This window comes from Astatotilapia calliptera, chromosome 10 (assembly GCF_964374335.1).
Source record: "Astatotilapia calliptera chromosome 10, fAstCal68.1, whole genome shotgun sequence".
In the NCBI taxonomy this organism is placed as follows: domain Eukaryota; kingdom Metazoa; phylum Chordata; class Actinopteri; order Cichliformes; family Cichlidae; genus Astatotilapia; species Astatotilapia calliptera.
In genome coordinates, this window is record NC_137431.1 from 18,887,860 (window position 1) to 18,949,323 (window position 61,464).

Here is a 61,464-nt window from a genome sequence, read left to right on the forward strand (position 1 = left end):
AAATTCACTGTGTAATTGTGTAACTTTATTAGCAGCATCCTCCTGAACTGCGCCAACAACATTGAGAGAAACGTCCACCTCTCTGCCCCTTAATGCTATCTGGTTGCTATGGTAAGGTGTAAATATTCCTTTCAAAATAAGACGCACAACTACAACACGCGGAAAGAACCAGAAAAACTGGGTTTACGATAAAAAACCCGAAAACCATAAATTTTCGTGGCCCGGGGGTTGGGGACTGCTGCTTTAAATGGCACATATTGTAATACCCAGAAATTCAAAATTTGATGTGTAGAGTGGTACTGAAGGATATTGGAATACTTTATCATTTCGAATCCTAAATCCTTATCAGTATTTTTCTGCAATTCTAAACTGCGCTCTAGTTTGCAACAACTTCTTTAATGACTCTTTGATCTCCTGTGTCTGAAGAACATAGATAATCGGGTTTAACATGGGAGGCAATACAGTGCTAATAGAAAGGCTTATGATTCTAGCATTTGGATGTATTACACTCCCAAAGATATACACAAATGTAAATGGAAGGAAATAAATTGCCGCTAATGAAAGGCGACCTGTGCAGGTTTTGAAAGCTTTCACTCTTTCCCTAAATGTAGAAATTTTTGACAAAGAATAGCCAATACAGCAGTAACTTCCTACGATAAATGCCAGTGGAAACCCAAGAATTATAACTGGTGCCAAACCAGCAATTGCACGATTGGGGGTAATATCATTGCAGCCAAGACGATACATAGGACCATGATCACAGAAATAGCTCTGAATAACAACAGACTTACAAAAAGAAAGTCTTGTGAGAAGGCCAACTACAATGAGTATAAGAGTTGTGGCAAGAAGCCAGAAAAAAGCGATCAAAGTTAAAATGAGCTTGTGGCTCACTCTCATTTGATAGTGCAGCGGGTACATGATAGCCATGACTCTGTCAAAGGACAATACAACCAGATTAAAAGTTTGCATCGCATAAAAAGTAGAGCAGAAAAACATGAAAGTCAAGCAGTCATTGTAGGAAATATAATAATGGTTTAACAGAAAAATGTCAACAACCTTTGGCATCAAAGCAGAGCTACTTAACAGGTCTGTAAATGCAAGGTTAAAAACAGCAATATATTTTGGACTTCTCAACATGTGATCCAATGTTATTACAATCATCACTAATGTGTTTCCCACCACTTCAAGAATGTAAATAAAACACAGAAAGACAAAATAATATCTAATATTAGGTATGCCAATAAAACCACTTATAATAAAATATGCAGGTCGCACAAAGGTGATGTTGTTCTCAGCAGCTGTGTTAATCAATGCCATGTAAAGAGCTTCTGTTAATCTTCTATAATTCTGTGTGTTTTATCGTTTGTTTAGGGAGCCTCTACAGGGGTGCATACCCTCACCACTGGTGTATTCCCTCTATACTTCTGACTGCATGGCCACTCATGGCTCCAATACCATTGTTAAGTTTGCTCCATCAACAATCCTATTTGGATGAGGTGAAGAACCTGGCATCGTAGAGTCGGGACAACCACCTCCAGCTGAACATCTGACCAAGACCAAGGAGCTGGTGGAGGACTTTAGAATGGGTCAGCAGTGAGTCTATCATCAATGGAGCTCCAGTGGAGAGGGTACTGCCCTGAAGTATCTAGGTGTTCACATTGCCTCAGACCTGACATGGTCTGCTTGCATTGAGGTCCAGTCCAAAAAGGCTAGGCAGCACCTGTACCATCTCCGATGGGGATGGGGTCTCTCAAATGATCCTTAGGACTTCCTATTCAGGTGCTGTGGAGCGCATCCTCACACAGAACATACTGGTATGGGAATAGCTGTGTTTATGACCAAAAACTCTTCAGAGAGTGGTCCATGCGGCAGACCACTGCTGCAGGTCTGTTCTCCCTTTCCTACTGGACAGTTACCACAGGAAATGTTGGTCCAGAGCAGTTCGGATATTAAAGGACTCGTCCCATTCCAGTAACAAACTGTTTCCACTTCTGTAATCAGGCAGAAGGTTCCACACTATCAGGACAAAAACGGAGAGATTCAAGAAGCGCTTCTATCCTCAGGCCATCTGAGTCCTAAATCAGAACATGCCCCCACTCCCCTCATAGCATCACCATAAGGGTCTGGAACACAACCTTATTATCATATTCTTGTCATATTTCATAATTCTCACTGTCACATTTCATATCATATCTGATTTATTATTACATCACACACTGCTGATCATACTGCTTCACTGCTTATATTACTCTGGTTATTCTGTTCACATTACTCTGGTCACTCTGTTTACATTACACTATATTACTCTGGTCACTCATTCAATTACTCTGTTAAATTACACCACTTACATTACTTTGGTCATTTTGTTTATTCTACTTGCATTGCTCTGTTAATAGATTGCTGTGGTGATATGGCACAAAGCACTTTAACATTCCATTTGCACAATGTACATTTCTAGTTTTTTAATTAAAAAATTCTGGGTGTTTTAAAAATTTAAATTTACTTATTGTTTATAATGTTTGCACAGTCAAGGAGCAGTTCAGGACACATTTCACTGTGGGTTGTACTTGTATGACAATGCATGTGACAAATGAAGAATCTTGGAATCTTGGTAATGCTTCACATTATATCTGTTTTACATTACACATCACATCTCACTGCAGGAAGGAGCGCTTTCGCAGATCATCCCAACAGCAGTTAGACTCTATAACTCCTCAATCACAATGTCATAAGTCACTGGACATTGTGGAGATCCACAGTCACCATTTCATGCATAATGCACCTACTATGTGTATGGGCGTGTGTGTGTATGTGTGTGTGTGTGTGTGTATATATATATATATATATATATATATATATATATAAAACACCCAGCACGCCCCTGCGGGCGGTTTATCCTTCAAGCTCGGGTCCTCTACCAGAGGCCTGGGAGCTTGAGGGTCCTGCGCAGTATCTTAGCTGTTCCCAGGACTGCGCTCTTCTGGACAGAGATCTCCGATGTTGTTCCCGGGATCTGCTGGAGCCACTCGCCTAGCTTGGGAGTCACCGCACCTAGTGCTCCGATTACCACGGGGACCACCGTTACCTTCACCCTCCACATCCTCTCGAGCTCTTCTCTGAGCCCTTGGTATTTCTCCAGCTTCTCGTGTTCCTTCTTCCTGATATTGCTGTCATTCGGAACCGCTACATCGATCACTACGGCCGTCTTCTTCTGTTTGTCTACCACCACTATGTCCGGTTGGTTAGCCACCACCATTTTGTCCGTCTGTATCTGGAAGTCCCACAGGATCTTAGCTCGGTCATTCTCCACCACCCTTGGGGGCATCTCCCATTTTGACCTCGGGACTTCCAGGTTATACTCGGCACAGATGTTCCTGTACACTATGCCGGCCACTTGGTTATGGCGTTCCATGTATGCCTTGCCTGCTAGCATCTTGCACCCTGCTGTTATGTGCTGGATTGTTTCTGGGGCATCTTTACACAGCCTGCACCTGGGGTCTTGCCTGGTGTGATAGACCCCAGCCTCATATATATATGTATATATATATGTATATATGTATATATATATGTATATATATATGTATGTATATATGTATGTATATATGTATATATATATGTATGTATATATATATGTATATATATGTATATGTATATATATATATGTATATGTGTATATGTATGTGTGTATATGTGTATATGTATATGTGTATATGTATATATATGTATATGTGTATATATGTGTATATGTATATATGTATATATGTATATATATGTATGTATATATATGTATATATGTATATATGTATGTATATATGTATATATATATGTATCTATGTATGTATATATGTATATATGTATGTATATATGTATATATATATGTATATATGTATATATATGTATATATGTATGTATATGTATATATGTATATGTATATATATATATGTATATGTATATATGTATATATATATGTATATGTATGTATATATGTATATATATATGTATATGTATGTATATATGTATGTATATACATATATACATGCAGGCGGGCATGCAGTTGAGCGTCCCTGAGACGGTTTCTGACAGTTTGTGCAGAAATTGTTTGGTTGTGCAAACCAATTGTTCCAGCAGCTGTCTGGGTGGCTGGTCTCAGACGATCTTGGAGGTGAACCTGCTGGATGTGGAGGTCCTGGGCTGGTGTGGTTACACGAGGTCTGCGGTTGTGAGGCCGGTTGGATGTGCTGCCATATTCTCTGAAACGCCTGTGGAGACGGCGTATGGTTGAGAAATGAACATTCAATGCACGGGCGACAGATCTGGTTGACATTCCTGCTGTCAGCATGCCAATTGCACGCTCCCTCATTGCTTGTGGCATCTGTGGCATTTTGCTGTGAGACAAAACTGCACATTCCAGGGTGGCCTTTTGTTGTGGGCAGTCTGAGGTACACCTGTGCACTACTCGTGATGTCAGATCAGCATCCTGATGTGGCACACCTGTGAGGTGGGATGGATTATCTCAATATAGCAGATGTGCCCACTACCACACATTTGGACTGATTTGTGACCACTGTTTGGGAGGGATGGTTATATTGTGTATCTGGAATGAATTTTAGGTCTCTACGTCCATCCCATGGGGAATGGGAGCAGTAACAAAGGTGTTGCGTTTATATTTTTGTTGAGTGTATGTATGTGTATATATATATATATATATGTATGTGTGTGTATATATATATATATATGTATGTGTGTGTATATATATATATATGTATGTGTGTGTATATATATATATATATGTATGTGTGTGTATATATATATATATATATATATATATGTATGTGTATATATATATATATATATGTATGTGTATATATATATGTATATATGTATGTGTATATGTATATATTTATATGTATGTATTTTGTATTACTTTTCCCTGGAACATTCTCTCACAGTCTGCTCTCTAAAACCTAAAAGAGGAATTATGGATTTGATCAACTGGTCCCTATATGTAATTGACACCCCTTTCTCAACGAGAAGTTTGGGCTTGGGTGAGCCTGAGTGCTGAAGATATCTACCTATTCTGAACCATGGTAACAGGGTTCTGGCTGATCGGAGCTGGCTTGGCCCTCACTTATGGAAGAATTAAGAAAGCGGAACCGGCTGTTCAACCCCCACAAGGGTGCCCGCTGGGATTGAAACGATGAAACTCAGAATAAGATCTCTGAGTGCAGACTGGATTACATCTTGGAGGGCGCGCTCGGAATAACATCTCTGAGCGCAAATTGGATTACATCTTGGGGAGGCTCACTGTGGTCATGAGTTCTCAGAATCGGCTCTTTGAGCACAATAATGACAACATCACAGAGCGAAAGTTTGATAACAAATTTGAATTTGAATTTGGGAAGCTCACAGCTCTCCAACGGGAGATTGAGAGACCAGTGTTGGACTGTTAGAACTGCTTTGAAATTCATATGAGCTGTTCCTGTCACGGCCGAGGCTGCCTGAAACGAGAAATGACTCAAATGCTGGACGCCGAACAGCACGTAAGTAGTTTTAGAGACAACGTTTATTTTCTTAGTAAGTGTTCATAAACAGGAAACTGGAATGAGCGTTTAACAAGTGCAAAATGCCACAACTAAACCAAAGGGGTTTTAAGCAGCCTGGGCTAAGTAAGTAATCTGGTGTTGGTCAGTGGAAACAGCAGTTCCAGGGATAGGGCTGGAGGGAGAGTCAAACTGGGTCCGGGGTTAGGGTCAGAGTCACTGTAAATAGAGTACAGATGTTCAGGTATGGTTCAGGAGGAATATGGGCAAGCAGTTCGTTCTGAATTTTTCTTCGCACTGCGTACTTGCCGCGGGTGGTCTGTAGTCGCGTGGAGGGGTGGGCGGTCCGGGTGAGTGATCCGAAATTCCTGGCGTTGAGGCAGGCAGGTGAGTCGGGTGAACAGCTCGTGGGACTGTCAGGTGGTCCAGCGTCCGGATTGGAGCTCTTCGGCGGAGATTTGTGTCTGGCAACTTGGTGCGTGGCTGTGAGAGAAACACACAATGAGTTGCCGATTCGGAGGGAGACACCCTGGCACACACCCGGACCATGACAGTTCCTTTCTGTTCCATGCAAGGCCACCTGGGTTGGCTGGAAGACTATTTACTTAGCCTAGCAGGGCAAAGGACTCTGTCTCAGCTGAACTCTGGACACGCACACACATACATATACACTGATATGCACACACTCATCCCCCCTCCCTTTCCAAATGCCTTCGATGCTTGTTCTCTCCTGGGAACACGGTGGGTCTAAGCCTGCGCTGGAATGGTAGCGCTGGGCAGGATGGCTGCTGTGTTTGCTTCGGATTACTCCTCACCCCCCACCCGACCCTGTGGCTTGTCACATGTTCCATAATGTTGTGCTGGGGACATTTATGTGCTTTTTTGTGCAGAGGAGTTTTTTTGTTTCCTGTTCTCATGCTGTCCTCCCAGGAGCCCAGCATGAGTAGAGGTCTCTTTTTTTCCTCTTGTACTTTCCCATTGTTTCTGGTGTGCGACATGGTCTTATCGGCTGGAGTTAAAAAGCAGAGTGGCTTTGGGGACAAAAGTGGCTCTCCTCCTCTCAGTCCTGCAGGAAATGCAGGACTGAAATGCGGGGTGAAGAATGTGAGAGAGGTCGTTGATGATTTTGTCTGCCTGTCTTGTGCAAGAGTTCTGACAGGCAGGCCAATGATTTTAGAGAACACTGATGCTGCAGTCTGTTCCTGTTCTGAAGGCTGAGGGAGTGGAACCAGCAGGTGATGGAGAAGGTCATAATACTTTCCAGGAAGGCATAGTAAAAAGTCAACATGATGGGTGTGCTGACTTCAAAGGAGTTGAGTCTCCTAAGGAGGTATAGCCGTTGGTGGCACCTCCTGAGAATCTCCTCTGTGTTAGCAGAGAATTTAAGGAGGTTGTCAAAGATGGTTCCCAGGTATTTGTACTCCTCAACTACCTCCACTGACTTCCCTTGGTGGCGGTGACTGAAGCAAATTCAAGTTTGTAGAGTAGTGTGACAGCTTCAAACTCCTGAAGAGCAGGCCTGTGGCGTTGTGAGGGGCCTGACAGCAGTGACAGGAGAACTGTGTTGTCAGCATATTTCACCGGGTGACAGTTGGGCTGTGTGGATCTGCAGTCAACGGTGTAGAGGACGTAGAGCAGAGGGGAGAGCACACAGCCCTGGGGGGAGCCAGTCAGTGGCGTGTCTAGAAAATTTTTGTTGGGGGGGCCAGGTAGGGGCACAGATTTGGAGAAGGGTGGCAGATGTAATTGGCAGATAATGTTTAAAAAAAATTTCTACCAACCGTTAACCATAATTCAATAATCCTATAAACCTAATAACCAAATGCACTTTTAACTCTTATTAGAATGAGATTTTAACCACTACGGTGCAAAGTTTTTAGATACTGCGTTGATAAAGTACAAGAGATACAATCAGTGCTTTGTCAGTGTTTACTCAGCATTCAAGGACAGCAATATTTGCATAGTATTTTTACTGACATATAGTGCACATATGTTTTGGACAAAAACATTTTTGAATATTAAAATACGAACATTTGTAACATACAATTGACAAATTAGCCAGTTCCAATGTAAAACTTTATCTGCCTGTTAAAAAAAGAAGATAATCTTCTCACAAACTGGTGTTTGATTTTGAAACAGGAAAAAAGTGGGGAAACAACTGAAAAGACTAACATTTGAATAAAACCTGAAAGCAAGTAAATACTTTCTATGCTGCCTTATGGTAAACTTTGGTAATATTGATAAAGAACAACACTGGCTGATGATGAAATACAGTCAGCTGGCATGGTGACACTGCCAGTATTAACCTGCAGGGCTGGACTGGGACAAAAAAATTGGGCATTTTCACTACAGGCCGACCCACCAGGTAGTAAAGCCATAAAGACTTTGACTGAAAACAAACGCTGTTGTGACAGTGATGTACAGTCTTGTTGGTATATGTATGATTTCTATACATTTTACGTCAGATAAAAACTTTGGTTGTAAGATTTAGATAATTATTTAATAAAAAATAGGTATTTTAAATGAGAATAAGAAAGAAAAGTATTTCTTTGTGCCTTTCCCTGTTAATGCCCTACCTGCCCCCTGGCAAAACTTTCCTAGATCCACCCCTGCACAGTTACCAGCTGTCAGCTACATAAAAAAGGATCCTGGTGTTATTTGCCTCTCAGAAACAGTTCAAAACTTCCCTTCAACTCATTCATGTGACCTAAAAGGTAAACCTGTTTCTCCATCACCTGTTCAGCTCTGATGATTCAGTAAGGACATCTCCTGGTTTCATCTTCATGTTTCCCTCTCACCAGATATCCAAACCGACATAATGACCAGCAGCTTTACAGCTGTGGCTCCAGCAAACATCAGCTGATACTAGAAATTAATATTAAATACATTCTAACAACAGCTGATCAAGCTTAAACGTGCTGCTGTTGTTTAGCGCAACATCTGCTGGTTTCCTGTTTCTGGTGCAAAGTGGGCGATAAATAAACAAGAGAGAAAAGCCGATCAGCTGATCATTGATCAGTTTCATGATTGAAGTAGCAACAGGAGAGGCAGGGGGAGAGAATGAGAGAAGAAGAGGCAGCTGTGCAGCGTAAAGACAGAATAACTCCAGCTTTGTGTCTTTTTGCATTCTAGCTAAAGTTCGGGACAAACTGCATCTCTTCTCAGCTCAATACGAAACGTGTAATATTTTCTCTGAATGAGGGACCATTCCATTTTTAAGGAGCCGTTGGCAACTCTACTAACTAACCTTATGAATAAAATAAAGTTCACTATCAGTAACATCATAGCACCCACCCAGCTGTATAAAAACTCTGTCAAGCTGGCTAGAACGCAGTATGAGTTATTGCAACTGACGGTAAAAAGTCAGCACAACGAAAATAAACTCCACCTAAACTTAGTTCATATCTGACCCAGATAGACTGCAGGTCATGACTTCTTACCTGAAGTTCAGTTCACCTGACACTCGGACTGGTGGCCGCCTCGGGGCTCTCCTCCTGCCTCCCCTTCCCTCATCCACCTGCTGGCCTCTGTGGAAGCCCCGCCATAGCCACCACCAAACAACGGAGTTATTTCTACACATCGACCTGCATCTGGCCAATCCACCACCTCTCATTGTTCATGCCATTACAAAAAAATAAAAAATAAGTCAAATAAGCCCGATGGCCAGTCCAGCTATGTTAACCTGCAACCAAATCTGCAGCTCCATACAGCAATGTTACGACTTAGATTACATCTTATAACTCATAACTCTTATGTTAGCTCCCCTCAGTAGCCTACTGTCTGAAATATTCCACGGCTGCAATAATTCTTTAAGTGTTATTTTTTTCCTTGGTATTCTAATTTCACCTTAGTTTACTAAACTCAACAAACTTAATATTACTTATTTATTCTGTCCTCATTTTCTTTCACCGAAAAATTGTTTCCTGCAGTGCCGTCTTTCGTGCTTTGCTCTCCTACCTTTGCTAACCTGATGCACATAGCGCAGAAGCCGATGCTGCATTCACTTACACTCGGATATCTGAGCGTCACCGTGAAAACATAATCGGACATTTGATATTTGATTGAATTTTATTGTTTTGCCTTTGGGGTGGCACCTGGGGTGGCCAGTCTGGTTGGGGGGGTGGCCTGTGCCCCCCCAGGCCACCCCGCTGGACACGCCATTGGAGCCAGTGGACGTTGTTAACGGGAAAGAGAGTTGTTGACCCGAACTTTCTGAGTCCTGTTTGTCAAAAAGTCCAATATCCACAGGGTTAGCAGATCATCCAGATGAAATCAGGAGGAAAGTTTAGTGGCCAGGATATGAGGCTCCAGACTGTTGAACGCTGATGAGAAATCAGCAAACAGAAATCTGGCGGAGGAGTCAAGGAGTTCCAGATGTTTGTGGATGGAGTTCAAGATGAAGATTTTTGCATCATCCACACCTCTGTGTGCACAGTAAGCAAACTGGAGTGGGTCCATCAGGGGGTCAGTTGCTCTTATCATGCACTGTTTTATGATCTTCTCCATGGCCTACATCACCTGTGAGGTGAGGGCCACAGGATGAAGATCCATCAGAGACTTTGGGTTGTTTCTTTTGGGGATGGGAATGACTGTGGAGTGTTTCCACAGCTGGTGGACTTAGTCACGATTATGTCGACTATCAAAATCGGCAACGACTGATTTAATAGTCGCCGCGTCATTTGAAGCTTTGTAAGATCCCAAAAGACACACGAATAAGTAGTAGGATTTAAGTGTGTAATAACGGACTAAAACAGAAGATGGCAGCACTGCATGTACAAGGATACCAGCTGCCGATAAACCCCGAAGAAGAAGACAAAGCTGTGTCCCAGAATTCATAGCGCAGCCCTGCTCAGTTTCCAACAATAGCGGCAGCTAGTTTTAATATTACTCTTTCATCATTCTTTCTGGGTCACAAAATAAACGTTTAACATATTTTCAGGCGAGAATGTAGATGTGTAAACCTCAAATATCTGCTCAGTTTATCAAGACACCACATATTTCTAAAAGCCCCCCGACGTTTTCGGAGACGTCTGTTACCCACTAGCTTGATAGCTAGCCGGGGTTCAAGGCTCACTAGAGCCGGTGAGAGCATCCGACTCCCGGGAAATCGTTTTCAAACCCCCCGCCATCTTTCGCTACTCAGGTTAAACATGATATATAAGTCGCTTAGATAACTTAAAAATGTTATTGTTTGGCTTTTCTCAGTACTTTATTTGTTTCTGAGTAAATCGGTTTGGCTGAGATTAAAGTTATAGTTTTTACATAGCTGAATAAACCTCAAGCAGACAACTGATTATCAGAAGTGTGAGATGCTCGAGAATATACTCCGGTGTCCTGTTATATTTTAGATAGCAAGGAGCAGACGGCTGAGTTTATTAAACTTCACCAAAACAATCTGCAAATTTCTATTAAAATTTAATAAACTATCATCTTGTCTTTATTTTTAGTTAGAACATACCTTAAACACTTCAAGCTGTAAGATATTGATTGTTATATAAGAGCAGATGCATGCTGGTGCAATAAGCTGTACGCTGTACGTCCAGTGGATGCATGATCTGATTAGTCGACTAATCGCAAAAATAATCGTTGACTAGTCGACTATCAAAATAATCATTTGTGGCAGCCCTAGTCTGGAACACACTTCCTAGTTGCCCTGCACAGTGCCTCAGAACTCGACTGCTGATGTTGTCAAGGTCCTCTTCCTGGTCCTCCTGAGGGCTCTCACCACGTCCTCAGTCTTGAAGGTGGATGTAGAGCTGCCAGGTTTGAGTGAGGATCTGGACCCCTCAAGCTGGGTGATATTGAATGGTATACACTGGGTGATATGTATGTATACACTTTTCTCAGACAGGCATGAACATTTTCACACTTTTCTCTCCTGTTTAAACACTCTCAAAGTTTAAACCTTCATAGAAAGATAAGTCCAGTATTATAAAATACTGCACGGTGGCACGGTGGTTAGCACTGTTGCCGCACAGCAAGAAGGTCCTGAGTTCAATTCCACCATCAGGCCAGGGTCTTTCTGTGTGGAGTTTGCATGTTCTCCACGTGTTTGCGTGGGTTCCCTCCGGGTACTCTGGCTTCCTCCCACCGTCCAAAGACATGCAGCTTGTGGGGATAGGTTAATTGGATAATCCAAATTGCCACTAGGTGTGAATGTGCAGGTGAATGTGAGTGCGAATGGTTGTCCCTGTGTGTTGGCCCAGGCTGGTGACCTGTCCAGGGTGTACCCCGCCTCTCGCCCTATGATAGCTGGGATAGGCTCCAGCGACCCTGAAAGGGATAAGTGGAAGCGAATGGATGGATGGATTATAAAATGAATCCAAAGGCACCCGCGGTTGCCTTTGATGGTGCAAAACACTCTGTGCAATCTGAGTAAACTAAGAGATGATTAGACCTTTATCCTATACATTCCCGGCCCCTAATTGTTCTATAAACTTATAAACAATTATTAACAATTTGGCACAATGATCATATTAACAACATAAGCATTCAGTCCTTAGAACATAATTTCTTCTTTCTTCTGATGTCAGAGGTCACCAGTACATGACATACCGTGGGAGTCCAGCCTTTACCACTGACTCATACTGCTTCTAGGAGCAGACAGACCTTAGTGATTGGTCTATCCAGTTCACTGGTCTTGGTCTTCACACAAACCCTGCGAACAAGGCCATGTTCATCCGGCATGGCTTGAGTGACTCTACCAATGAGCCAAGAGTTTCTCGGTGCTGTTTCGTCCACGAGCAAAATTATGTCTCCATTCACAAAGTTCCCATATATTGAACTTGCCTCCATCTTCGGCGGGCATAGATGTCCTCCTTTTGGAACAGTCCTGGGGGAAGAGATGGCCTTGCTTTTAAGAGCAGGAGATGATTTGGAGTGAGTGCTTCCAAGTCATTAGGGTCATTGGAGGGTGTAGTAATAGGCCGACTGTTGAGGATCGCTTCGGTTTCACAAAGAAATGTGTGAAGGCTCTCCTCATCCAGACTTTGAGTTTTAAGGGTGGCACCAAGGATTTTTCTGACCGATTTAATCAAACGTTCCCATACCCCTCCATGGTGAGAAGCAGCTGGAGTGTTAAAGGTCCACTTAATGCCCTTTTGCGTCAACGTGCTTTCTATTCTACCGGTGTTCCACTCTTGAATAGCCTTCCTAAGTTCTCGTTCTGCACCGACAAAATTGGTCCCGTTATCTGAGCGCAGCTCTACCACTTGTCCTCTTCTTGCGATAAATCTGCGAAGAGCATTGATGAAAGAGTCGGTATCCAAAGATGCTGACACCTCTAAGTGTACAGCTCGAATGGCCAAACAGGTGAAGATTACACCATATCTCTTCACAGTACTTCTTCCACGTTTGACTTCAAAGGGCCCGAAATAGTCTACTCCTGTCCTCGTGAATGGCGGTTCGTCAGGTGTAACTCTGTTTTTTGGCAAGTCAGCCATCTGTTGTTGCCCAACGATGCCATGCAGTCGTCGACACACAGTGCATTTGGAAAGAACTTTCCTGATAGCGCTGCTGGCTCCGGGAATCCAGAACCTTTGCCGTAGCTTGGACAGGACATGGTTGCGTCCGCTGTGACCCACCTCCTTGTGTATTTCTTGTAGAATGAGCTCAGACAACCTAGAGCTCTTGTCCAGAATGACGGGGTGTTTGAATTCTTCCGGCAAGGCTGAGCGACTGAGCCTCCCCCCAACTCTCAAGATCCCATCCTGAAGAAGCGGATTGAGCTTGTATATGTGGCTGCTCCTTTTAACAGGCTCACCCTTTAGTAGGGCAGTGATTTCTTCTTGAAATTTTTGTCCTTGGCAGAGGCTTATAATCTCAAGTTCTGCTTCTTTTAAGTCTTCCACTGTGAGGTTTTCTTTGCGATGGCTTAACCTGATGTTTGTCAGGGTTTGACTTTGCCGTGCTTTACTGATGTCTTGTGCAGTGTCAGCAGTCTGTTCTAGCCGTTCTTTGGCTCGAACCAGCAAGATATTCTTTACCTTAAGGATCCATGCCACAGCTTTCTTAAGGCGTATCCATGAGGAGTAGTGTTCTATCAACTGCTGCAGTACATCCGGTCCTTTGTTTAATGCGAAGGTGCTAATGGACACATTCTTTTTGATCTCCGGGTCTGCTGGGTTAAGAGCTTCTAGATGATCAAGAGTCTTTAGCCAACTGCTGTGTGGTGCCGTGAGAAAGTCTGGTCCAGAAATCCAGACGTGGTTCCGTAGGAAAAGGCCTACGTTCTGTCCTCTTGAGACACAATCAGCCGGATTGAGATGTGAGTTGATGTGTCGCCATTGAGAAGCCACGGACACTTTTAGGATTTGAGAGACGCGGTTGGCGACAAAGGTGCGGAACCTTGTTGTCTCGTTGTTTATGTACTTTAGCACCGCTGTACTATCAGTCCAAAACACCGACTCTGCAAGCTGTAGTTGTAGCTCTTTCCTTAACATCCTGTCCATTCGTCCTGCCATAGTTGCTGGTGTGTTTGTGTCTTGCCTTCCCCATAACAAAGGAACAATGGACTTGACCATTCCAGCTTTTCTGCACCAGATAGGTTACCGTACCATAAGCCTCCTCACTAGCATCACAGAAATGATGAAGCTGAGCAAATGAAGTGCCTCCAAAATGTGCTGGCTTGAAAGATCGCTCAACTTCAAATCCCCGGAGTAACTCCAAATCATTAAGCCATTCATGCCACTGCTGAGCAAGATGTTCTGGAATGACGCGATCCCAGCTAATCTTTAGCCTACAGCACTCTTGCAAAATCCTTTTAGCCGGCAGAACCACTGGCGCCAAGATGCCTAGTGGGTCGTAGATGGAACTTGCAATAGAAAGAATGTTCCTCCTTGTGGGCTTTTTCTCCTGAATGGCAATTCGGAATTTGAAGCTATCAGACTGGACACACCACTGTACTCCCAGTGCTCTCTCTATGGGCAGTACATCCTGATCCAAGTCCAGATCTTTAACTTCCTTTGCCCTTTCAGTATCAGGAATGGATGCCAGCACCACGCGACTGTTGCTTATCCATTTCATCAACCTGAATCCTCCTGTTTGACAGGCCGCTTTCACATTGTGGAAAAGCAACACAGCTTCATCCTCAGAGCCAACTGACTTCAGGCAGTCGTCCACGTAAAAGTTCTGCAGTATGGTTTCAATAGCTGTACCGTCAAACTGGTCCCTGTTGTCCTCAGCACACCGTCTCAGAGCATAGCTGGCACAGCTTGGTGATGACGTTGCGCCAAATAGCTGCACAACCATCCTGTATGCCACTAGAGGTTGGTTAATGTCTCCATTTGGCCACCATAAGAACCTTAAGAGGTCTGTGTCTTCTGGTGGAACCTTTACCTGGTGGAACATGGCTTCCACATCGGCCATGACAGCTACAGGTTCTTGGCGAAATCTTGTGAGAACTCCAATCAGAGTACTGGTAAGGTTCGGCCCTTGAAGAAGTTGCCCATTCAACGTGAACCCCTGATAGGCAGCTCCACAGTCGAATACAACACGCATTTTGTGCTTTTTGGGATGGTACACTCCATGGTGTGGGATGTACCAAACCTTTCCATTGCTGCGCTTGAGGTCGTTGTCAGGGACCTTCGCGGCATAGCCCTTGGAGATCAGATCCTCCATGAAAGCAATATAGCCCTCACGAAATATGGGGTTTTTCAGAAGCTTCTTCTTCAAATTTAAGGCGCGCTGTTCTGCTAGCACTCGGTTGTTGGGCATTTGAATCCCTTTGTTCTTAAGAGGTAGACCAATGCAGTAATGTCCGTTAACCAGCCTGGCAGAATGTGTTACGCTGTCCATGAATTGGAGATCTTCCCTAGACATTTCCAGTTGCTTTTCCTGGTTGCATTCAGGAAAGTCATATTTGAGCTGCTGTTTCCACAGGTCATCCAGTTTGGCCACAGATATTCGATTTGATGTGATAGTTACTGCTTTGCTCCGTGCAGCTCTGCGATTGCCATCCCGCAGTGGCCCATTCACTGTCCAGCCAAGGCTTGTTTTTACTGCATAGGGTCCGTCGTCTATGCTGTGAATGACTTCCTCTGGCTCCATAGCCCTTGGTACATTAGTTCCGATTAGCAGACCTATTTCTGCATTGATGTAGGGTATTTGCACCCGCTTTAGATAAGGCCATTTGTCCACGTCTGCCTGCAGTGGAATGTTCCTTTTGTCGGCTGGGATTGCCTTGTGAGAAAACACCTCCTGCAGCTCAATGAAGTTGCAATTTTCTAGGCTGCTAACCTCTAGGCCTGTAACAAGATGACTGCTGACCGTTTTCTGTTGCCCCATGGTTGTCAACAGTATGTCCATTTTCTTTCCACTGAGATTAAGCTCATTCATTAGCCTTTCCGTACAAAACGTTGCAGTGCTGCCTGGGTCTAAGAAAGCATATGTGATAGCCGCCTTGTCACCTTTCTTTGCCTTAACTTGGACTGGAACAATAGCAAGGATGCTATCTGCGTCTCCGGCCCCAGTACCAGAGCATAGTGTATTAGCTGTCTCTACAAACCCACTGCTCACAGACTGCTTCTCATCATGTTCTGGTGACTCCTCCTTTGGTGCAGGCTTATCCTTGGTCCTGATGTGCAAAACGGTTGAATGAGTCAGTGAACAGAGCTCACAGCTCAATTTCTCCTCACAAGACCTACTCATATGGCCCTGTTTTAAGCAGCTGAAGCAAAGTCCCTTCCCTCGAAGAAAGTCTAGTTTCTCTTTGTGTAGAGATTTCCTCAGTCTCTTGCATTGTGCCATGGTATGTTCACTGTGGCAAAACAAACATGGTGTTTTGAATGCGGAGATAGGATTAGTGAGTCCCTTTTTGCCTCCCTTTGCCTCTGCATCGATGCTTCCCAAGTGGTTTACAGGTGTAGCTATTGTTGTGAAAATGGTCTTGCCACTCTTCCTCCCTAAAGTGACATTTGGTGGAGACTTGGTTGGTGCCTTATTGCTGTCTTTTATATCTCCAAACACTGGGTGTAATGCTACTTTAGCCTGCGTGTTAATAAACTTGACAAGGTCCATAAACTTAGGCCGCCGAGCTTCTGTCTCCTCTATTTCAAAGGCGACACCCCTCCACCTTCCCCTGAGGTTGTACGGTAGCTTATTCACAATGGCACGCATGTTGGCAACATTATCCAACTCCTCCATGTACTCCATGTCTGACATTGCATTCCCACAGCTGGTGAGGAATAGTGCCAATGCGCTGAGGGCTTCACCATCTTCTGCCTTTATTGGAGGCCAGCCTAGAGCCTTGTTTATGTATGCCACAGAAATCCTGTATTCGTTGCCAAAGTGCTCTTTCAGGAGCCTTTTTGCTTCACAGTAGCCCTTTTCTGGATCCATGTGCAGACAACTGCGTATTAGCTCCCTGGGCTGTCCAGAAGTGTATTGCTCCAAGAAGCAAAGACGATCCTTTCTGCTTTCTGGTTTACACTCCACTCCATGCTCAAAGGCTCTGATAAACAGTCTATATTCCAATGGATCCCCGCTAAAGATGGAAATGTTCTGAGGAGGTAGAGTAGAAAGTCTTTGTTGCGTTGCAAGGACTTCTGCAATGTTGTTCTGTCTTTGCATGACAGCTAACAACGTCTGTGAAGCTTCTACGCCCGCTGAGTGAGCAGAACTGTTGCCTGAAAAACAATGGCTGTTCTTTCTGATAACTGGCTGATTGACCTGTACAGTGTTAGCTGATTGAGGCTGGATGATGGGCATCCTGTTTTGCTCACCACCACAATCCTCAATAGTCACTCTGTGATGATCACTCTGTACCCCAGCTGGCTGCACTTGGACGAAAGATAATTTGTCATCCCTATGTGACACATCTGATCCCTCAAACCTCTGCAAAATCTGAAGTTTAGCATCAGTTGCTGCTAAAGCAGTTCGTAATTCAAGCTCTTCCTTCTCAGCCTTAAGTTTAGCTTCTTGCTCCTCCAAAGCTCGCCGTTCCTTTAAAGCTGCTGCCTGTGCCAAGAGTGTAGCCTTCTCCAATTCTGCCTTCAAGCGAGCTGAAGATGCTGAAGATTGGCCAGTGCTGCTTTTGGACATTCTAGACTTCCTAGATGCTGCTACGGATATGCTGTCAGTGGGCTGAGCACTCTCATCAGCCATTTTTGCTTCCTTCGTACGTTGATGGACTTCCTTTATCCAAGCATCCACGTTATCAACAAAGCTTCTCATTGCATCTGCTTTGGGCTCAAACCAATGCTGCTGATCATTATCCATGTCCTCTCTTGACACAGCTTGCTGAAATAGCCCCTTTACAGATGTATTCAGTTCACAAAACTCTCCAAAGATGTGATTAAATTCTGTAGACAACTTGGTTTTAACTATTTCCACATTGCCGTCCTCCTCCATTAACTGCAGCATCTCATTCCTTTTCTCTGTTAGCTGACCCAGCTTAGCCTTTCTTGAGCATATTTTCCTTTGTAATGCATCCTCCATCGCCTTAGCTGTAGGCTTCACCTTCCGCTTTTCCACTGTTGCTGAATCTTTATCATCTTCCATGATTCTCCCATTAGTTTGTTCCACTTAGCTGGGAGCTCAATACAGCTAACCGCCCCAATTGCCTCAGGAAACACACAAAGGATAGCTATTCACGTGTAGTTAGCTAGTCGTTAGCGGGTCGTTCGCTGCTAATTAGCATAACACTGTGTTGCTAATATACTCCCCAATCTCCTCCGTGTCCACAAGTAACTGCACTTACTTTCTGTGTTGAAGGGCTGACTGGTGAATCATCTCCTCGTATTTCATGTCCATGTGTTGCAGTTACATTTCCAATCCGAAGACTGCGACCGCGAGGAGACAGTTTCTTACGAATATCACCGCGGAAGCACTAGCTGGTAGTCGGGCCGTACGCGTGTCTTAGTGCAGTTGAACATAATCCACAAAGTCCGCTTGTAGTCGAAAAACAAACAGGCAAACATTTATTTCCACAGTTTTGAAATACAGTGATCCATTTGAATGTTCCAGTACACTGCGAACACGGTAAGAAACTGTTTTTCTCCACAGCTAGTTAAAGCCCCCGTAGCTCCACACTGCCTGTCGTGAACCCTCCCCCCGTGCACAGTTACCGTGTGTTAAAGGAACAGTACGTAAAAATTAAATAAGGCAAGAAAATACAATTTAACTGTTAATCTTATGCTAAACAAATTATAAAGTAAAAACTGAAATTCCCCATTATCTTACACTTATCCTTATCCAAAATGATTCAAATTATTAACAAATATACACTCTGTGCAATCTGAGTAAACTAAGAGATGATTAGACCTTTATCCTATACAGATTGTTTTTCCTCATACTTTTTTTTTTCCCTTTTCGTCAAGTCTGTCTTTGTACGGACCTGCCGTGTTCACCGTCGTTTTGTGCATAACTGTTTTTGGGGCAAATAAAATGCAAGTAGGGATTAAAACCACAGAATTAATGATTACCGGTGCTGGAAATGCTAGTGCTTGATGCAGTGTTTTGATTTTGCTGCCACTTGTACCCACAATGCAATGCGCGAAAATCACGTCTCTATCCACAGTATTTCTGATTTCGCGCCATTACCCCGATTCATAGCGGAAGCCGGTTTTTTACTTCCGCTTGCGCTGTTGTTGACAGTTGCGGGGTTACACCTTCACTGTTGATAAAGATTTCTCTCACTGCAGTTTGTTTTACCTGGAGTAAATGGCAACACATCGAAGGTGGATACACAGTAAAGATGTTTTAAAAAGCAGCGAGGACAGTTCAGTTGCAGTGCCTCACCCGTCACTTCTCACGGAGTGGGTAGATGACATGAAACTATGGCCCGATGTTAGCTACATCGACATTATTAATTACCTTGTATTTTCCGAAGGCGTTGATGGCGAGGAATTACGTAATTACAAGAGCACCGAGGCGTATAATTACCTGCACAGCAACAAAATTGATAAAGTACTGCTCAACAAACAAGGCGACTTTATTTTTCTTAAAGCAGCTGTAGAGCCGAGCCAGAGTATTAATCAAGCGAAACACTTAGCATGGGCAATGCTAAGAGAAAGTGGAGTAGTGGAGACAGTCGGCTGTTCCTGTATCGCCGGATTAGGGAGATCATGTAGCCATGCGGCTGCTATTCTGTGGAAGGTATATCACTTATCTGGATATCACAATGTTTAAATCACTGAAACAGAAACACTGGACTGGTCAAAGGCTGTGATTAAGGAGTCACGCTACTGCCATCTAGCCAAGTATTACGTGGAGCACTGTTTACATGTGAAAGCCACTCGTTAACTTTGTGTGGGCTGTATGCTGTACAATCACATGAAGATAAAATATAAAAAAAATAAAAGACTGAACATTAAGGTCAAATTTACAAGACAAGAAAAACTATAGTTATAAGAAGTGACACAGAGTAGTATAATACATGTTTGTTTATATATATGTATATTTGTACACACACACTACTTTGAAAAAAATTAGACTGTGGATGTATATTTCTGCATCAAAAAGTAACTGACTATTAATATGAAATGGATAATATGGGTGACTTTGCCAGTGTTTATATCTGTTTTGGATATGATTCAGGTGTATTGACCCAGGGTCATATCTATAACATGCAGGACACCAACCGTGTACTGCTTTTGTTAGTGTAAACTTCCTCGTTATGTTAAATCTTGAGTATTGACAGTGAGAAAAAACTATTAATGTTTGTTACAGGTGCAGAATGCTGCGATCAGTGGAAAGACAGGGCTTGCGTGTACAGACGAGCAGCGCAGGTGGAATGCAGGGACAGCAAAGAACCTTGAACCTAAACGTCTAAGCCAGATAAACTTCAGACATCACAGGGCAGAGCAGCAGTACGATGTGAACTCCCGGACTGCAGTGACACAATCTCTCCCTAACACACCATATCACCTTACACATCAAGACTTTATTGACAGTGTTAGCAAAGCACCAGTGAAGCCACTTTTCCTCCTCAAGAACACATTAATTGGAAAGTGTTACAATGCCTCGCCATCTGCAGGTCCTCACCGCAACAGTAAAGTTGATGAGCAATTTTTTCAGCCACACCAAGCACACAGTTACAAACTAAGCTGTAATCCATGCAGGGCATTCTACCAGGCATACATTCAAGTTTCTGAAGAGCAAGCAGAACAATTACAAGAAGAAACAAAAGAGCAAAGTGCATCTGATTTGTGGCACAACTGCAGGAAAATCAGACTTACAGCAAGCTCTGCTAAAAAAGTTCCAGTACGTGCCACCACAAAAAATGACAAATTTTTATCTGAGCACATGTACCCTTCCTTTCGTGGGAATTATGAAACAAACTATGGTAAAGAAAATGAAGTTAAAGCTTGTCATCAGCTGAAAGAACAGGGTATGAACATCCTTCACATGGGTAGTGTTATCAGCATCCAGGAGCCATGGCTCTCTGCGAGTCCTGACGGGGTCATTGACTCAGATGTGCTTCTAGAAATAAAATGTCCTGTGCAGACTTATCCTTCACTCACGGAGCAGCTTACCCAGAAATGCAGCGATATCAAACTGGTAGATGGAGAACTGCAGCTGCAGAAAACTGGCAGCAGAGGCTATTACATGCAAGTGCAACTTACAATGTTTTGCACAGGGCTCAAGACTGCCACACTTGTGATCTGGACACCTACTGAGCATGTTTCATTTACAGTGCAATATGATGAAGCATTTGTAAAGGAACAAGTAAAACGCTTGAGAGGGTTGTACTTCTCATATTTCTTACCTCGACTTGTAGAGGAGTATGCAGCAGGACGGTTTCAGTTAAATGAGAGATACTTGAAGATAATGGGCAAGCTTTAATACATGTTACAACTATAAATGGGACAGTCAGACACCAACATGTCTGCAGAGTTTGGTCTCTGTCTTGTGAATGAAAGGAGACATTCAATATGAAATCTGTTAAATATTTCAATACAACTAAAATGTACGTAGTTGTAACATATGGTGGGAAATGAATGACAAACTGACAACATTAAATGTTGTGAATAGTTCTGTATTTCTGTAATCTTCCAACACAAAAAAATGTCAAGAATGCACAACTAATTATTGTAGATTTGAGAAAAACATTTTTTTTTCATTTAAGAAATTTATCACATTGTGGTTGAATAAAAAAGTAATAATTGTTCAATTGATTGATTGCAATTGTTTTATATATACACATACATACATACATACATACGCACACACACACTGTATCACATAACCTTTCATCTAGAACACAAGATAAAAAAGTGAGACCTGGAATTATTTGCTCTCTACATATATGTACATCAAATTTTAAAATAATTACATTACACTACGCAACTTTATGTCCTGAGTAACCATCTTAATATCCCCGAGTCCACAATTGTTCATAACATACACAATTATTGTGTATCACGAATGAGATCCTCTCTTAAGTTCACTAGAGCAGCACATATTCTCAGTATCTTGTCTACTTTAGGAGCCATGCTTATAGGAACAATTTGTGAAAGTATTTTGTAGACTTTCAAGCGTCTGATTGCTCTTTCAACATGGATTCTTACATTTGCAATCCGACGTGTGTATGTTACCTGTTCCTCAGTTAGCTGTCTACGTTTTTTTGTGAAAGCGGGTATTACTAATCTAACTTTTCTCTCAAAGAGTAAGTCTTTAATTGTAAAACCTCTATCTGCCATGACTTCATCACCAGGTTTTAGGTATGTTAATATTCCAGAGTCCATTGTGATAAATTTGTCACTACATCGGCCGCCATATGCCGCAGACACAAACATGATTAGTCCACATGGTGCAACAGCAACCAAATATTTGACTGTGTTGTGTGAATAATAATGGCTGTATGATTCCCCTCTTGAGCCCAGATTTCTGGGTTTCTGTAAAAGGGTCTCACTGCAGTCTATAATGCATGTACTATTTGGAAAGTTCTTCTTGAAGGCTTCAGGCATAGTTGCTTGAATAGTTTCTTTTGGCAGCCATGGAATTAATGGTCGGAGAACTTCCTCCAGCTTGTCTAACCAGTGTGAGATGATCTTGCTGGCCATGCTTTGTGATATATGAAACTGGCGGCTTAGGTCACCTATTACACGGTTACTCTTTAATTTCATAAGTGTCATGAGGACTTGATCTCGGACAGGCATGGTAAATTCATTGTTGTCATATCCTTCCAGTGTCGACACAAGTGTGTTAAATGTTTCTAAGGCTATCCCAGTGTACAGCAAAGCGTCTGCATCATTTTGAAGAATGAAATATGCAACTTCATCACACTGAGTCATCTTATCCTGCACATCTTTTCTGCGAGACCTGTTGCAGTATTGATGGTCTTGTTGCGAAGGATCCTCCCACTGTGTGTGGACTGAGTGCAGATGTGGCTCAGGGGGTTGTGTGGAGATGCTGGCCTGGTCTAATTCCACTGAACGTAACACTGTGGAGTCTGAATAAGACAAAAATATGATCAGATGTACAGTCAAACTGTTAGCATAAGAGAAACTGTAAAGTGTCACTTAGCTTATTATATTTGAGTGAAATTTCTCATTCTACATTTTTTCACACAAATGCAAAATCATAAATGTCAACATAAAATGTTCCTAAGTCACAATTTTATTCAATTAATGTGATTAGATTTTATTTTACATTCTAAAAAAAGTCACAACTGTTGGTATTTTTGCAAAGGTTGCCTTTAACTTTTTTACTTGAGTTTTCTCGACTTGAAAAACCATGTTCTTTATAAACACAAACCTAAGACTTTTACAGCCCTTGGAGCTAATCTTTTGGCATTATTATTATTATTATAAACTTTCGTTAAAATTTAGACTTTGCTGCTAATAACCAGCTAGTGCTGATACTAACGCCATTCACCATAGGCTATTATTTAGTAAAAGTAAAGAATTGCGTGTTTAAAATGCGAAACGGTGGCAAACCACATTTACACTTTCACTTACCGGGTACAGATTCTGTGTTTTTGTTCGTATTACTGGAAGCTGTCACACTCAAAGTGGTCCGAGTGAGCCTTCTTCTTTTCTTCGGTGGGGGTCGGTCATAGCCCAGATAAAGCTCCGGGTCGGGGTGTAGCTCTGTGGGCTTTTTATCGATAAAATGAAAGGAGCAAACATAAACTCTCTTTGGAGGGTGTTTGAGTCTTAAAGCTGCCAGCCACGCCAGTTTCCGATCCTCCTTCCGCGGCATAGAGTGCAGTGCGTAGGGCGGTGGGCACGGACGGGCCTTTCTAAGTTGTTGATGCTCAAGGCAAAATGTTTCTAATGCGTTTTTCAGTTTTCTTGAATTATTGTGGCAGCCGACGACAGCACACGTTGAACCCGAGCTCATCTTCGAACAGGTAAAGCCACTTATTACCGCACAAAGTAACTGATTTTGTTGTTAGCAACGACTGAATGCTGGGTCTCGCTTTGAGTAACCGGAAGTATAAAACCGGACAACGGAAGTAGTGGTCTGTCATGGCAGCCTACGTACGCTCTTACAGAAACCTGTGGATAGCGAGGGACCACTGTAATGCCAGTATCCTGGGGTTTTCTCCAGCTGATGAGAGGGTTGCTTCCTTGAGGTCAGAATGGCTTCTCAATGACATTTGTGTCTGTACACCAAAAACAGTTCAGAGTACCCAGTCTTATTGGAGTTGCTGGGTGGGTTGCATGAGTGCTTGGGAGGAACATCATGGTCAATCTGAACCAGAGTTGTGTTCTGTTATTGGTCATCTGTGCTAACCACAGCTTGACCCATTACTAACCACTATGTTTGAGCATACGAGTAGTTCTAAATTCACATGGCACTGACTGCATGTCTTTGAACTGTGGGAGGAAACCAGAGAGAACCCACGCAAACACGGGGAGAACATGCAAACTCCAGAAAGACCACAGCCTGATGGTGGAATTGAACTCAGGACCTTCTTGCTGTGCGGAAACAGTGCTAGCCACCATGCTGCCCCGTCAGGCCTTTCATAATCTTTAATAATCACATCCCTGGTCTGGAGGGGAAGGGCACGACTTACACTAGGGGTGAGGTCTAGAGATGCCACGATACCACTTTTGTATGTCCGAAAGATACATTTGGATATCTGCCGATACCGATATGAATCCGATATTGTCTAATTCATAATCAATAAAACTGTTTGTTTAATGTCTTGCTACATTTTGTATAAGTTCGTAGTAAAATTTTAATAAACACTAAAGCTATTCTGTTATACTTGTGTGCAAAAATATAACTGCACCCAAGATATTTTGCAGTTCAACAATACTGATCTTTTTATATATAAATTACTTCTGAAACTTTGGAGGTTATAGCTCTTTATACAGTAAAGTTACAAGAGGATAAAAATAATTATCAGGCAAAATGTCCTTTGTTTGTTAAAATAATCCTGTCCAATACCATGTGAGAACAATAAACATATAATTTTCTGATGTAAGCCTCAAACTGAACGGTAATGTAGCGACAATCATTTTTCACAAATTTTTTTACAAAACTAAAATATTACTACTTCCATGTCTAATTGTCTGTAATGGAGGCGGAGTAAACTGGCCTGCTTACAGCTGACACAAGGGAAAAGAGCACTGCTATAAGTATCAGAGCACAAAGTTGCTCTGCTTATATTTGTAGCTAGCCTTCACAAACTAGAGGCAGCCTACACAAACGAGTACAGAGAATTATAGAAGATTAACAGAAGCTCTTTACATGGCATTGATTAACTCAGCTGCTGAGAACAACATCACCTTTGTGCGACCTGCATATTTTATAATAAGTGGTTTTATTGGCATACCTAATATTAGATATTATTTTGTCTTTCTGTGTTTTATTTACATTCTTGCAGTGGTGGGAAACACATTAGTGATGATTGTAATAACATTGGATCGCATGTTGAGAAGTCCAAAATATATTGCTGTTTTTAACCTTGCATTTACAGACCTGTTAAGTAGCTCTGCTTTGGTTCCAAAGGTTGTTGACATTTTTCTGTTTAACCATTATTATATTTCCTACAATGCCTGCTTGACTTTCATGTTTTTCTGCTTTACTTTCATTTCAATGCAAGCTTTTAATCTGGTTGTATTGTCCTTTGACAGAGTCATGGCTATCATGTACCCGCTGCACTATCAAATGAGAGTGAGCCACAAGCTCATTTTATCTTTGATCGCTTTTTTCTGGCTTCTTGCCATAACTCTTATACTCATTGCAGCTGGCCTTCTCACAAGACTTTCTTTTTGTAAGTCTGTTGTTATTCAGAGCTACTATTGTGATCATGGTCCTATGTATCGTCTTGGCTGCAATGATAATACCCCCAATCGTGCAATTGCTGGTTTGAGTCCAGTTATAATTTTTGGGTTTCCACTGGCATTTATCATGGGAAGTTACTGCTGTATTGGCTATTCTTTGTCAAAAATTTCTACATTTAGGGAAAGAGTGAAAGCTTTCAAAACCTGCACAGGTCACCTTTCATTAGTGGCAATTTATTTTCTTCCATTTACATTTGTGTATATCTTTGGGAGTGTAATACATCCAAATGCTAGAATCATAAGCCTTTCTATTAGCACTGTATTGCCTCCCATGTTAAACCCGATTATCTATGTTCTTCAGACACAGGAGATCAAAGAGTCATTAAAGAAGTTGCTGAAAACTCGAGTTACATCCAAAATTGCCACAAAATATTAAAAAAGGATTTAGACTTGAATGTCTGCAGTGCCCTCTGCCATCTGATGTAAAAGATTTAGTCTTTCTGTGACCAAAGAGATTGTGCTCCTCTGTATTTTTCAGGACTAAGATGTAGAAATTATTTTAACTTTAGTCAGTTTTAGTAGCAGCAATCTTCTTTTTTCTTTGAATTTGTTGTTTCAGTACCTGTGTGTGCCACTGTTATGGTACTATTATAGAATCTAAATGACCATAGAATTGAAATTACAAGTTAATATAATTGAAAAAGAATATTCAACAATAAAAATATAATTGAAGTAATACCAGAGTAATTTCTCTTGCATGACCATAGTAAAATGAAATTGTAAAAGCTGCTTTCCATTATAATCATTTCTTTTTTTAAAGTCGTACAATACCACGTGTCACATATTAAAAAAATGTGAAAAATACGAAAAATATATCGATTCTCACATTAAAATATCAATGTTTTAGTAATTTAGATTAAATTTGTAGAAAGAAAGCTGGGTAGTACGGCACAAGCTCCCTCGGTGGATTGAAACTGCTGTCTGCTCCTTGCTATCTAAAATATAACCGGGCGCTGACTTAAACTCTCGACCATCTCAAACTTCTGTTTAATCATTTTCTGTTTGACGTTTATTCAGCTGTGTGAAAGCCCCGGAGGAACCCTCCCGAGGGATTAATAAAGTTAAATTTAATTGAATCTAATCTAATAACTTTAATCTCAGCCAAACCGATTTACTCATGAACAAATAAAACACTGAAAAAGCCAAACAATAACATTTTTAAGTTATCAAAGTGACTTATATATCATGTTTAACCCGAGTAGCGAAAGATCGCGGGGGTTTGAAGATGATGTGTCGGTCGGCTCAGATATTTGAAGTTTGCACAGCAACATTCTCACCTGAAAATATGTATAAGTGTAATGGGGAAGTCTTTAGGACCCAGGGGACCCAATGGAGGGTATAAAAGAGGAAGTAGCAGCAGGTGCTCTTCATTTCCACTGACGAGCGGCTGTGAACAATGGTTGTGTGAGTAGGTGAAGAGCCTGAGAAGTTTTAATTGTCTGCTACACAAACAGTTGTTGTAAACCTCTACAGCAGAGGTTCGAGGTACAGGCTGTTTTTCTTTTTTTTAATTTGTTGAAATGTATTTGATGTTTATTGTATTTTATGTTTTAGTAGTGATTTTCACAAGATAAGCCAAGATAAGTAGTGATGGGCAGATGAAGCCCCATGAAGCACTGAAGCTTTTCATCCAATTGGTTCACCCCAACGCGAAGCTTCATGAAGCTTCATTTGCTCTAGCAGGACACCTACTGGACGTAAAAATAATAGCTGGCATGAATTTGAAGAGTGTGGCATTTTGCACACAGCCTGTAAATGTCAACAACAAAAGGAGTGTGTAAAACATGTATATTGTAGCTTGCCATCACCAGTGTGTGAATGTGTGTGTGAATGGGTGGATGACTGGATATGTAAAGCGCTTTGGGGTCCTTAGGGACTAGTAAAGCGCTATATAAATACAGGCCATTTTACCATTTTTTACCATTGTAGTGATGGCAGTACACTGTGTATATTTATAGTGGCAGTATGGGAAATGATTATTTGGAAATGCTTGAAATGGAAATTATCATTTACTGTGAGGTGAGGTGTGGTTGGGGTGTGGACAGTAGTTGTGCTTTTGTAATGTTGAGGTATGGACAGCTACACACTGAGGCTTTGAGCCTCAGTCCTGCCTGTTCACATTTTATTCTGTAAAAACTAAATTTTCACTGCTTTTATAACCTTTAGTGGGGAGAACATAGCTAGGATTTAATGATTTAACAAATCTTTTAAATCCTTTGTCCTCCACAATGCTAAATGGCTGGGAGTCCTCAATCACCATGCTGACCAGGTCTTCATCTATTTGAGATTGTTCTCCTGAGGAAAGACAACAAAAACAAAGCACAAATATAAATATCACACACGTAACTTATAACAGTTGTATAATATTGTTATATCATTTAGTAACATTACTGCATGCTATATTATCATTGCATTTGATGGCTCACCTGGTCTTGCTCCACAATCGGTGTTCCCCCTATTCTCATGCAAAGCTCTGTAGTGCCTAAGCATGGATGAGGTGTTGTTGTTATATCCCAGCTCCCTGGCACATAGCAAACACTTCACCTTGTACAAAAGTACAGACAGCTTAACATAGGTTTTATTGCACCATCAGTATCATGACAATACATCTTCTTTAGAAATTTACATACCTTGTTGGGAGGAATAAGATCAAAATGTTCCCACACAAGGGAGGACATCCTCCTCTTCTTAGCTGGCTCCATTCTCTCCTGACTTTCTCTCCTCACTCTCATAAACCTCCAAACTCTCTCCAACTCTCACTAACCGCAACTCTCCATCAAACACCCACATTTTGATTGAAGTCTGAGGGGTTTATATCGCTGTCATATCTTGCGGCAAAGTTCGAACCACTTCATGAACCAGTCACGTGGTACAGCCGGGCAGCGAGGCTTCGGACGTCATCATTTTCAGCTCCTCCCATAAATGAAGCAAGCCTCGATACGCGCTTCGCGGAAACGCCCCCTCCAGTACTCGACACACGCTCCGAAGCCTCGATACAGAACGTCACATCACTAAAGATAAGCCAGGTGTGCAGCAAACACAGTTGTCTGCTGGAGGTATGTTAACTTAATATATTTGACATTAAAAAAAGTATATTGATGCACTATAATCTAATTTATATTGTATGGCCTCCTGCAGGGCAGGCTGCACATGTGAATTTGTCGCTGTTTTTTTTTCCCTCCTTCTCCTTGTTGTTGTGTTTTTGGTTTTGGTAGGGTCACCTTTTAAAACTGTTTTTTTTATGCCGGGTTTGTTTTTATTTCTACTGGGCTGGTGCAATATTAGTCGGGCAATGTGCAATCCCTGAGTGGGACTCTTACCTTGGGGGAATTAGGATCTTTAGAGGTGCTCTGTGTGGATTTGCAGTGAATAATTTTGTATTAAGAGTGATTTTTAGTGCCACCGATTATTGCCTGAACTAGCACTTAGTGCATGCGATAAGTGTTCTGTTAGGCTCGTATTTATTTGGGGTGGATTTGTTTCTTTTAAAGCAACGAGCATCTGGGACCGCCAAGGGAGAGCAAGCCCTCAGGTGATAGTTGCATTGCTGGCAGGTTGCACCAATAACACTATCTTGTGGTCGTTAGTGACCTTTTTACCATTTTGATGTTTTAGGCCTTTTGCAAACCCTTTGTGTTCTTTTAAAATAATAAATTTTAACATATCTGACTGATATTGACCCTCTTGTCCTGTTTATTCTGGGCTCGTTCCTGTGAGAGCTTTGGGCCTGAAAGTTTGCACAAGTAGTATAGAGGCCCTTAGCGGTTACTCGGTGGCTTTCGCTCGCTACATTAATTGGCGTTGCCGACAGGATCCAGGTCATATCAGTTACGGTGTTTGGTTTTTATTTTAGTGTGGCCCTGTTTATTTTAGTAAGAGTGTTAGAGGAGAGGAGGAAAAACAGTGACATCTTCTACGGAGCGGAAGCCAACGGTTGGGCTGCTGCGGGGATAATAAACCTCCTTCGCCGACCCTATGGACGACGTACAGGCCCTCTTGGAGCAGCTGCAACAGCTAAAAGCAGCAAATGAACAGTTGAGAGACCAATTACAGGAACGTTCTCCTGTGACTGGTCTAGTGCCAGATCCAGTGCCAGGTCCATCTACTGTGCCATCAAATATGAACCCAATAAATGAAGCTACAAATGTGTGTTACGTTTATGCACCTCGGGAGCGTAAATGCCCAAGGTTTACTGGTAAATTGTCATTGGACTTGTTAACTGTTGACCAGTGGGTTGAAGAAGTACGTAGATGCCTGGAGATTCGTCCTATGTCAAGAGCAGCACAAGTGATGTTTGTGATGGACCATCTTGATGACAGTGCTAAATCTGAGGTCTGTTTTCATTCGAGTATCAGCAGAGACACTCCTGACAAGATCTTTGATATTTTGGTCGAGCACTATAGCTGCACTCAGTCATATGTAGCTGCCCAGCTACAGTTCTTCCAGCGCACCCAGCGAGAAGGGGAATCTCTGCGAGATTACTCTCATGCCCTTAAATCTTTAATGCACACTGTAATCTGTAAGACACCAGGTGGTATTCCAAATTCTGATATATTGCTAAGGGACCAGTTTACTGAACATGTCCATGATGATATGCTGCGCAGAGAGCTGAAACAGCGGGTCCTTCAAACACCAGACATGTCCTTTCTTGCCCTACGCAGTATCGCCCTTAAGTGGGCTGATGTAGCTAGGCAGGGAGGGAAAACTAGGTCCCGAGCCTATTCTTGTGATACGAACTGTCAGGTAGTAGAGGGAGTTAATGCAGAGATGCATGCAGTCACCCTTGGGCCTAATGAGGACATTCTACAGATAAAAGAGTGCCTTCGTAAACAACAGGTTCAATTGGATACGCTCATGAAGCAAATGTCTGTCCAATTTTCACAGCCATCTCAGACTGAACTACCCCTGACCCCTCCCACAACTAGGCCTTTTCGTTTCCAGGCAGATGGAAAGCCAATTTGCCATCGGTGTGGTAGGGCTGGTCATATTGCCAGGTTCTGTAGGGTAAAACATCCAGCTATAAAGAATAGTGGTGGGTCTCATGCTGTACAAAGTCAGGTTGTGGAACAAGGCCCTGAGTCTCAGCCATCGGGAAACTAGGTCCCTCTGGTGCAGAGAGCCAGGCATCAGGAACAGGGTTTATAGGCTCAGCTGAAGTTGTTATGGAAGGTCCCTCTCGACTAATTGGGAATTGTCCAGTGGTGGAAATAGAAATGGGGGGTGTTATAGTTCCCTGTCTTTTGGATACTGGGTCCATGGTCACCACTATTCGAGAGAGTTTCTTTGAGAAGCACTTCAGGTCGCAGGGGGTGGGGCACTTAAAGAAATGCCAATGGTTACGCCTCAGGGCAGCTAATGGGTTGAAAATCCCCTATATAGGCTACATGGAGCTTGATGTGACTGTTTTTGGTGGCACCCTGACAAAAATGGGCGTGTTGGTGGTGGAGGACCCTCTAGATGGGAGCGTTCAGCAGCCACAGAGTGTGCCTGGCCTCTTGGGGATGAATATCATTAGCCGTTGTTACCACCTACTCTTTGAGCAGTTTGGCCCTCGTCTGTTTGAATCTCCTGCCCTTGAAAATGCCAGTAAGACGTGGAGAGAGACACTTCACAAGTGTCAGCGCATTGAGGCTTTGAATACATCCGGGTATTTAGGTAAAGCAAAAGTCCACGGTCGAGCTGTTTGTGTCCCTGCTGGTTCGTTGAAATGGATACGTACTAGCTGCCCCTCTGCTGCTAACATTAACCTTCCATCAGTGCTCCTGGAGCCCATAGCGACAGGTAATCCCCTGCCAGGGGGCATCTTGGTTTCTCCGGCCCTCCTTTCTGTTGAACAGGGTGTTGTTGACATTCCGGTGGTTAATGTGGGAATTGAGGATGTTTGGTTACCGCCCTGTACACAACTAGGTGAATTGCATCTGGTTGACCCTCCATCATCTGGGGAATCTGTCATTACTGCAGAGTCTGATGATCCCACGTTGCAGATAACGATGCACGAAGTGACTGTACAGGTGCATCCGCACCTTGATTTTTCCGAGCTCTCATGGCCTAACTTGTCCAATGAACAGTCACAACAAGGAGTGTCACTTTTGCAGAAGTATTGTTCAGTTTTCAGCTATGGGGAGGGAGATTTAGGATGTACCACATTGGTGGAACATGAGATCCCTTTAATGGATGATGCCCCAGTGCGACAGCGGTATCGCAGGCTCCCACCCTCTCAGTATGAACAAGTGAAAGCCCATATTAAAGATTTGTTGGATCGGGGGGTAGTGCGTCTAAGCAGTAGCCCTTATTCTTCCCCAATTGTGGTGGTTTTCAAGAAAAATGGAGAGATTAGGCTGTGTGTTGATTACCGTTTGCTTAATGCCAAGACACGGAAAGATGCTTATCCATTACCCCGTATTGAGGAGTCATTAGATGCCCTGACGGGAGCACAGTGGTTCTCTACATTGGACCTTGCAAGTGGGTATAATCAAGTACCAGTGGCCGAGAAGGACAAAGCCAAGACTGCTTTCTGTACCCCTTTTGGTCTGTTCGAATTCAATCGAATGCCATTTGGGCTTTGTAATGCCCCTAGCACCTTTCAGAGGCTAATGGAGCGGATTTTTGGGGATCAAAGTTTCCAGTCCCTTTTATTGTACCTGGATGATATTGTTGTGTTTTCATCCTCCTTTGAGCAGCATCTGGAGCGTCTTGACTTGGTCTTAACGCGGCTCAAAGAACACAATCTAAAGTTGAAGCTGGAGAAGTGTCACTTTTTCCAGCCAGAGGTTCAATACCTCGGGCATGTGATATCGGCTTCTGGGGTGGCGACCGACCCTTCTAAGATTAGTGCAGTGGCTGAGTGGGCACGACCGACTACTTGTACAGAGCTACAGTCATTTTTGGGATTTGCCTCATATTATCGGCGTTTTGTTGAAGGTTTTGCCAAGTATGCTGCCCCGCTCCACTGGCTGGTGGGCGAGCTGGGAGGTACCAAGAAGAAACGTAGAAGTGGTGCCAGTGGGGCAATGTGTCACCTTTGGAGTGAGGAATGTGAGAATGCATTCCAAACACTAAAAAGGCTGCTGGTTAGTGCCCCAGTATTGGCATATGCAGATTTTGCTAAACCTTTTGTCCTTGAGATAGATGCTAGTCAGGCAGGGTTAGGGGCAGTTTTATCTCAGGAGCAAGAAGGAAAGAGGCGGCCAGTTGCTTTTGCTAGCCGGGGCCTGCGACCTAGTGAAAGGAATATGTCCAATTATAGCTCTAGAAAGTTGGAATTCTTGGCACTAAAATGGGCTGTCACTCAAAAATTCCGTGAATATTTGTTGGGAAATAAGTTTGTCGTGTTCACAGATAACAATCCCCTTAGCTATTTGCAAACTGCTAAATTGGGAGCCGTAGAGCAGCGATGGGCCTCAGAGCTAGCTGTGTTCAACTTTGAGATTAAATATAGGCCAGGTCCCAGCAATCGCAACGCTGATGCATTGTCACGGCAACTGCATCCACAGAGTCCATCTGGCCTGCTTCCAGGGTTGAAGGTTCCACAGGAAGTGCAAGATCAGACAGATGTAGGTCAACTGGGAAATGCTGTTGCCGCTACGTGTAGAGCCATAGGTGCATTTCCATCCCGACCTAAAGCTGATCTAATATCCCTTCAAGCTGCTGACCCGGTAATTGGCCCTTTTTCACAGTATTGGGAAAGAGGGAGGCTGCCTACCAAGCAGGAAATGGGTAATGTAAGTAAGGGAGTGAAAAAGTTGGTGCAACAGTGGCCCAGAATCAAGTTGAAGGAAGGTGTCTTGTATCGTTGAGTTCAGACACCTGGTAATGGCCAAGTTTTGTTTCAACTGTTGCTACCCCAGTGCTTGCAAACAGAGGTCCTGAGAAGTTTACATGATGATCATGGGCATCAAGGCATTGGACGCACTACCAGCCTGGTGAGAGAAAGGTGTTTTTGGCCCTTTATGGCACGTGACATTGAGAAATATTGTCAGGAGTGCGATCGTTGTGTCTTGGCAAAGGCTGTAAAACCAAAAGTTCGCACATTCAGGGGGGTTTGGTGGCTTCTAAACCCCTGGAAGTCATTGCCATTGATTTCAGTGTTTTGGACAAGTCTAGTGATGGGCGTGAGAATGTACTTGTGGTCACTGACGTGTTTTCAAAGTTCTCTCAAGCATACCCTACAGTAGATCAACGGGCAAGTACAGTGGCACGGGTATTAACTGAAAAATGGTTTTATATCTATGGGGTCCCTAAGCGTATCCATAGTGATCAGGGAAAGAGCTTTGAGGGAGACTTGCTGAAACGTCTGTGTCACCTGTACGGCATAGACAAAAGCAGAACCACACCATATCATCCTGAGGGCAATGGACAATGCGAGAGATTTAACAGAACACTCCATGATCTGTTGCGTACGCTCCCTCCTGATAAGAAAAGAAAGTGGCCGCAATACTTGCCACAGGTATTGTATGCTTACAATACCACAGAACATCAGTCCACCGGTTTTTCACCTTATGAGCTTATGTTTGGTCAGAAGCCCCAGTTGCCCATTGACTTCTTACTGGGGGCTTCCCAGTCGGAACCAATGTCTAGATCTGCGCAGGAGTGGGTAGAGGAGCATAAACAACGTCTAAGTTCAGTTTATGTGCATGCGAAAGAACAACTCCAACAAGCTGCAGAGAGGAGAAATAAACATTTTCAGCCCACAGTTACTTCCCTTCTCTCCCCAGGTACTCTGGTTTATCGGAAAAGTCATCCTTTAGGCCGCCATAAGATCCACGATGCCTGGGATCCTATGGTGTATGTTGTTGTGCAGAGTATGGACAAAGAAGGCAGGGTTTACAAAATACGCCCTAGAGATCGTTCAGGTCCAGACAAGAACTTAAATCGGGCCGAGTTGAGAGTAATACCCTCAGGTATTGTAGCACCTGCTCCAGACGAATATCCTCTCTCTGACCCAGGGCTGGTAGTTGAGTCACCCCGGCAGTCAACATCAGATACACCAGATGATGACAGTGAGGCTGGTGGAGTTGTACTCGCCCTTGTTCCAAACCCACCCAAAGATCAGCCACCCTCGGTATGTATTCCCGAGCTTGTTAGTGAAACTAGTAGCATAGGCTCGAGCAACTTGAACCCTGTATCCATAGTTCCAGAACAGCCAGAGGAAAGTGGGATTGATAATAGGGAGAATGTTTTAGAGCAGGACTCGGGAAGAGTTCAGGGGCGGCCTAAAAGAAGTACAGCAGGAAAGCATTCTAACCCCTTTAATCTCCCACGGTCAGTAAATCAGACTACTGCTGTTCTCACTAGCGATTCACAGAGCTCTCTTGTCCATAATGATTTGCCCCAAAATTTATTTAGGCCCTGGCAGTAAGTGGTCACCGGGACGGTGACCTTTTAAAACGGGGGCAATTGTAATGGGGAAGTCTTTAGGACCCAGGGGACCCAATGGAGGGTATAAAAGAGGAAGTAGCAGCAGGTGCTCTTCATTTCCACTGACGAGCGGCTGTGAACAATGGTTGTGTGAGTAGGTGAAGAGCCTGAGAAGTTTTAATTGTCTGCTACACAAACAGTTGTTGTAAACCTCTACAGCAGAGGTTCGAGGTACAGGCTGTTTTTCTTTTTTTAAATTTGTTGAAATGTATTTGATGTTTATTGTATTTTATGTTTTAGTAGTGATTTTCACAAGATAAGCCAAGATAAGCCAGGTGTGCAGCAAACACAGTTGTCTGCTGGAGGTATGTTAACTTAATATATTTGACATTAAAAAAAGTATATTGATGCACTATAATCTAATTTATATTGTATTGCCTCCTGCAGGGCAGGCTGCACATGTGAATTTGTCGCTGTTTTTTTTCCCTCCTTCTCCTTGTTGTTGTGTTTTTGGTTTTGGTAGGGTCACCTTTTAAAACTGTTTTTTTTTATGCCGGGTTTGTTTTTATTTCTACTGGGCTGGTGCAATATTAGTCGGGCAATGTGCAATCCCTGAGTGGGACTCTTACCTTGGGGGAATTAGGATCTTTAGAGGTGCTCTGTGTGGATTTGCAGTGAATAATTTTGTATTAAGAGTGATTTTTAGTGCCACCGATTATTGCCTGAACTAGCACTTAGTGCATGCGATAAGTGTTCTGTTGGGCTCGTATTTATTTGGGGTGGATTTGTTTCTTTTAAAGCAACGAGCATCTGGGACCGCCAAGGGAGAGCAAGCCCTCAGGTGATAGTTGCATTGCTGGCAGGTTGCACCAATAACACTATCTTGTGGTCGTTAGTGACCTTTTTACCATTTTGATGTTTTAGGCCTTTTGCAAACCCTTTGTGTTCTTTTAAAATAATAAATTTTAACATATCTGACTGATATTGACCCTCTTGTCCTGTTTATTCTGGGCTCGTTCCTGTGAGAGCTTTGGGCCTGAAAGTTTGCACAAGTAGTATAGAGGCCCTTAGCGGTTACTCGGTGGCTTTTGCTCGCTACATAAGTTTTTTTGCGACTGTTGAGACAACGCCGGTGTCTGCAATTCTTTTGGTCCTGGTAGAAATCACGCTGAGATGTTTCCATGTTTTACACAATCCTTTTATTACCCATTATTCTTACAGATCCATCTGGAGATCAGCACAGTCCTATGCTAAAGGCTGATCTAAAGAACTCCACACAACAGTTACAGTTATAACCTCTGGTCTCCTCCCCCCTACAGTAAACACCCCCACAATGGAAATACACTAGTACAGTGGCCAAGGGTGCTGACACCCCGACCCCCATCTCCTTTTAAGGTTGTGTCTGTTTGCCCTTTGTCTGCCCCTCACCCTCAGTAACTCTTGCTTCCTGGCCTGGGGGTTGATTGTCCTCCTGCCCTGCACCCCAGTTCTTTGTTCCCATTCCAGGCCTTTTTACACCCATTAACGGCCATATTGTAATATTACAATCCCAAACTATGTCTGTGAAGGTTCTCAGTCATCCAAGTCATCGTAGTCAAAGGAGCTTGCAAAGAAAAGCGTCTGGACTTCTTTAAGTTGCTTGAAGACGTTTCACCTCTCATCCGAAAAGCTTCTTCAGTTCTAAGGTCAAATGGTGGGGAGTCCCAGATTTAAACCTAGTGGGAGTATCCCCCCACAGAGGGACAAAAGGACCCCCTGATGATCCTCTAATCGCCTGAGCCAAGGTGTGAAACTGTGCGTGGGTCCCAATCAGCCAGGGTTTCGGGTGAGCTTATTGTGAAACCCTGGCCCCACCTTATCATGCAAATTCCTGAGGTCAGATGGCCCAGGATATGAGTGGGCGTTAAGGCGTCTGGGGAGGGAACTCAAAACTGGATTATAGATGGCAGACAGTTGGTGTCGTAAACCACCGTCTCTGTTCAAAGATGGTCACTCACAGTGGACATAGATGGCTTCTTTCACTCCTCTTTCAAACCATCTGTCTTCTCTGTCCAAAATGTGAACATTGGCATCCTCAAAAGAGTGTCCTTTATCCTTCAGATGCAGATGGACTGCTGAGTCTTGTCCTGTGCAGGTGGCTCTTCTATGTTGTGCCATGCGCTTGTGAAGTGGCTGTTTGGTCTCTCCAATGTAGAGGTCTGGGCATTCCTCGCTGCACTGTACAGCATACACCACATTGTTAAGTCTGTGTGTTGGAGTTTTGTCTTTCGGGTGAACCAGTTTTTGTCTGAGCGTGTTGCTGGGTCTGAAGTACACCGGGATGTCATGCTTGGAGAAAACTCACCTGAGTTTTTCTGATACACCGGCTACATAGGGGATGACAATGTTGTTGCGTCTGTCCTTCTTATCCTCCCTCGCTGGTGTCTGATCTTCGACCAAACTATATTCTCTTTAACTCTGATGTATATTACGGAATATATTCTCAACACGACTCAGAAAGAAAAATAAGAGTAATATTAAAACTAAGTAGCTGGAATTGGCTGGGCCGCACTATGAATTCTGCGATATGGTTTTTCAATTTTGTTGTCCGGGTGGAAAATTGGGAGAAATTCGGGAGAACGGTGGCTCCGGGAGATTTTCGGGAGGGGCACTGAAATTCGGGAGAACGGTGGCTCCAGGAGATTTTCGGGAGGGGCACTGAAATTCGGGATTCTCCCGGAAAAATCGGGAGGGTTGGCATGTATGGTTGTGGCAACACCACTAACCTTGTCAAACACCTCAGAGTAAATCATATCACAGAATATGACGAGCATATGTTGAGGCGAACTGAAGAGGAGGAGAGGGACAGGTGCTGCTAGGGCAAGACAGACGTCTCTCACGGAGTCCTTTAGTGCTGCATGCAAGCAAGCTGTTCAAATAGCGCACAACTTAAGTTTATTTATTTATATTCTCAACAATCCCCCTTTTTTATCTCTCCAATGAGAGATCACATCACACGTGTCCTTCATCCTGGGGGAAAACTGGTTTCCTAAACCTGACAGAATCTCTTTGTGTGAATGCTTTTCCCACTTCCTAAGATAAAATCAGTTTAACTGCTTGAATAGGGTGGTGTGGAGTAGACAACCTTCAATATCTATTCACTCAGTCTTCTTTTTCTAGCGTGGGGTGAGTCTCTGTGTTCTTCCTCCTCTGCTTTCTTCAGTCTCAGGGGGAGACTACCCTGAGACCTGGCCACAGACCACGGGATTACTTTGCCCCCGTGGTTGAGGTCTGGGTGTTCTCTGACTCATTTGAGTCAGGGCTCGATTCCCCCTTTGGTGCTCAAGTTGCTCCTTGTTCCTTCACCGACCTTCCTGGCTCCTCAGCTACTGCACACTGGCTCCAGTGCTACCCGGCTTCGCCTTTGCCCTTCAGTCAAACAGCGTGCGATGTCCTGTCCATTTCGGCTTCGCCCACTTTCTTTTGATCACTTTCAGACGTACCCACCAGGCAAGCTGTGCTCTCTCTGTAAACCATGTGCCTTTTTAATAGCTCTTGTTCTGATCTCTGGGGATAAGACTGGTCGCCCATCTGGTGCTCTTGAAGCCTTCTCTCCAGGTCTCAGTCTGCATCTTATGAATAATCTTCTTCCATCAGTTTGGTCACTGCACCTGTAATTAAAAATTAAAACTACCCTGACAAACCCCTTTTGCCACATGGTCCTTGCCATGTGTCAATTCAAAACAATTAGAGATGCACAATAAAGTTGCCCATTCTCTCTTAAAGATTCCAGGGCTTCTCCCATGGAGTAGCTCTGCTCCAGGCCTGTAAACCTGTGTTTAGAAAATTGGCCAGTGGTGTTTCCTGCTGCAAATCATGTGATTAAATCATATGATTATCCTTCTGCTGTAGAAAAAGTAGATGTTAGCCCAGTGCATCTTGTATGCACACTTTCTCACAGTGACCTTTGCATTGTAAACAATAGAAGGTCATATTAACACACTGCTTGTAAATAGACACAGAAAAAACTGGCAACCAAAAGATCTGCATGGCCTACAAGACATGCAAAACTAAGATGTTGCTTTCATCCTCCTGTTCCTGTAAAAAAAAAAAGAAACATCCACCCTTTTTGCTCTGTGGGTGGAGGTGCAATCTTGCATATTGGTGTCATGTCAGTCAAGTTTTTGTCAGTCCAGTCAGTCCCCGTGTTAATTGCTGATAGCCGAAACTTGTGTGTGATACGCAAGTTCCATCGGCAGCATTTATGACAACATGTAACTGCATATGGAGTGAGGCTCATGTGGGGTTAATGCTATTAATTTACAGAAGGTTTTGTGGTTATGACACCTGTTGTCACGGCTACCGAGGCGAGCCGTGTAGTGTTGGAGGGAGAAAGGACCCAAAATGCAAGCAGTGGATGATAATGCTAGTGATGTTTATTTACAAAGTGGAGTGGTGGCAAAACAGGCAATGAGGGAGGACAATAAACTAAAGAAACCTAAACTGGGAAAACTAAATAACTAACCTGAGAAGATACCAAAAGGGATGAGAGGCAGAGAGACACAGACGAGGAACAGGATGGAACACAGAGTAACGCAGACTGACACGGAGCAACGCAGACAAACCAGCAACAGGCAGGAGAACACACAGGGCTTAAATACACACACCAGTAATCAGGGGATGAGAGACAGGAGGGCAACACAGCTGGGAGAAATCAGAGCTGACGGGACAGGGGAAACGTAAACTGAACACACTCACATGAGACGGAGACCTTTACAATAAAACCGGAAACTCAACGACACAGAACCAGACAAGACACAGAACTAAACAGACAGATTCACAAGCAGACAGTGTGACACCATGGACAGACGGAGGGAACACAGAGAAATGGGAGCAGGCAGGCAAAGAACAGAAACCTAACAAATGGCAAATCGGAATGAACAAAAGCATAAGGAAACACAAAACACTGAGTCGGCAGGCTCAGGACCATGGACACCTGTCTCCCACAGGCTAAAACTTAAAAAAAGAAGAAATAAAATACAGACAAACATTCATACTCACACCAATGGGCAATTTGTAATCACCAATTAACCTAACCCCACTAAGTGCATGTGTATGTACTGTAGGTGGAAGCTATGCAAACTCAGGTAGTACGTCTCAGCCAGTCGAGCAAAATATAATGTTCAACAGAATGAAAGGCAGAGGTCAGGTCCATTGTCAGGAAAACACAATATTCGCCTATATTACATTACATCAAAATCTTGTTGGACACTCTAAGACTAGCTGGGTCTGTAAAATGAGTAATATGAATTCATATTAATCAATGTATGTTCTCATCTGCACCGCTCATGTGTTGCTAATTGGATGTATTCTGATTTCCTCCATCTCAATTCAAGTAAAACTGAGGTTCTAGTGCTCAGCCCAAACATTCAAAGTTAGCCAGTACATCAGTGCCCTCGCTAATACCATCAAATCATCTGGTTAAAAACCTTGGTTTCCTTTTTGATACCAAGATCAACACTTGAATTTTGAAAGTCATATCTCAAAGGTTACCCAGTCTTGTTTCCTTCATTTGAGAAATATTGCGAACAACAACCCTTTACTGTGAGTTTGTCATCTTGAACTTTTAGTACACACTTTAATTTTCTCCTGTGTTGATTATTACAATTCACTTTTCACATACATCTCTCAGTTCTTTCATAGCTCATCTTCAATTAGTTCAGAACGTAGCAGCAAGGCTGCTAACGAAAACTAGCCAGCAGTCACATATTAAACTTATCCTTGCTTCCCTTCACTAGCTTCCAGTGAAATTCAGAATCCACTTTAAATTATGTTATTAACATATAAACTTTACATGGACAGGCCCCTGCACACCTTATCAATGCAGCCGACCTTTTGGATCTAACCATGGCCTTCTAGCCATGTATGCGTGTATGTAGGGATGAATATCCCTCAGTATGGCTGATTATATGCCTGTTTATGGGTCTCTATGTTTTAACATGTAGATTTAACTTCTATCTGTTCTATGTGTTGCTTTTATTTGAGCTGTAAAGCACTGTAACTTGATGTTTCGAAAGGGTGATATAATTAAGTTATTATTATTAACAATAATAATATTATAAGTCTTAGCAATGAATGGGAATTATGAGATTGACCTTTAGCTGCCAAGAAGACAAGGCACAAGCCTATTTCTTTATTATTCTTTTAAGTGGGTGGATAACACTTGTGAACCCAGGTAGTCCAATACAACCACTGTGACCTGCTTTACAGCTGCAACCTAAAATAAAGCACCTGGAGCTTGGACGCTATTATCTGACTCCCGTATTTTGAATGGTGTTTGGCTGGCTGCTGAATTGTGTACCCTATGCACACATGCACACACATGAGGAGAGCAGTACACAAGAGAACAGAGTACTGCTATAAGTATCAGAGCACAAAGTTGCTCTGCTTATATTTGTAGCTAGCCTTCACAAACTAGAGGCAGCCTACACAAAAGAGTACAGAGAATTATAGAAGATTAACAGAAGCTCTTTACATGGCATTGATTAACTCAGCTGCTGAGAACAACATCACCTTTGTGCAACCTGCATATTTTATAATAAGTGGTTTTATTGGCATACCTAATATTAGATATTATTTTGTCTTTCTGTGTTTTATTTACATTCTTACAGTGGTGGGAAACACATTAGTGATGATTGTAATAACATTGGATCGCATGTTGAGAAGTCCAAAATATATTGCTGTTTTTAACCTTGCATTTACAGACCTGTTAAGTAGCTCTGCTTTGGTTCCAAAGGTTGTTGACATTTTTCTGTTTAACCATTATTATATTTCCTACAATGACTGCTTGACTTTCATGTTTTTCTGCTTTACTTTCATTTTTATGCAAGGTTTTAATCTGGTTGTATTGTCCTTTGACAGAGTCATGGCTATCATGTACCCGCTGCACTATCAAATGAGAGTGAGCCACAGGCTCATTTTATCTTTGATCGCTTTTTTCTGGCTTCTTGCCATAACTCTTATACTCATTGCAGCTGGCCTTCTCACAAGACTTTCTTTTTGTAAGTCTGTTGTTATTCAGAGCTATTTCTGTGATCATGGTCCTATGTATCGTCTTGGCTGCAATGATGTTACCCCCAATCGTGCATTTGCTCGTTCGTCACTAGTTATAATTCTTGGGTTTCCACTGGCATTTATCGTGGGAAGTTACTGCTGTATTGGCTATTCTTTGTCAAAAATTTCTACATTTAGGGAAAGAGTGAAAGCTTTCAAAACCTACACAGGTCACCTTTCATTAGTGGCAATTTATTTCCTTCCATTTACATTTGTGTATATCTTTGGGAGTGTAATACATCCAAATGCTAGAATCATAAGCCTTTCTATGAGCACTGTATTGCCTCCCATGTTAAACCCGATTATCTATGTTCTTCAGACACAGGAGATCAAAGAGTCATTAAAGAAGTTGCTGAAAACTCGAGTTACATCCAAAATTGCCACAAAATATTAAAAAAGGATTTAGACTTGAATGTCTGCAGTGCCCTCTGCCATCTGATGTAAAAGATTTAGTCTTTCTGTGACCAAAGAGATTGTGCTCCTCTGTATTTTTCAGGCGTAAGATGTAGACATTATTTTAACTTTAGTCAGTTTTAGTAGCAGCAATCTTCTTTTTTCTTTGAATTTGTTGTTTCAGTACCTGCGTGTGCCACTGTTATGGTACTATTATAGAATCTAAATGACCATAGAATTGAAATTACAAGTTAATATAATTGAAAAAGAATATTCAACAATAAAAATATAATTGAAGTAATACCAGAGTAATTTGTCTTCCATGACCATAGTAAAATGAAATTGTAAAAGCTGTTTTCCATTATAATCATTTCTTTTTTTAAAGTCGTACAATATCACGTGTCACATATTAAAAAAAAATGTGAAAAATACGAAAAATATATCGATTCTCACATTAAAATATCAATGTTTTAGTAATTTAGATTAAATTTGTAGTTTATCATTAACAGGAACACAGTGGAAAGAAACTATAACATTCGGATTGTCTACATTCAAGGGAACTACTTCCTCTTCCACCTTTCATAGTCATGTGCGAAATACGGCTGTATAAATGTCTCGCAGCCCCTTGACTCAGCAATGGCTGAGCGTAATTGGAGTCATGTGTGGGTGTATTTTACCTCCACAAACAGCTAAGACGTTGTTTGCGATACATGTGGCAAAAAAGTGCTCCAAGAGTGAGGTGTTGTGGCCATAATAGGGAGACATTCAAAAGGGCTGTTGGGCCGGGGGGGGGGTAAATACATTTTACAGGGTTTATCTATCGGATAAAATACGTTAAATGTCACCGTTATTATTGGCCGGCCCATAAACAGCGGGGGTCTCCAAATTAAGAGGCTGCTTCCACCTGAGGACCCGGCCTTCGCGGTCTAAAGAAAGCCGGGTAGTACGGCACGAGCTCCCTCGGTGGAGTGAAACTCTGCTGTCTGCTCCTTGCTATCTAAAATATAACCGGGCGCTGACTTAAACTCTCGACCATCTCAAACTTCTGTTTAATCATTTTCTGTTTGACGTTTATTCAGCTGTGTGAAAGCCCCAGAGGAACCCTCCCGAGGGATTAATAAAGTTAAATTTAATTGAATCTAATCTAATAACTTTAATCTCAGCCAAACCAATTTACTCATGAACAAATAAAACACTGAAAAAGTCAAACAATAACATTTTTAAGTTATCAAAGTGACTTATATATCATGTTTAACCCGAGTAGCGAAAGATCGCGGGGGTTTGAAGATGATGTGTCAGTCGCCTCAGATATTTGAAGTTTACACAGCTACATTCTCACCTGAAAATATGTTAAAAAAAATTTGCGACTGTTGAGACAACGCCGGTGTCTGCAATTCTTTTGGCCCTGGTAGAGATCACGCTGAGATGTTTCCATGTTTTACACAATCCTTTTATTACCCATTATTCTTACAGATCCATCTGGAGATCAGCACAGTCCTATGCTAAAGGCTGATCTAAAGAACTCCACACAACAGTTACAGTTATAACCTCTGGTCTCCTCCCCCCTACAGTAAACACCCCCACAATGCAAATACACTAGTACAGTGGCCAAGGGTGCTGACACCCTGACCCCCATCTCCTTTTAAGGTCTTTGTCTGCCCCTCACCCTCAGTAACTCTTGCATCCTGGCCTGGGGATGGGGGTTGATTGTCCTCCTGCCCTGCACCCCAGTTCTTTGTTCCCATTCCAGGCCTTCTTACACCCATTAACGGCCATATTGTAATATTACAATCCCAAACTACACTCAACAAAAATATAAACGCAACACCTTTGTTACTGCTCCCATTCCCCATGGGATGGACGTAGAGACCTAAAATTCATTCCAGATACACAATATAACCATCCCTCCCAAACAGTGGTCACAAATCAGTCCAAATGTGTGGTAGTGGGCACATCTGCTATATTGAGATAATCCATCCCACCTCACAGGTGTGCCACATCAGGATGCTGATCTGACATCATGAGTAGTGCACAGGTGTACCTCAGACTGCCCACAACAAAAGGCCACCCTGGAATGTGCAGTTTTTTGCGCTATTGGGGGTCTGGGGACCCAGAACCGGTCAGTATCTGGTGTGACCACCATTTGCCTCATGCAGTGCAACACATCGTCGCATGGAGTCTATCAGATTGTCAATTGTGGCCTGTGGAATGTTGGTCCACTCCACTTCAATGGCTGTGCGAGGTTGTTGGATATTCGTGGGAACTGGTACACGCTGTCGTATACGCCGGTCAAGCACATCCCGAACATGCTCAATGGGTGACATGTCCGGTGAGTATGCTGGCCATGCAAGAACTGGGACATTCTCAGCTGCCATCTGCCCTGAACAATGTGAACCATGATTCATCCGTGAAGCGCACACCTCTCCAACGTGCCAGACGCCATCGAATGTGAGCATTTGCCCACACAAGTCTGTTACGGCGACGAGCTGGAGTCAGGTCAAGACCCCGATGAGGACGACGGGCATGCAGTTGAGCGTCCCTGAGACGGTTTCTGACAGTTTGTGCAGAAATTGTTTGGTTGTGCAAACCAATTGTTCCAGCAGCTGTCTGGGTGGCTGGTCTCAGACGATCTTGGAGGTGAACCTGCTGGATGTGGAGGTCCTGGGCTGGTGTGGTTACACGAGGTCTGCGGTTGTGAGGCCGGTTGGATGTGCTGCCATATTCTCTGAAACGCCTGTGGAGACGGCTTATGGTTGAGAAATGAACATTCAATGCACGGGCGACAGATCTGGTTGACATTCCTGCTGTCAGCATGCCAATTGCACGCTCCCTCATTGCTTGTGGCATCTGTGGCATTTTGCTGTGAGACAAAACTGCACATTCCAGGGTGGCCTTTTGTTGTGGGCAGTCTGAGGTACACCTGTGCACTACTCATGATGTCAGATCAGCATCCTGATGTGGCACACCTGTGAGGTGGGATGGATTATCTCAATATAGCAGATGTGCCCACTACCACACATTTGGACTGATTTGTGACCACTGTTTGGGAGGGATGGTTATATTGTGTATCTGGAATGAATTTTAGGTCTCTACGTCCATCCCATGGGGAATGGGAGCAGTAACAAAGGTGTTGCGTTTATATTTTTGTTGAGTGTATGTCTGTGAAGGTTCTCAGTCATCCAGGTCATCGTAGTCAAAGGAGCTTGCAAAGAAAAGCGTCTGGACTTCTTTAAGTTGCTTGAAGACGTTTCACCTCTCATCCGAGAAGCTTCTTCAGTTCTAAGGTCAAATGGTGGGGAGTCCCAGATTTAAACCTAGAGGGACAAAAGGACCCCCTGATGATCCTCTAATCGCCTGAGCCAAGGTGTGAAACTGGGTGTGGGTCCCAATCAGCCAGAGTTTCGGGTGAGCTCATTGTGAAACCTGGCCCCACCTTATCATGCAAATTCCTGAGGTCAGATGGCCCAGGATGTGAGTGGGCGTTAAGGCGTCTGGGGAGGGAACTCAAAACTGGATTATAGATGGCAGACAGTTGGTGTCATAAACCACCGCCTCTGTTCAAAGATGGTCGCTCACAGTGGACATAGATGGCTTCTTTCACTCCTTTTTCAAACCATCTGTCCTCTCTGTCCCAAACGGGAACATTGGCATCCTCGAAAGAGTGTCCTTTATCCTTCAGATGCAGATGGACTGCTGAGTCTTGTCCTGTGGAGGTGGCTCTTCTATGTTGTGCCATGCGATTGTGAAGTGGCTGTTTGGTCTCTCCAATGTAGAGGTCTGGGCATTCCTCGCTGCACTGTACAGCATACACCACATTGTTAAGGCTGTGTTTTGGCGTTTTGTCTTTCAGGTGAACCAGTTTTTGTCTGAGCGTGTTGCTGGGTCTGAAATGCACCGGGATGTCATGCTTGGAGAAAACTCTCCTGAGTTTTTCTGATACACCGGCTACATAGGGGATGACAATGTTGTTGCGTCTGTCCTTCTTATCCTCCCTCGCTGGTGTCTGATCTTCGACCAAACTATATTCTCTTTAACTCTGATGTATATTACGGAATCTATTTTCAACACAACTCAGAAAGAGAAATAAGAGTAATATTAAAACTAAATAGCTGGAATTGTTAAATAGCTGGAGATGTTAGCCCAGTGCATCTTGTATGCACACTTTCTCACAGTGACCTTTGCATTGTAAACAATAGAAGGTCATATTAACACACAGCTTGTAAATAGACACAGAAAAAACTGGCAACCAAAAGATCTGCATGGCCTACAAGACATGCAAAACTAAGATGTTGCTTTCATCCTCCTGTTCCTGTAAAAAAAAGAAACATCCACGCTTTTTGCTCTGTGGGTGGAGGTGCAATCTTGCATATTGGTGTCAAGTCAGTCAAGTTTTTGTCAGTCCAGTCAGTCCCCATGTTTATTGCTGATAGCCGAAGCTCTCGTGTCGCATTAAGTTTCTACTGCCAGCAATATGATGACATTTCAAAAAGAACAAAAATAGAATTTTAGAATGGATTACCTCCCTGAATCCTTTTAGGCAGGGACTCCCTATCTGGTTGCGTCCCAAATAAGTGACTTTCTCCAGAGCCCATTGTAATGTGGAGAAGCTCAGTTTGCGATCATTTTCCAGCAAAAATTTTACATAACGCTTTCAGATCCAATCATGCATGCCTGCTTGAAGGAGAGAAAATGGTCAAACAAAACTTTTAGTGCACTGTTTAAAAATACCAGCATAACCAAATATATAAAATCGTAGTCTTAGGGCTTATCCCTAAGTTACTGCAGTAGGTAACTGAACAAACTGGCGATCAGTAGCAGGCAGCGCTGGCTTAAATAGTCCTCCTGTAATTGGCAGCTGTTTGGGCTCAAGTGCGGCCCAGGTGGCTCCGCCCAGGAGAGAAGCCAGGGAACAATACTGATGACAAAATGCAAAAAGCCCCTAAGCTGCTCCCACAGACCATGACATTCTCTCACAAATCATTAACGTATTGCATTCATTGCTTTTAAGAAAACTTGTGTGTGATATGCAAGCTCCATTGGCAGCATTTATGACAACATGTAACTGCATATGGAGGGAGGCTCATGTGGGATTAATGCTATTAATTTACAGAAGGTTTTGTGGTTATGACACCTGTCTCCCACAGGCTAAAACTTAAAAAAAGAAGAAAAAAACCACAGAAAAACATTCATACTCACACCAATGGGCAATTTGTAATCACCAATTAACCTAACCCCACTAAGTGCATGTGTATGTACTGTAGGTGGAAGCTATGCAAACTCAGGTAGAACGTCTCAGCCAGTCGAGCAAAATATAATGTTCAACATAGAGATGGCACGATACCACTTTTTTATGTCCGATACCGATATCATAAATTTGGATGTTGGCCGATACCAATATGAATCCGATGTAGTGTGTTTTTCAATCAATAAAACTGTTTTTTTAATATCTTGCTGCATTTTGTATAAGTTCATACTCAAGTTGAAATAAACAACAACACTAAAGCTATTCTGTTATACCGGTATGTAAAAAATACACTGCACCCAAAATATTTCATAGTTCAGCAAAACTGATCAATCTAATGAACTTAAACCTACTCCATCCTCACTATTCTGGTATTTTAAAGAGTACTTAGCAGAAATATTAAGCAACCTAACTAATAGGGTTGCAAACTCCCAGCAAAAAAAAAACATAGGGAACCACCCCCCACCCCATGATGCTTAATTGACGTAATCAACTTTAATTTGATGCAGTGTGGAAAGAAAATGCACAGAAATAAATTATTTTCCAAGAATAATTAAATAGATTCAACATCTTTCTTCAACAGAATTGCAGACTGCACAGATGGTACCTTCCCAAAGGAAAAAGTAGTATAGCTAACTAGGGTATATTAGACTTAACAGTTACTATATACAGTAATGGACTTCTATATATTTTACATAAGATTAAAACTTTGGGTGTAAAATTCAGATAATTATTTATTAAAAGCGAGACATTTTAAATGAGAATAAGAAAGAAAAGTATGTCTTTGTGCCCCCTTCTCCCTGTTCATGTCCTATCGGCCCCCCTGGCTAAACTTTGCTAGATCCGCCCCTGCACAGTTACCAGCCATCAGCTACGTAGAAAAGGATCCTGGTCTAGAAAGTTATATAATATTAAATAAATTCTAACAACACCTTATCAAGCTTAAACGTGCTGCTGTTGTTCAGCCGCTGTTTTCCTCTTTCTGGTTGTTACGTCCCCTGGCTAGTCTAGGGGGTTGAAGGGACGAACATAAAGGTGGATAGAGAAGGAGGAGCCAAGATGGTAATTTTAGAAGGTTTATTTAATACTGGTGATGGGATTTGGGTTCAGACTGAGGTATAACGTCAGGGAGAGCCAAGGCCAACATAACAAACTGTTACGGCCGAGAGGTCCAGGCTGTGGGTGTGGACTCAAATGCAGACACAGAGGGAGGCAAAACGGGCAAAACGGGCGTGAACACAGTGCTTTATTTACAGTGCCTAGTGAACTTACAAAGCAGGAAACTATGAATGCCACATCTCGCTGATTCTGATGCGTCGGCGGGTCCACGGTTTGTGTTTACGTCTTTGTGCAGAATCGGTGTACCTGCTCTCATTTACTGTTTCAGTTGTTTGGTGGTGGTTGAAATGTAGTAATATTTATATTAAAAATCGATTCAGGGTTTTAATGAATCGATATCACGTTATCCAAGCCTGAATCAATTTTAATCGATAATCAAAACCTGCTCCTAGTACCTGTGTAATCATGCTTATGTACATCTGGATAATGACACAAACTAGTGTTTGGTGCTTCACTTTTTATTAAACTAAAAGACAGAAATCAGATTATAGGATCTGTAGTGTTGTTTATTTATATTATGGTGCTTATCATTTGTGATATTTATTACTGTGTGCATACTTTATAAGGAGAGATAAAAGAAAAGAAAAAATCTCTTCCTTGCTGGTTCGATCGAAGAAGAAATGCTCAAGTAACTACACTCAAAAAGTCAACTAAGGCAGTTGTTTGATTAATTCAATAGACATTTGTCTATTTAACATGAACATATTGAGTTTAGGTTTTTAAATCATTATCAGTTGTTGGTTCAACATAAAATAACAAAAAGTTTAATGAACTAGATTTGCATTCTTCAGTTCAATTAAATGTAATTATTTTAAATCAACAACTCTAAAACCGATGCCTAGTGCGCATGCTCAAACTTCCCAGAAGTGAAGAGGCGGGAACGCGGAGAAAGTTATATGTGTTCAGTGAACTGCCATTTCCCTCTGCGGAATCTTCCACAATACAGGTAGGGCTGCCACAAACGATTATTTTGATAGTCGACTAGTCACCGATTATTTTTGCGATTAGTCGACTGTTACACCCCGGCCTAGGCAACCGGGGTGCAACGTAGAAAAACAAAGATAGGGAAAATAAAACCACGAAGGCTCTCCACCAAAATCCCAAAACGAAAATATCCCATGACAAAAGTATTAACAAACCCATTCACAACTATTTACAACAGACTATTTATTTACAACAAAAACACCAAACTATTTACAACACGGGGGAGATCGCGACCATGACATACTGAAACACAAGGCTTAAATACATAGAAGGAGCAATCAGGGAATGGACCACAGGAGGGAAACACAGCTGGGGCAAATTAGAACTGACGAGACAGGGAAAATGTAAACTGAACACACTAAGATAACACAGACTTTCAAAGTAAAGCAGGAAATACATAAGTCATGCAAAAACAAAACACTGACACACCGAAACGTAACATTTCCCCCTACCCAAAAATCAAACATGTAACCCCAAGTGAAAAGTTTGATTCAGACAAACGAAGGCTGAAACGAAGGCAGACGAAGCTGATGGAGGCTGGAGCGGTCCCACTGACCCTCCAGCAGACGACGAAGGCTGGAGCGGTCCCTCGGACCCTCCAGTGAAGGCGGATGAAGGCTGGAGCGGTCCCACGGACCCTCCAGCGATGACAAAGGCTGGGGCGGTCCCACGGACCCTCCCCCCAGCGAAGGCGGATGAAGGCAGACGAAGCTGATGGAGGCTGGAGCGGTCCCACGGACCCTCCAGCAGACGACGAAGGCTGGTGCGGTCCCCCGGACCCTCCAGCAGAGGCGGATGAAGGCTGGAGCGGTCCCTCGGACGCTCCAGCGAAGGCGGATGAGCAGCCCACCAGCTGCACACACGGACACGCAGCCCACCAGCTGCAGAAGGCTGGAGCGGTCCCTCGGATCCTCCAGCGAAGGCGGATGAAGGCTGGAGCGGTCCCTCGGATCCTCCAGCGAAGACAGACGGAGGCTGAAGCGGTCCTCGGACCCTCCAGCGAAGACAGAAGGCCGAAGCTGTCCCTCCTTCGGACCCTCCACCGATCCCGGACGAGCCCCCATATGTTACACCCCGGCCTAGGCAACCGGGGTGCAACGTAGAAAAACAAAGATAAGGAAAATAAAACCACGAAGGCTCTCCACCAAAATCCCAAAACGAAAATATCCCATGACGAAAGTATTAACAAACCCATTCACAACTATTTACAACAGACTATTTATTTACAACAAAAACACCAAACTATTTACAACACGGGGGAGATCGCGACCATGACATACTGAAACACAAGGCTTAAATACATAGAAGGAGCAATCAGGGAATGGACCACAGGAGGGAAACACAGCTGGGGCAAATTAGAACTGACGAGACAGGGAAAATGTAAACTGAACACACTAAGATAACACAGACTTTCAAAGTAAAGCAGGAAATACATAAGTCATGCAAAAACAAAACACTGACACACCGAAACGTAACACGACTAATCACATCATCATCCATTGGACATACAGCATACAGCTTATTGCACCAGCAGCATATGCTCTTATATAACTATCATTAGTTTACAGCTTTAAGTGTTTAAGGTATGTGCTAACTAAAAATGGTAAATGGCCTGTATTTATATAGCGCTTTACTAGTCCCTAAGGACCCCAAAGCGCTTTACATATCCAGTCATCCACCCACACTGGTGATGGCAAGCTACATTGTAGCCACAGCCACCCAGGGGCGAGGCTGCCAGACACTGGCGCCACCGGGCCCTCTGACCACCACCAGTAGGCAACGGGGGAAGTGTCTTGCCCAAGGACACAACGACCGAGACTGTCCAAGCCGGGGCTCGAACCGGCAACCTTCCAATTACAAGGCAAACTCCCAACTCTTGAGCCACAATCGCCCCAAAATAAAGACAAGATGATAGTTTATTAAAGTTTAATGAAATTTGCAGATTGTTTCGGTGAAGTTTAATAAACTCCTTGCTATCTAAAATATAACAGGACACCGGAGTATATTCTCGGCATCTCACACTTCTGATAATCAGCTGTCTGCTTGACGTTTATTCAGCTGTGTAAAAACTATAACTTTAATCTCAGCCAAACTGATTTACTCAGAAACAAATAAAGTACTGAGAAAAGCCAAACAATAACATTTTAAAGTTATCTAAGCGACTTATATATCATGTTTAACCTGAGTAGCGAAAGACAGCGGGGGGTTTGAAAACGATTTCCCGGGAGTCGGATGCTCCCACCGGCTCTAGTGAGCCTTGAACCCCGGCTAGCTATCGAGCTGGTGAGACGTCTGTTACCCTCGTCAGAGCGCAAAACGTCGGAGCGCTTTTGAAAATATGCGGTGTCTTGATAAACTGAGCAGGTATTTGAGGTTTACACAGCTACATTCTCGCCTGAAAATATGTTAAACGTTTATTTTGTGACCCAGAAAGAATAATATGAGTAATATAAAAACTAACTAGCGGCCACCATTGTTGACAACTGAGCTGGGCTGCGCTATGAATTCTGAGACGGAGCTACTTCTTCTTCTTTGGGGTTTAACGGCAGCTGGTATCCTTGTACATGCAGTGCTGCCATCTTCTGTTTCAGTCCGTTATTACACTCTTAAATCCTACTACTTATTCCTGCGTCTTTTGTGATCTTACAAAGCTTCAAACGATGCGTCGACTATTAAATTAGTCATCGACAATTTTAATAGTCGACGTAATCGTGACTAGTCGACTAATCGTGGCAGCCCTAAATACAGGCAAGTAATAAATAACTCAAAATATCTTAGTCAAATGAAGTTGTTCCGTCCGTTAATTGTTTAACAATGTTTTTAATTCCAAATGTGTAAGTTGTCATTAGACAGCGGGAGTGGAGCAAATACAGTGAAAATCTGGTATTAGACGGTGCCAATCGGTACCGTCTAATACCTGATTCCTAATCCGCTCCGGGTATATTTATAAAAAAAAAGAAAGAGAAGAAAAAAAAACAAAAAAAACAAACTATGAATGCTATGAACTATGAATGCTATGAACTGTGGAAGCTATGAACTGAGAACTGTGAGGCCAAACTGTGAACATGAAACTCTGAGTGCTATGACTAGGTGCTAGATTTCACGGATGGATCCGGGAATGGAAAAAAGGGGCAGCGGCTTGGATGGAGGTACGCAGTCACTATAATGAGAGGAGACAAGTAGTCAGTGGCAGTCTAGTGAATCACAGCTGAAGGATTAGACTATGGTGGTTAGGGCTTACGCGTTGCAGGTTTAAAGTGTCATGCGAGGAGGGGGTGTCCAGGGGGTTCCGGGTGAGGAGTGTCCAGAGAGGATCCAGAATATGCTTGGAGTGAGGGACTTGGCAGGGAGGCAGGCAGGTGTAGTCCGATGATGGAAAGGAAGCAACCAGATGACAGAACCAGCGTCCAGGCGGAGATGTGAGTAGTCTAGGTTGGGAAGCGCGACTGCCAGGTGGGTCCTATGACAAAGAAAACACGGTGAGGAGAAAAGCAGTAGTTAAGGGTTCTCACAAGGGCTTGGCGGCCTAGCACTAACATGAGTTAGCAGAAGATCTGGCAGAGGTCTGTTGTGAATGCTGGTCTTATATGCTGGTGACTTGATTGGAACCAGGTGTGGAAGCTGATTGGAGTCTCTGCCTGAAGGTGGAGCCCAGCGGAGTGGAAAAACCCCGTACTCACCCGGACCATGACACAAACAAAACATCCCTGATGTAGAAATAAAGGAAACTTACCTAACTCCAAAGAAACAAAATATACAACCTATAACCATAACTAGTGATGGGACGTTCTGTATCGAGGCTTCGGAGCGTGTGTCGAGTAATGGAGGGGGCGTTTCCGCGAAGCGCGTATCGAGGCTTGCTTCATTTATGGGAGGAGCTGAAAATGATGACGTCCGAAGCCTCGCTGCCCGGCTGTACCACGTGACTGGTTCATGAAGCGGTTCGAACTTTGCCGCAAATAATCATTTTCCATACTGCCAGCATAAATATACACAGTATACTGCCATCACTACAATATACATGTTTTACACACTCCTTTTGTTGTTGACATTTACAGGCTGTGTGCAAAATGCCACACTCTTCAAATTCATGCCAGCTATTATTTTTACGTCCAGTAGGTGTCCTGCTAGAGCAAATGAAGCTTCATGAAGCTTCGCGTTGGGGTGAACCAATTGGATGAAAAGCTCCAGTGCTTCATGGGGCTTCATCTGCCCATCACTAACCATAACCTACCTAACAACACATAAACAGGAGAAAACAGGGTGTCAAAACAAAAGGCAGCTCTCCCCTAAAAGCAGTCCAAACATGAAACAACAATGCTCATACAAGATACAAAGGCATGCAAGCCTGCACAAGTATGGCAACCAAAATGGCCAGAGAGCACAGAAGCACAGCTCCACAGGCCTTAAATAGTGCTCTGTTGATTACCAATTAGCCGGACTCTGCGCAGCATCCAATCAGGACAGAGAAGGTGGAGCCTGGACAAAACAAAGGGTTAGTAGGGAGAAGAGACATCCTCCTGGGGGATGTAACACTGGTGCAAAGTGGGCGATAAACAAACAAGAGAGACGGACTCGCCACAGAAAAGCAGATCAGCTGATAATTAATCAGTTTCATGATTGAAGCAGCAGCAGGAGAGGGAGGGCGAGAGAAGAGGCAGTTGCTCCATATATCGGTTGCTAAGCTTAACATGGGAATGATTTAAAAAAATTCAGAGATGAACTTACACACTTGCTTTACTGCTCTCTGGGATAACTTCCTCGGAGATGAAATGCTGGTTTAGTAGCGAGGCTACAAATACACAAAGCTGCTCTATCACGTGACACACTGCACAGGTGCTACGCTTATGAGCTGAGTTACGCCATGTCGCAAGTTTTGTGAGGTGCTTTTTTTGATATTTAATGGATCGGATTACATTTTTTATTTCTCTCCAATATCCGATCCAGTAATTTACGTCAGTATCAGACCGATACCGATACGTAATATCGGATTGGTCCATCTCTAGTTCAACAGAATGAAAGGCAGAGGTCATGTCCATTGTCAGGAAAACACAATATTCGCCTATATTACATTACGTCAAAATCTTGTTGGACACTCTAAGACTAGCTGGGTCTGTAAAATGAGTAATATGAATTCATATTAATCAATGTATGTTCTCATCTGCACCGCTCATGTGTTGCTAATTGGATGTATTCTGATTTCCTGCATCTCAATTCAAGTAAAACTGAGGTTCTAGTGCTCGGCCCAAACATTCAAAGTTCAAGTTCAAGTTCAAGTTCAAGTTCAACTTTATTGTCACTTCAACCATATACAGTTTAAAAATACACAGTGAGGCGAAACAACGTTCCTCCAGGAACCAAGGTGCTACAAGACAAGTTAGTGCAAAAAAAAAAAAAAAAAATATATAATATATCTAGTAATAATATTGTGCGAAAGAGCATTTACAGGTTGGTGTGTGCGATGGTTTGGTGGTGTAGGTCAGTGTGTTTGCGCTTTGTGTTGGTTAGTCAGTCCAGTCTCAATGTTTTGAGGTATTTGAGTTAAGCTGAGTGATAATGTTAGTGTATGTGTGTGTGTGCGTGTTTATCAGTCAGTCCCTTTTTGCTGAGGAGACGGATGGCTTGTGGAAAAAAGCTGTTGCACAGTCTGGATGTGCGTGCCCGAATGCTTCGGTACCTTTTTCCAGATGGCAGGAGTGTAAAGAGTGTGTGAGAGGTTAGCCAGTACATCAGTGCCCTCGCTAATACCATCAAATCATCTGGTTAAAAACCTTGGTATCCTTTTTGATACCAAGATGAACACTTGAATTTTGAAAGTCATATTTCAAAGGTTACCCAGTCTTGTTTCCTTCATCTGAGAAATATTGTGAACAACAACCCTTTACTGTGAGTTTGTCATCTTGAACTTACTTTTAGTACACACTTTAATTTTCTCCTGTGTTGATTATTACAATTCACTTTTCACGTACATCTCTCAGTTCTTTCATAGCTCATCTTCAATTAGTTCAGAACGCAGCAGCAAGGCTGCTAACGAAAACTAGCCAGCAGTCACATATTAAACCTATCCTTGCTTCCCTTCACTGGCTTCCAGTGAAATTCAGAATCCACTTTAAATTATGTTATTAACATATAAACTTTACATGGACAGGCCCCTGCACACCTTATCAATGCAGCCGACCTTTTGGATCTAACCAGGGCCTTCTAGCCATGTATGCGTGTATGTAGGGATGAATATCCCTCAGTATGGCTGATTATATGCCTGTTTATGGGTCTCTATGTTTTAACATGTAGATTTAACTTCTATCTGTTCTATGTGTTGCTTTTATTTGAGCTGTAAATCACTGTAACTTGATGTTTCGAAAGGGTGATATAATTAAGTTATTATTATTAACAATAATAATATTATAAGTCTGTTTGCGTGGGTTCTCTCCGGGTACTCCGGCTTCCTCCCACCGTCCAAAGACATGCAGCTTGTGGGGATAGGTTAATTGGATAATCCAAATTGCCACTAGGTGTGAATGAATGTGAGTGTGAATGGTTGTCTGTCCTTGTGTGTTAGCCCTGCGACAGATTGGCGAACTGTCCAGGGTGTACCCTGCCTCTCGCCCTATGACAGCTGGGATAGGCTCCAGCGCCCCCCGCGACCCTGAAAAGGATAAGCGGAAGCGAATGGATGGATGGATGGATGAATATTATAAGTCTTAGCAATGAATGGGAATTATGAGATTGACCTTTAGCTGCCAAGAAGACAAGGCACAAGCCTATTTCTTTATTATTCTTTTAAGTGGGTGGATAACACTTGTGAACCCAGGTAGTCCAATACAACCACTGTGACCTGCTGTACAGCTGCAACCTAAAATAAAGCACCTGGAGCTTGGACGCTATTATCTGACTCCCGTATTTTGAATGGTGTTTGGCTGGCTGCTGAATTGTGTACCCTATGCACACATGCACACACATGAGGAGAGCAGTACACAAGAGAACAGAGTACTGCTATAAGTATCAGAGCACAAAGTTGCTCTGCTTATATTTGTAGCTAGCCTTCACAAACTAGAGGCAGCCTACACAAACGAGTACAGAGAATTATAGAAGATTAACAGAAGCTCTTTCCATGGCATTGATTAACTCAGCTGCTGAGAACAACATCACCTTTGTGCGACCTGCATATTTTATAATAAGTGGTTTTATTGGCATACCTAATATTAGATATTATTTTGTCTTTCTGTGTTTTATTTACATTCTTGCAGTGGTGGGAAACACATTAGTGATGATTGTAATAACATTGGATCGCATGTTGAGAAGTCCAAAATATATTGCTGTTTTTAACCTTGCATTTACAGACCTGTTAAGTAGCTCTGCTTTGGTTCCAAAGGTTGTTGACATTTTTCTGTTTAACCATTATTATATTTCCTACAATGACTGCTTGACTTTCATGTTTTTCTGCTTTACTTTCATTTTTATGCAAGGTTTTAATCTGGTTGTATTGTCCTTTGACAGAGTCATGGCTATCATGTACCCGCTGCACTATCAAATGAGAGTGAGCCACAGGCTCATTTTATCTTTGATCGCTTTTTTCTGGCTTCTTGCCATAACTCTTATACTCATTGCAGCTGGCCTTCTCACAAGACTTTCTTTTTGTAAGTCTGTTGTTATTCAGAGCTACTATTGTGATCATGGTCCTATGTATCGTCTTGGCTGCAATGATAATACCCCCAATCATGCATTTGCTGGTTCGGCACTAGTTATAATTCTTGGGTTTCCACTGGCATTTATCGTGGGAAGTTACTGCTGTATTGGCTATTCTTTGTCAAAAATTTCTACATTTAGGGAAAGAGTGAAAGCTTTCAAAACCTACACAGGTCACCTTTCATTAGTGGCAATTTATTTCCTTCCATTTACATTTGTGTATATGTTTGGGAGTGTAATACATCCAAATGCTAGAATCATAAGCCTTTCTATGAGCACTGTATTGCCTCCCATGTTAAACCCAATTATCTATGTTCTTCAGACACAGGAGATCAAAGAGTCATTAAAGAAGTTGCTGAAAACTCGAGTTACATCCAAAATTGCCACAAAATATTAAAAAAGGATTTAGACTTGAATGTCTGCAGTGCCCTCTGCCATCTGATGTAAAAGATTTCGTTTTTCTGTGATCAAAGAGATTCTGCTCCTCTGTATTTTTCAGGACTAAGATGTAGACATTATTTTAACTTTAGTCAGTTTTAGTAGCAGCAATCTTCTTTTTTCTTTGAATTTGTTGTTTCAGTATCTGCGTGTGCCACTGTTATGGTACTATTATAGAATCTAAATGACCATAGAATTGAAATTACAAGTTAATATAATTGAAAAAGAATATTCAACAATAAAAATATAAGTGAAGTAACACCAGAGTAAATTGGCGTGCATGACCATAGTAAAATGAAATTGTAAAAGCTGCTTTCCATTATAATCACTTACTTTTTTTAGAGTCGTACAATACCACGTGTCACATACTAAAAAAATTTGAAAAATACGAAAAATATATCGATTCTCACATTAAAATATCAATGGTTTAGTAATTTAGATTAAATTTGTAGTTTATCATTAACAGGAACACAGTGGAAAGAAACTATAACATTCGGATTGTCTACATTAAAAGGAAATACTTCCTCTTCCGTCTTTCATAGTCATGTGCGAAATACGGCTGTATAAATGTCTCGCAGCCCCTTGACTCACAGCAATGGCTGAGCGTAATTGGAGTCATGTGTGGACGTATTTTACCTCCACAAACAGCTGAGACGTGGTTTGCGATACATGTGGCAAAAAAGTGAGGTGTTGTGACCATACTTGCCAACCTTGAGACCTCAGAATTAGGGAGACATTCAAAAGGGCTGTTGGGCCGGGGGGGGGGGGGGGTGATAAATACATTTTACAGGGTTTATTTATCGGGTAAAATACGTTAAATGTCACCGTTATTATTGGCCGGCTCAGAAACAGCGGTGGTGTCCAAATTCAGAGGCTGCTTCCACCTGAGGACCCGGCCTTCGCGGTCTAAAGAAAGCCGGGTAGTACGTCACAAGCTCCCTCAGTGAAGTGAAACTGCCGTCTGCTCCTTGCTATCTAAAATATAACCGGGCGCTGACTTAAACTCTCGACCATCTCAAACTTCTGTTTAATCATTTTCTGTTTGACGTTTATTCAGCTGTGTGAAAGCCCCGGAGGAACCCTCCCGAGGGATTAATAAAGTTAAATTTAATTGAATCTAATCTAATAACTTTAATCTCAGCCAAACCGATTTACTCATGAACAAATAAAACACTGAAAAAGCCAAACAATAACATTTTTAAGTTATCAAAGTGACTTATATATCATGTTTAACCCGAGTAGCGAAAGATCGCGGGGGTTTGAAGATGATGTGTCGGTCGCCTCAGATATTTGAAGTTTACACAGCTACATTCTCACCTGAAAATATGTTAAAAAAAATTTGCGACTGTTGAGACAACGCCGGTGTCTGCAATTCTTTTGGTCCTGGTAGAGATCACGCTGAGATGTTTCCATGTTTTACACAATCCTTTTATTACCCATTATTCTTACAGATCCATCTGGAGATCAGCACACTGCATCCTATGCAGTCCTATGCTAAAGGCTGATCTAAAGAACTCCACACAACAGTTACAGTTATAACCTCTGGTCTCCTCCCCCCTACAGTAAACACCCCCACAATGCAAATACACTAGTACAGTGGCCAAGGGTGCTGACACCCTGACCCCCATCTCCTTTTAAGGTCTTTGTCTGCCCCTCACCCTCAGTAACTCTTGCATCCTTGCCTGGGGATGGGGGTTGATTGTCCTCCTGCCCTGCACCCCAGTTCTTTGTTCCCATTCCAGGCCTTCTTACACCCATTAACGGCCATATTGTAATATTACAATCAATCCCAAACTATATTCTCTTTATTCTGATGTATATTATGGAATCTATCCTCAACATGGCTTAGAAAGAGAAATAAGAGCAATATTAAAACTAAGTAGCTGGAATTGGCTGGGCCGCGCTATGAATTCTGCAATATGGTTTTTCAATTTTGTTGTCCGGGAGGAAAATCGGGAGAAATTTGGGAGAACGGTGGCTCCGGGAGATTTTCGGGAGGGGCACTGAAATTCGGGATTCTCCTGGAAAAATCGGGAGGGTTGGCATGTATGGTTGTGGCAACACCACTAACCTTGTCAAACACCTCAGAGTAAATCATATCACAGAATATGACGAGCGTATGTTGAGGCGAACTGAAAAGGAGGAGAGGGACAGGTGCTGCTAGCACGAGATAGACGTCTCTCACGGAGTCCTTTAGTGCTGCATGCAGGCACAACTTAAGTTTTTTTATTTTTATATGATGAATCCTGCATTATTAAGTGATAAGAACAAGTAATCTGATGTCCTGTAATCATTATGATGCTATAATTTGAGATACAATAAATAAAAAAAGTTTTTGTACTAAGTATCCGTACGGATCAGTATCGTCGATACCACCCTGAATATTACTTGGTATTGGATCGGAAAGAAAATCACTGGTATCGCACATCACTACAATTCACACTAAAACATCCAACAAAACTGTGAGACAAAATGCACAAAGGGAATGAGCAGTGTTTGAATCACTTTTGTTATCTTTAACTGTGTTTAATTGCTCTGCATCCGGGGACACTAGTGTACAGTCACCTCGCCTCAGCGGCCGCTAGCCGACTGAGGAGAATAGCGCGCAACCACAGGAAGTGACTTTGTGAGAATTCAAAGGTCACACAAACAAAATAAAAGCTCCCAAAATACAAATACAGACATTGAGTACGTATAAATAAACACATATACATAACCAATACTGACAAAGCAAAATAACACTAGAGGATTGATCTTTGGTGAAATATAAATGATTTTTTAATACACCTGTTACATTTTGTTTTTTATTCATTAAAATAGTGCCTTATCAGCTTAGAGTGACCTGCTTATAGATTAAAAGCCTAAAGTGTCTGGATGTGGGTGGAAAATTTTCCCCTCTGCCTGCATCAGCATGTCCCTGCTCTGCGGGAGTTTCCACGGCTGCCTGCACAGAAGCTCTGTCAGCCAATGCACTGTTGGCCAGAGCCGAGCAATCAAACTTAGGATGTGATGATTCTCCCTCACTCTGGAGAAAGTGGGAGATATCGGGGGGGGGGGGGGGTAAAGAAGGATGGTCCAGATGGCTGAACCTGACAAACCTCTCAGGCAGACCATGTGTGTGCGAGTGGTCGATGACCGCCCTTGCAACACACTCCAGAACACGGCAAGTGAATGGGGAACATTCAGCTTCTGAACCTGTGGGAAAGGAAGGGCTGTTAGGCCGCCTACTTCTTTTTTCTGGCCTGGTGACTGACAAGCTGACAGCCCGCACTCGTCTGTTGCCTGAGTGGAGATGCAAGGGCTGGCTGGGGCTTCATTTGTTTTGGGATCTTGAACTGAGTGGGAGGTTGGGTTACCACTTTCATCACGCGAA

At 42.8% G+C, this 61,464-nt stretch overlaps 4 protein-coding genes and 2 long non-coding RNA genes across 6 annotated transcripts; 3 read left to right on the forward strand and 3 right to left on the reverse strand.

Annotated features, from left to right (window-relative positions):
* Nucleotides 1-345: 345 nt before the first annotated feature.
* On the reverse strand, nt 346-1,317 carry LOC113030937 (olfactory receptor 1500-like). Its single transcript, XM_080307616.1, has one exon. It carries the CDS (start codon nt 1,315-1,317, stop codon nt 346-348), a length of 972 nt encoding a protein of 323 aa, XP_080163742.1.
* Nucleotides 1,318-5,544: 4,227 nt separating this feature from the next.
* LOC145431410 (uncharacterized) lies at nt 5,545-6,309 on the reverse strand. Its single transcript, XR_013911715.1, has 2 exons — nt 5,846-6,309; nt 5,545-5,759 (listed from the first exon to the last, which is right to left on the reverse strand). It is a non-coding gene; the product is annotated as an uncharacterized LOC145431410 (long non-coding RNA).
* A 15,193-nt stretch (nt 6,310-21,502) lies between these two features.
* On the reverse strand, nt 21,503-23,692 carry LOC113030752 (uncharacterized). Its single transcript, XR_013911716.1, has 2 exons — nt 23,441-23,692; nt 21,503-22,932 (listed from the first exon to the last, which is right to left on the reverse strand). It is a non-coding gene; the product is annotated as an uncharacterized LOC113030752 (long non-coding RNA).
* Nucleotides 23,693-25,184: 1,492 nt separating this feature from the next.
* LOC113030740 (olfactory receptor 1500-like) lies at nt 25,185-26,456 on the forward strand. Its single transcript, XM_080307697.1, has one exon. It carries the CDS (start codon nt 25,185-25,187, stop codon nt 26,154-26,156), a length of 972 nt encoding a protein of 323 aa, XP_080163823.1. The 3' UTR covers nt 26,157-26,456.
* Nucleotides 26,457-41,651: 15,195 nt separating this feature from the next.
* Nucleotides 41,652-42,962, forward strand: LOC113031219 (olfactory receptor 1500-like). The gene has a single exon (XM_080307698.1). The coding sequence runs from the start codon at nt 41,652-41,654 to the stop codon at nt 42,621-42,623; it is 972 nt and encodes a 323-aa protein (XP_080163824.1). The 3' UTR covers nt 42,624-42,962.
* Nucleotides 42,963-56,748: 13,786 nt separating this feature from the next.
* LOC113030939 (olfactory receptor 1500-like) lies at nt 56,749-58,099 on the forward strand. The gene has a single exon (XM_080307699.1). The coding sequence runs from the start codon at nt 57,079-57,081 to the stop codon at nt 58,048-58,050; it is 972 nt and encodes a 323-aa protein (XP_080163825.1). The 5' UTR covers nt 56,749-57,078; the 3' UTR covers nt 58,051-58,099.
* Nucleotides 58,100-61,464: the final 3,365 nt, after the last annotated feature.

Coding starts and splice junctions, on each gene's coding strand:
- LOC113030740 (XM_080307697.1), top strand. CDS start 25,185: ATGGCATTGATTAACTCAGCTGCTGAGAACAACATCACCTTTGTGCGA.
- LOC113031219 (XM_080307698.1), top strand. CDS start 41,652: ATGGCATTGATTAACTCAGCTGCTGAGAACAACATCACCTTTGTGCAA.
- LOC113030937 (XM_080307616.1), bottom strand. CDS start 1,317: ATGGCATTGATTAACACAGCTGCTGAGAACAACATCACCTTTGTGCGA.
- LOC113030939 (XM_080307699.1), top strand. CDS start 57,079: ATGGCATTGATTAACTCAGCTGCTGAGAACAACATCACCTTTGTGCGA.